Raw genomic sequence first — 72,089 nt, forward strand, 5'->3', positions numbered from 1 at the left:
CTAAATAAAGTACTGTAGAATAAAATAGTTTAAAAATGCAGAAAATATTAAAACAATTTAAATAAAGGTTAAGGGTCTAATTGAAACTACAACAAAACATAAGGGTGCAAATAATATATAATGAAAGGATGCATGGGACCAAAATGAAACAACAGTGACATGTCAGGTAGAATTAAAAAAAATAAAAAGATTGATTTGGATGCGCTTTAAAAGCGAGGGACTAAGTGCGCAAATATCCCTCCCCATGCCTAAACACGCGGATCTAGCCGCATCTGGGTCGAGTCATTGGGTAAGCTCAATACGGCACCGTTTTGGGAGCCATTAGAACGGGCTTCAAACGGTGACGTTTCCTTGCATGCATAAAAACCTAAGAACCTAGGCATTAAGCCATTTAACAAATTTGCAAACCCTAAATGCCTTTCCTCTGTGCGCCGTTTCGGGCCTCCATCCCCCATCCGACTTCGAACGACGGAGTAGATGGAAGATCAGCCACCAGGTAATTTCTGGTTTCTCAACATCTTTCTATTATTTTTTTCTCATACGGTGAATAATAAAAAAAAACAAGAACAGAAGAGAGAATCAAAAGAAAAATAAAGAAGCGGAGAAAAGAAAAAAAGTGAATCACCTTCCAAAACTCAAAAAAACTTTGTTTTTGATTCTTTCTATTGATATTGTGTGTGTAAACATTACAAAGGTTTAGCCTTTCGTTTTATAGGCTGAAAAAATAAAACCACAAAAAAACGAAAATACAATTTTTCTCCTTTCTGCTGCGTTTTCTATCATTGTTTTGTCGCTATGTGTTTGCTGCGAGTTGTTGCAGGTGTACGGAGTAGTGGACGTGGAGGTGTGGTACATGGCGGTGGCGCACGTGCGAGGTATGGCTCGGAGGGGAGCTCGTGTTCGATTGCAGCGCGATAGCTGCTGAGGGCTAGGGTTTCGGCTCTGTTTTTTTAATGTAATGGGCTATCGAGCTGGTAAATGGGGGTAAGCATAATCGGGCCATTTGGGTTTAATATTCTGGGCCAATGTAAATGAACTATTTTTGGACTGTTATAATTTTTGTTTAGTTTATACTTTTTTATTACGGGCCGGGCAAATTGGGCCTATTACAGTAGGCAGCACCACTTTTTTTCCAAAATAGTACATACGCACTTTTTTTTCCAAAATGGTATATATGCGGTATAAAAATACGGAAGGGGTATGGTGCCTATCTAATAGGCGGCACCAGTGACCCCTATCTGATAGGTGGAACTGGTGACACCTATCTGATAGGTGGCACCAATAGCATTCCCCCTTGCTTCCCCACCCGACTCAATTTTACAGTATCGGTTAAAAAAAAGCAGAACAAGAGAGGGAAGAGAAGAAAGAAAGAGAAGAGAAGAAAGAAAAAATATTATTATTTTTATTGCTATTTTCAAATGGAATAGATTATGGTAAGAAAAAAATATTTTTTTAGTATTATATAGTTTGTTTAGTGTTATTTTTATGTTTTGTTTTAAAGTTATTTTGTTTATTGTTATTTGTAAGTAAGTTTTGTGTTTGGATTAATTATGTGTTTATTGTGAATGTTATGTTTTAAATTTTTTAATATATTTGAAAGTTTTATGTTAGTAACTATTAAAAATACTTGTTAGTTAGTGATAACAATAGAAAAAAATAAAAAATCTGAAAATATTTCTATCATAGATATTGTTAGAAATGGCAATAGATTTGATATTGTTAGAAATGGTCTCTTTTTATTCATTAATTTTTTTATATAAGTATTTTTATGTCGTTCGAAATTGTTTTGAGAATTTTTGTTTATTTTTTAACAAATTGAGTATTGAATATGGATAATCAGTTTTTCGTATGCGTTTATTTCGAATGAATCATCTTGACAACAACCGTTGGATGTATATTTGAATGTCAGCAACAAATAGCAATGGGATTTAATATAAATGTCTCGTTCGATGATCTGAAGGAAAGGATTAGAGCAAAAATTGTTAGACATTGTGGGAGAAGGATCTTAAAACTTTTCTACAAGTTTCTAGTTTCAACAGATATCATCAAATTCACCGAAATGGAACTCGTAGACGATGAAGACGTGGAGATAATGATCGCTCTTTATTATGAGAATCAGAGTGACCAAAATACACTGACTCAGTTATTTGCTGAGTTAGCTGGTGTGGAGCCAACTGAAGATCTCACTACATCTGGTGAAGAACATGGAGCTCAAGAACCGTGAATGGTGGTTCTAATATCATACGTTGATATTGAATCGACTATACACGGGATCGATATTGATCTTAATGTTGCACCTGATATTGATGTGGTTGGTGATGATGGATACGATAGTAGTGATCCTTGTGATCAAGAGGTCGATAGTGATAGTGATCCCGATGGCGACGAGGTCCCTGATGATATTGACGACGAAGACGTGAATGACGATGGAAACATTAACGCATCTTCAGTTGGGAACTAGATTCGACGTATTGTGATACACAATAATCCTGGGCCACACATGCTTCTCATAGACCCCGACGAGGTGCACGTAGCCGAGTTCTCGAAGTACTCTGAAACACTACCTGCTCACTGGCTGGCCGTAGATTCCGATCCTGAGGAGTTGTTCGTAGTCCAGAGATTCGAAAGTAAGGAAGACTGCGTATTTGCTATTAAGATGTATAGCATAAATATATCAGTGGACTAGAAAGTCGCAGTGTCTAAACTGACATTATATATTGGGGAGTGTTGGAAGTCGGCGGAAGGCTGCAATTGGCTAGTACGAGATACATTTATTCAAAATTTGCAGATGTGGGAGATATAAAAATTTGTTGGGCCTCACACATGCACATCGACACGTATGATAGAAGATCATCAAAAACTTGATCCAAAACTATATGTACGTGTATCATGCCAATGGTGAAGGACATGCCGACCATTAAAATTTCAGTACTGATTGCCGAAATGCAGGCACGATTCTAGTATCAAGTATTATACCGAAAGGCGTAGATAGTTAAACAGATGGCAATGGAGCAATTGTATGGGGATTTCGATGCATCGTATAATGAGCTACAGGGATGGATAGCCGCTATGCGAGAGTACGTACCGAGGACTGCCACTGAGTTATAGACACGACCTTATTATGACCTGAATGACTAACTACAACTTGGAAAAAGAATTTTGCATCGGATGTTCTGGACGTTTGATCCATGTGTGCGCGCATTTCCTCGCTACAAGCCATTTGTAGATAGGACTTGGCTATACGGAAAATATACACAGATCCTACTTCTTGCAGTTACTCAAGATGGCAACAAGAACGTGTTCCTGATAGCATTTGCCATCGTAGATAAGGAGAACATGGAATCGTGGGAATTCTTCCTTACCAACCTGCGGAGGTATGTTATTAGCAAGGATAATATTTGCATCATCTCTGATAGAGGGAAATGATTAATTGCCGCCATTAGGCGTTCCGGTGTGCCATGGAGATCCGTTTACTGCATCCGGTACATCACGGCTAACTTCCATCGAGATTATAAGAATGCAAACTAGTGGAGACAAATTGTGAAAATGAATAAAGGATAACCTTATCTTTTCAAAATAAGTTTTAATGTTTTAGGGCAATACTGTAACTTATCTTTTCTTAATATATATACAGCGCACGAGCTAGAGCCATACATTTTTCGACAAAGAATGACTCGACTTGAGAGTGACATGGAGGGTCAAACGAATACATTTTTTCGACAGTGGTTGGGTACCATGGAGCCGTGACAATGGGCTCAAAGTTTTGACAATGGCTTTTGTTATGGTAAAATGACCACAAACTTGGTGGATAGGATCAACGTTGTGTTGTTAAAAACACGACATCTTCCGATTTCATTTATCTTCTTGGATACATTCTATAGGTTGGCTACCTTGATGCCAAGAATGGGTCAACAACAAGTCAACCAGATGGAGGTGGGACACGTGTTTGTCGAAGATGTCAGGGATGCAATGGTTGCAAACCGTCGGATGCCGAGTTCAATAAATGTAGAAGTATAGTCACGACGTTTTGAAATGTTTCGAGTTATGGAGACCATCGGTCGTCGACCCGGTATACCACCTAAGTCTTATGGAGTTGATCTCTGAAACAGATGGTACGATTATAGGAGGTTCCAAACACTTCATTATCCATGTGCGCATGTCGTGGCAGCGTGTGCTAAAGTCTCGCTCAATGTTGAACAATTTGTCAATGATGTGTACACCCTCGAGCGCACATTGCGTGTCTGGCAAAATGAGTTCCCCGTACTGCCTAACCTATCTACGTAGGAGGTGCCTCCGATGACTTTCGAGCTTGTCCTAGACAAAAAGTTGCGTAGAAATCCGAAAGGTCATCCGCAATCATCCAGAATCCATAATAAAATGAACATTAGGGAGAAATCAAACGGTAAGCGTTGTAGATTATGCAGATTAGTTGGTCATAATCAGAGTAAATGTCCGCAACGAAACTACCATATTGGACAGTTGCCACAATCGGGTAGGAATTGAGCTTATGTAATCTAATGTACCTAATTTATATTACAAAGTTTGTTCCAAGTTTTAATGTTGTAATTTTGCAATTAATCTAATTAAATAAATACAAATATTGTCTTTTTCTTGATTTATATATTTTTAGAATAAACAAGTACAAACTTTGTAATATTTAAATTACAAAAAACCCCTAAAATTGACGGTTTGATGGTGTGGTCCTAGGGGTATATTTCTGTAGGGGTTAACGTTCACGTTATGGGTGATCGCGGTGATCAACGTCCTCTTCAGTCGCAGGTAGGGGTGTGTGAAACATGGAAGAAAAATCATATGCCCCGAACACCATCGATGTACTTGAGCCGAGAGGAGTGCTGTACTGCGGTGGATATGACCCAGAAGGAGTGGAGTAATACGGTAGATACGGATCGGGAGGAGTGTTGTACTATGGTGGTACTAGACTAATGATATCAAACCCGAAATGATATAGGTGTCCTAACGTGCCCGAGAAATAGTCATTGACCCGCAACTCCGGATGATAAGAACTATCAGCGGAATGTGTATGCGATCACTCGGGCTCTGGCTCGGGCTCGGGCTCGGGCTCTGGCTCTGGCTCTTGCTCGGCCTCTATATCGGGCACTGGTTCGTATGCCCCAAGTCGATGCATGTGCGGAGGGACTACAGTCGACTGCCTACCAAGTAAATATGGTTTTCTCATACTAGAGTACCATTGTATGTACACTAAAGATAGTTACAAATCAAAAGAAATATCCATCTGAAGTCTCCGCACCATCTGATTATCCTGCACTGCAATATATTTTTGGTGCACAACCCCCCAATTATTTTCATGTTTTCTTCTCTTGTTAATCTCGTGAATCTTTCCCAACTGCATTGGTAGAGTTAGGATATACTGTATGCTACCAAACTGCTGGAGTACTTGATCCTCGCTATACCACTCAACTGTCTAGAAATTGATAATTGGTGCGTTAATGTACCACAGGTGAGAATGAATATGGGCAAACGAGGGTATAACAGCCGCAATTTTTGGTCTTCGATATGAAATCTAGATAAACTGCATGATTAATAACATGGTTAAAATTTAACACGGTTCGAGTAAGATATAAAAATAATTACATGTCATGAATATTGGAATAGTTTACCCCTTCCTTGGCATGTTGTTCAATCATCAGACGATATATCGGGACAGTGTACGACCTCCCGATACCCGGATAAAAACTCCATCTACGAAAACAAATTACATGTTAAAATAGTATCATTAGAAAAAAACCCAATTAATTACTATAACAAGTTAAATTTTATCACCTATTCACTAGTGGAAATACGTATGCTTGGTGCCTAACTGATGCAAAGAATAACATCTGATAAAGATCCCATGACTGCAACAATATAAGGCATCGGCCTATGTCTACGACATTAGGCTTTGTCGTCAGACAAAGCTCATGATACAACATAGCTAAAACTGCAGAACCCCAACCATACGAGCGAACATTCTGCAAATTAGCTAATAGGGGTAAATACATCAAATGAACCCTATTGTTGTTTGCATCCGGCATCAGTACACCCCCTATAATATGCATAATGTACGCTCGAGTTGCACACATCACCTCCTGCTCAGTGGCATTAATTGATAAATTTTCAAAATTGGCTTTCAGCCATGAAAATCTCAAACTCGTAAATTTGGACTCAACATTGTTCGGCGAGACTCCTAGTAGGCTATAACAAAGGGCAGCCGACTCAGCTATCGTACTTACGCCCGTTACGACACTCCCGTCGATTGAGAGCCCAAGTTGCAATGCAACATCCTCCAGAGTGACAGTGCACTCCCCATACGGCAAATGAAAAGTGTGGGTCTCCAAGCGCCAACGTTCGACCAATGCGGATATTAAATCGTACCACAAATCAAACGTCCGAATCAATGCTGCTGACCCAAATTCAGCTAACTCCAAGTATGACATCAGTCATTCATCCAGGGAATATCCTAAACCATTCACCTGACCCTTAATCAGCGTTACGGGCCCTGACACTATTAAATTACAGAAAATAGTTATAATAACATAATTTATTTTCGTAAATGACGTAGAACTTTTTTAAGGGAACCCGTGATTAACAAATAACAATATATTACCATATTATTAAGTGTGTTTGATATGTGACCATCGTTCTTAATCAATGAACCCATTGCGATACCTGCAATTTCAAAACAAATTTCGGTTATTAATTTCAAAGTTTGATGCATTTTAAATATTTATCAAAATACCTAAATTTTATATATTGCTTTTAATTACAAAAAATACCAAACAGTTTTGTCCACATCATATTTTTGCTATACTACATTAAAAAATAAATATATCTTATCAATTCCAAGTCAAACTCCAACTCAATGGTCTCATTCATAAATTCCATCTCAATGGTTTAATCTTTTACCTACATAAAAAAATTTATATTAAAATAATAAAATAACATGCCAATAAAAATATATAACAAAAACATAACATAAACTATCTCAACATAATAATACGAATATTTTTATTATTATTTTAAAATGATAATAAGTGAAATGTATTGGTTTAAAATATAATATATATAATAACATGTCAACTTAATTATTGTCAAAAATATAATTTCTTGTTTTGCATGGAAGGATTCAAAAGAAATTTCATTTATAATATTTATAAAAACATAAAATAAAATTTAAAAACATAAACTCTTATTCTCAATTATAAAATCTTAAAAATTAGAGCATATAAACTAATTCCTAATTTATCTCATAAATTCCAACTCAATGGTCCCATTCACAAATTCCATATCAATGGTCTCATCTTTTACCTGCATAAAAAAATTATATTAAAATAATCAAAATAACATGCCAAATAAATTACATAAAAATAAATCTAATCAACCTAAAACACACATAAAAAAATAAAACATTCTTTGTACATAACATAAATAGGCTTTTTACTTCAATAAACATTAAAAATAAATTATGAATGAATGAAAATATAAAATAAATACAAACATACCTTAATAGCTCTTTTAACCAAATAATACCTTACAAAATAAAATTAAAAATTAAATCAATTAAATCAACAATAATAACAACAAAAACAAATTAACATTAACATTAATTTATAACAAAAAAATTACATTTTCTTAAACACCTAATCTTCCTTAAACAACAAACTCTCCTTTCCTTTTCTATTTATTTATTTTCCTTCTCTTTCTCATTCCCTCTCTCTATTCTACTTCTTTTTCTTTCTTTCTTTTCCCTTCCCACCCTCTCCTTCTTTTTTTTCTCTTCTTTAAAATCTTTCTTCTCTGTTCCGGCCAAAAATGGGGCATTGGGAACCTTATAATGGTCCCCAAACACACAACTCACGGGCTTTCAGCCATGACCCGTCCCATCGCCTGACATCGCAGGCCGGTGCCGCTTATGGAGATGGCGTGACAGGTGGTGCCGCCTCTGCCCTAGGCGTGACCAAGGGGTGCCGCCTCTTCCCTAGGCGTGACCCCTTGTGCTGTTCCATCTAGGACAGTAGTTCAGGTTTTAGGTCCAGTTTTTTTCCGTATACGAGTCATATTTGACCTGTATTTTCTTTAAGTGCCTCTTATTAAGTTGCCTTCACCATTTTTTTTTTGTTTTAAGTCAATTTTTGTTAGAATCCTAGGGTGGTGCCGCCTATGCACCACCCTCCACCTCTTTGAGTGTACCATTTTTGTACATAATTTTTTAAACATGTCGTTTCAGTATTTTTATTTTATTTTATAATATTTAGGTAAAAAACCCTCATTAAGGAGAGTGACAAATTCACTGATGTGAGCCCTAATAGACTCACATTTTTCCATACGAAACATATACAATCGTTGTTTCAAAACCAAACGATTTGCAAGGGACTTTGTCATATATAGAGCTTCCAATTTCCTTCATAGAGTCGCTGTTGTCTTTTTAGTAAGTACCTCCTGCAATACATTGTTAGTGATGCACAACTGAATTGTTGACAGTGCCTTTTCATCAAGTACCTCCCACTCTATCTGGTTCGTATCCGCGGACTTTTGCCCTGTAACAACCTTTTTCAAACCGTTCTAAATCAGAATTGTCGTCATCCAAACTTGCCACAAGTTGAAATTTGTGATTTTATCAAACTTTTCGATATCATGCCTCATTGCCATCTCTGAAAGGGTTGAATGCAAAAATTGAACCAAACTCTAATACCAGTTTGTTGGGTTGAACTCAAATTATGCAATGAACACGAATGAAAATCAAGAAAATTGGACACAAATATTTACGTGAAAAAACTCCCTACGAAGAGGATAAAAACTAGGGGTAAAGAAAACTTCACCAAAACAACAAAAACCGAAAATGAGAGTACAAGATAGAGAAACAAATAAACTCTAAACTCGAAATACAAAGATTCCTCAAAATTTCCACAAACTTTTTTAATTTTGTTCTTATTATTCTAAACTATCTAGGGTTGCTAAGAGGCTTATTTATAGGCTGAATTTTGTGTACAAATATAACTAAAATGTCCCTAGAATAATCAGAGTTAGACTTGAAAATATAACAGAGTTTAACCAGGAGAAGAAACCTGGTTAAGCGGGGAACACGTCGCCATGTCGTGACGTCACGTTCGACTTATTGAACATCGCGTCATCAGGACGACAAGTTCTTTTTATCGGGACGTGATGTGTCGTGTCGTCAGGATGTCAGCTCTTCCTTGGCATGACGTCGGCTCTGTTTCATCTGAAATGCGAGACACACTCCACATGAAAAAATTCCTATGGTTTTTTCATCTGATTTTGCAGGTGAGATTTGAAATTTTTCCAATAAGGTTAAGTTCCACTAAAATTGTTGTTTTAGTTTGATTTTAGCTGTTAAAATTTTGTATTGAGTTTCCATACATATCAAAACTGTACGAACCATCATATTTTTTATTATCATAAAAATAACAAAACGCTTCATTGCAGCATGCTGTATATTGAATTCTAAGCCTTTCATGGTCTAATTTCATGAGTTCCCATTAAAGAAAATAACACTCAGTTATTTTCAGTATATATGATCTTTTAGTATATGTAATTTCTTATTTGCAATCGAGTTTGTCGATCCATCATCATCATGTCATATCAACATTATATGTAACAATAAAAATACGAGTTCACATAACCAGTAAACCAACCTGTAGGCTGTTCAAGTAGACAAAATCTTGCTATCCAACCGGTCTCCAAAAATATACATGTTGTGGCTTAAATTTGTCAATCACAACAAAGAAGAGCTATCACAATTAGAATAGGTAAAAGGGAAGGTTTTTTTTTAGAAAGGTGGAGGTGGATGCAACGGTGGTAGTGGCGATGGGGAAGCGGATGAAAAAAAAAGTAAATTTTGAGGATCAAATTAAGATTTTTTTTTTGTTTGTATATTTTGAAGTTAAATTTTTAAAATTATGACTAAATTTAAATAATATGTAAAAGTTGATGTGCTAAATTTGCTATTGTACTGATTTTTTAACTACCATGTCACCCTCCAGTCAAATATTTAACAAAAAAGAAAAGAGATAATAGTTAAATACCTGTGGTATAATTTACCCTAAAAAACCCTGTCCACCAATATTTAAATTATCTTAAAAATATTTCTTATATATAAGATAATGTTTAAAATTTAAATGAAAAATAATATAAAAAATTAAAAAAAATTAGTTCAAATTAAAAAAAAAGGCAATGAACGCATTATCTAATGGGATAAAAAAATTGCTATTTAGCATCGTTATTGGACCTAAAACAATCTAAATTTCGGGTTTGGACCGAAAAACCCGATCCTTGGAGCCAACGCAGATATACTAACCCTAAACCCTAATTCTGTGTTTTGAGACTATATAAATCCCCCTATCCCCCAACCTTTACCAAAATCCCCTTCCCAATTCTCTCAATGGCATCTCTTAATACCCTCAGTGTTCGCTCTAAAACAATAACACTAGAGGATAAGAAAATGATGCAATATCAATGATGCTTCTGGGATTTATTTATTTGGTTTTCTATGGATTCTTGCATTTTCTCGTAAGTTTCACCGTTTTTAAGATCTAGGTTTTGTTTGTAATTCTTTGCTCGATGATGATTGATGTTTGCTTTAACCACACTGAAAATAGAGATCTTGGAGGTTAGAGCTTTTTTCTCTTTGATTTAAGGCAAAGGAGGAGTTTTTGCCATGTTTCATGTGTTTGGTTTTTGCTTAATGATTCTGTTATCTAGGTTTTGAGGGTAATGTTGTTTCAATACATGTCCTCTTCTTTTAGATTATGGAAGAAAGCTTCCGTCAAGCACTTGAATCTATGGCTTTTCTATTTGTCTTAAGTTTTAAGAGATAAAAGCCTTCTTTCTTGGCTTCTGATGTGGAAAACCCTGGCCTTTCAACTGAGAGCAATTAATCTTTGAATTTTCATTTCCTAATCTTCGGAAGAAGTTGGTTTTGTTTTTATATTTTTATTATCATTTTAAGAAGAAAACAAACATGTTTTTATTGAATTTCCATATTTTTTTAATCTTATTTCCTTGGGCTTAATTTTTTGGTAATAAAAATGGGTGGCGAAAGGAAAATGGGAAATGATGACAGCTTAATTGCTGGATAGTATCTGAGCAAGCTTTGAAGATTTATCTTTTGCACGTCAGTCTGATCCCTATCTGTTCATCAAAATTAAGGGTGGGTTTGGATGGACGATTAGGTGTGATGTGATGTGTTTAGTTTACTTGTTGTTTCATACTATAGTATCGCTATCACATTTAATATCGTTATCACATTTAGTCTCACCGTTAATGTTGATTTTATAGTATACTCTGTGTTTAGGGTTTAAGGTTTATTTATTTCAACTCAAATAAAGAATTATAAGAAAAAACTTAGGCTTTTTTATAAAAATAATCAGAAATTTTTGATTAATTATAAAATTATTTTTATTATGTACTTAAATGAGCTGTTTGAATGAATATTCAAAGAAATAAGCGGCATCCACTTGCATATCAACCAAACAATGAAATATCAATCTAATATCGATATTTCTAAATATTTATAGGCCAAAAAATGAGTAATAATGGTGGAGTTATAAGAAATGACACCTTTACTTTAATATGCTACAACTTTTTAAGGGTAAATTACATAATTATTTAAATTTTAATTTAGTTACTCAATTTTATATAGTAGAAACTTGTTATAGGTGTAACAGAAATTGGTTAATGTTTTATGTAGTGATTGATATTTTTAAATTTAAAATTATAATTAGTATTTTATTTTGTAGAGTAATAGGGAATGGTGTAATTATTTTTAGATTTTTATTTTTAATTTATAAGTAAGTCTTCTGATGTTTTCATATCTTAAAGAACTTTCGCTTAGTACTCAATTATTTTATTTTACTTCAAAATAATTTTACTACAAATTACACAATATAAAACATTCAATCAAAATCTTAAATGTTGAATTAAAATTCAATCCAAGATAATGAATCCAAAATTTTATTTCATAATTATCATCAATTAATATCAATCAAAAAGTAGGTAGTAAGAACTGGAAAGCTTGTAAATTAAAAATAAAATAAAAAATTTAAAAGCAACTTCACAAAATAAAATACTAATTTTAATTTTGAATTTAAAAAGAATCTCACATATATTATTTATTTGTTGGCCTTCAATATATTCAAAAATTTGGTGTGAAGCTGAATTACAATGAAAACAAAGTAGATTACATAATGACTTCAATTTCCCTTTAGACAAATTATGCTTTCTTCTTTTCAAGTGCTCTAGGAAATGATCATTACTTCATTTATACCTAATGACCCACCCAAACACAAGTAAGAAGTCACCATTTGACACTGATTCTACAAGTAAACACCTACTATTCTCCCCATCACTTACCCCTAACCCATCTTATTTTTATTCCCTAAAATGAGTTTTAGTTTAATTGATAAAACGGAATTGGATCTAGCGAAATGATAGACCTCATTCTAATTTTCAAGCCAATAGTTTGCATTGTTTTATTTAGGTTTCACACTTCATTTTATTTTAGTTTTCCATTTATTTTTTGTCTTTTAATTAGTCTTTAAATTTAAACTTATATTATTTGTCAAATCATCTAAAATAGATAGTAAAAGTATTGTTAGTTAATTTTAGTTGTATGCTATGTTAACAATTAATTAAATTTTAGAAATTTAAAAAATTATAATTTTCATACTTTCAAAATAATTTTTAAAATTTAAAAATTGAATTCATTACTAAAGTGGCATTCATGTGCTTCAATTAGGGGCGAGCGAAATTCGATTCGACATGAAAAAAAGTTTGAATTTTGAATTATTCGAATCGAGTTAATCAAACCAACTCGAATTTTTTTTTGAATTTCAAGAGTTTTTGAATTCGAATAATTCGATTAAACCGAATATCAAACTATATTATCTTAAAATTTACATTTATATTATTATTTACTCTAATTATTTTACATTTTTACCCCCAAAACTCTTTTACTTTCTCCTCAAAACCTTTTATTTTCCCTATCCAACCTTTACCCCAAATTAAAATCCTCCTCAAAAAAAATCCTTAAACCATCTTCTTCTTCATTAGTTTTTGAAGATTGAAATCCCCTTCGCTATCGTTTTGCCTAGCTCTTACGCCTATCAAGCTAAGCTTCACACGACCTTGAGGATTGAGGAAGCTGGACTGGAAATTGAAAACGGTACACCCCAAAATCAAATACCTAAAAGATTATGTTCCTACTATTTTTTTTACTACTGTTTTTTAGGCTAAAACTACCCCTGTTCGAGCATATATAGATAGTTGATGAGTTCATATAGGAGGCTACTGTTTTTTTTTTTACTTATTTTTTGATAAATTTGAGAAAGATTATGTTCCTACTGTCTTCTTTATCAGAATCAGAGTAAACGAAATTGAAGAGAGTACTTTTTTATATAATAATTTAGTAGTTGAAATCAGATTTACCAAAAGAAAAAAAAAATCAAGGAAATGAGACATAAAAATGAAAAGAAAACCTCAATCCAACTTGTTCATATAGTAGTACTGTTTCATCTGTACATTAATTAACACTGATTTTGCAGACTCCAAATATTCAATGTGTGAGGAGATGATTAAGCAAGCAATGACAAAATGTTGTTTTTGTTGTGTTTAGGTCTTGTTAGTACAAAAGAAATATTTTGACAGCAAAAGTCAGATGTAAAATTTGGAAATTTTATTATATAAGATGCTCGAAGAAAGATTTCACGGAAAAATATGGGTTTAAGGTATTAATATGTTAAATGAAAACTAAAAGGTGCACCTCATAGTAAAAATGTCTGAACCGGTCGAGCAACTAAAAAGGGCTTACAGATATTTTACGTAATTTATTTTTTTCTTAGCAGATATCATATAGAATCTGTTTTAAAAAGATAAATATTTCGATTTGATTTGATTTCAATCAAATTGATTTAAAAGTTCTTTTAATGCTGATTTGTATCTTTATTTATGAAATTTCTAAAATTTCTCTATATTGAATGCTTATAAAAGCCTAAAGAGAACTGCAGAATTCTTTAGAGACACACAACGAATTTATTTCACTCTAAAAAATTCTTTTTTTTTTCCAAATTTTTAAAAGTTTCGATGATAGAATAAGACAAGGTTTGTTCGTTGATCATTACATAAGTACTACTGTTGCGATCATTTTGTTGTTGCATCTTAGGAGATAGACGACCAACGTTTCTCCATATACCATAGGAGCGGTCGAATCTGTCTTAAAGAAACTGAGAAAACAGGTCTTAACATTTAATAAAACTCGATTCCCTTATTCGATTTCTAGTTTTTCAAGATCTTGTTTATTTAATTGTTTTCAGATCTAAAGTTTTAAATAAATATAAATATTTGTTTATATTACTTGTTCAGATCTTATATTTAATATAATTATTTATATTTATATTTGTTCACTAACATGTTTTATCGGACAAAACATATAGAAAAGTTAAAGCATACTTCAATTAAGGTAATATTTATACTAGTTTTGTAAAATTCGTCTCGTAGGTTTTCCTTATGGCTCACGAAGCAAATTTAGAAACTCTTTCGATCTAGGTATTGCTAAACATGTTTCTTTCCATGTGTTATGAAAGCCCCAAGGAAAAAAAAAAGAAAGGCATGTGGTGGTGTCATGAATATTAGAGATTTGGTCGCATACAAGCGGAGTCTACTTCACTAAAGAAGAAATTTCTCTGTTTGTGAATAGGAAGGACATAGGGAGCACGTGCATCAAGTCCTAATTAAGCAAGTCATGACTCAAAATAGCCAGGCTTCGCCACTTAGACAGAACATTGAGTCAACCAAACTCTTTGTTGCAAACATCACCACACCTTCAATTGCACAAACAGTCATCAGCACTTTGCAAGAAAGAGCATAGTTCGAATTCAAATCTGGACACGTCCCTTTCCCTATCCTTAGGCTGCAACTTCTTCTCTAAATCTAATATTAAAACCCAACACGTCAAATTTATCTTAAATATTGTTATATTAGAACAATTTTATTTTTTTGAGATAACAAAAGTTGAACATTTTGTGAAACTTTCCTTAAATAATTTAAATATTTTCAAGACATACTCCCCTTTAATAAAAGTATTCCTTGAAAAATTATGTTACAAAATATTGTAACATAAACATGTTGCATTTCAATAAAAATAAAGCATAAATGAAATTCAATAAATCCAAAACTTTCAAACTTTGTACAATGATTCCAGGTTATGTATAAAGTACTTAACAAGCATTTAAACAAACATATGTATTAAAGATAAACATTTAAAACATATGCCAATCTCAACTTTTCTCTTTTTTTTTTGGTGTAGAAAAGGGAAGCAAAATACCAACAAAGGTGTATACCAAAATTTTATCAAAGTATATAGAAGAATAAACAAAATGAATAGGAAAGGAGAAATGTAAATTTTTCATCAATAATTATGTTTTTTAAAATGGAATCATTTAAAATAAATGTAGGTTTCTAAAAATAGAAATGGAAATGGAAATGATCTATTTGCAATTCTATATGTATTACTTAAAAATGATCGGAAGAACGAGTGTATGTTTTTTAGTTGTTTTGAAGTCTGGAAATGAAAATAAATCATTCGGTCACAATGAACATATTGAGTTATGAAATATTGAACATATTTTCTTGAAATTTACTGGGGTAAAATAGGGATGAGAAAATTATTTAACATAGAATATTAAAGTTTATTTTTGAAAATAGAAAAACCGAATCGAGTTGGATCACATTACAGATTACTGGGTCAAAAAGTCCAAGGAAGTATTCGTAATTGAACTCGATGTGAGAAAGGCCCGAATCCCCATCATGATACATATGAGGGGAAACACACCCTATTAGTCTCTCTCCCTCTCTTAGTTGGACTAGTAAGTTGTTTTTCTATTTGAAATAAAACTCTACAATTCAACAAGTACCTTCTCTCCCTATAAATAGATGGCATTGTTAAAGTTGTTTACATAATTTTGAGAGATTGTTATTTTGCCGAAAAATAGAGGGAATTTATTCTCAATTATTACATATATTTTTTCAAAATAACAATTCTACCGTTTTTTATTAAGAAGATAGAATTTTAGTTTTTACCCCAAAAGGAGAGAAAACTTTTTCTAGTTCTGTATTTCGATTTAATTGGTTCGAGCCCACACTCGAAGTAGTTCACGGTACGAGAATAGCAGAGAAATTTGTTTGGTTGAAAGTTGGAAACAACGAACGTCCGATCTGCCGAAAACACAAGTACAAATTCGGTTAAGGTTTATTGTTATAAATATCACAAACTGGGTTAATTTTCAAAATTTTAATTTTCTACTATGCAAGAAAAAATTTTTCAAACCAATTTTTTTCCAAAAATTGGTATCAGAACCAAGTTGTGCTATGTTTATGGTGTAAACTGAGACCAAATCTCTCTTTTCATATTATTTGATTAATATTTGATAAGATGTGACATTCTTGTAATTATTCGCATGTTTAGGAAAATGTATGTAAATGAATGCAATATTATATATTTTATATAATTATTATTTTTTGTCATTGTTATGGTTCTTACGAAATAGACCGTGGACTATCATTTCCATGTAGGTTTATTCTTTTATTTATAAAATTCTTATGAGTCGGAAACAGACATAGGACATAAATGTAATTTTTTCAAAAAGGAGTCCATGACGAGGAGAAAATGAAGCAATGAAGGTCGAAGGCACAAAAAATGCCTTGTGGCGAACAACTATTGTAACAACCCAAACCTGACCTAGACGTTATGGCCAAATCTAGAGGTGTTACCATAAAATGGTTGAAAATCTAGATTTCAAATATTTTGAAAACATCATAAACCCATATCAGAAGAAAACTCGATTTATGAAAAACATATCTTTACTTAGTTGTTTTATTGAAAGCGTTGTTTGTTTACGTTTTCTGAAATCGTGTACCTTTGAAGCGAAAATTCTCAAAAAGCTAAATTTTGGAAATACACTGTTTGTTGTGTAAAATCCGTTATTTTTTCAGAAAAGTGAATTTTTTCTATAAAAACGTTTAAACAGTATTATGCGAAATACAAAAATAAAGTCCGAAATCCAAAACAATCCAAAATTTACAAAAATCTTAACCCAAATTTAATTAAATCAAATATTTGAAAATGTAGTTATAACCGAGCTCCTGTCACACCAACCCGCCTAAGTTTGAGGGTTACCTGAAAGTGATAGACAAACAAGAAGTGAGTTTTCATAACTTAGTGTATAACTTTAAACAAAACAAAATTACATATTTAATTTCATATTTATTACGTAGCAGGGCAGATACAGAACGACTATCTTATACAAAATCATAATCAAATGCAAATTTACAATCCTACCCCCATCAACTACACACCATCTCCGACCATCCCTGCACACTATATAGGGTATTAAATACTTATCTAGCTCTACACACCACTTAGTGTTGGTATGATACTTTTTAGAATATTTGTAGTAGAGCTGCTAGTATATTAGGCGAAATAACGCCATTTACAGAATTATATATATGTGGCTGAGCCACCAAATATGGCAGATTATTACATTGCCCACACTTCCTCCATATATCAAACCCCATCCCAGATGAAAATGAAATACTAACAGATAATAGACATATTTACGATGTGCATGCTCAGAATAACAGATATAGATCATAGATAACATTTTTCAGATAATACATTGCATGTAATAAATTTTACTTATCTTATAACATTTCAACAAACATATTTATATCAAATTTCACGCTAATGGATGGCTAGTATTCATGTTTTATAGCTTAATTATAACATATCGACCCTACGGTTGGCCTATGTTCGATCCAAATGATACTTACGGCCTTAGGGAAAAATTTAGAATTTTGGGCCCACAAGGCCCAAATAGCCCAGATTGTATATCTCACACAGTCCAGCACACGGCTTTTCACATAGTCGTATGTCATAAACGGTTTCACACATGGTTGTGTTGCGTTAACTGTGTAATTTTTTTACTTTCGTCGTTCGCTATTTTTCGTGTTTCTCGTTACACACCTGGTTCGCTTTTGATTCGAAAACACTTACGAGCCTACTAGAACCTAAATGCATCAATTAGAACACCAAATCAGTAACGAAAACAAATGATTTAAAGGACAAAGTCCTCGATTTTTCCTAATAAGAGTACCAATCGAAACCCCTACCAAACACCACACAGATGTAACAGTTTCAAATTCACATAATTGCTTACCTTTGAACGAAAAACACTTCCAAATCTTAACTCGCCGGTGAATTAAACGTTTCTTGAACTTCCCCTAAACAAATAACCAATTAACAACGATTAACCAACATTCGCTTAACAACGTATTAATCCAATTGCAAACTAATTTGTAACACCCTTAACCCGTATCCGTCACCGGAATGGGGTTACGAGGCATTACGGATAATACACAACTTTCATACTTCTAACTAATCACCTTATAAAATTTGAATATTGCATTATAATCATGCATTTATTACCATCTAATATAGCATGTATTGAAACACATTGATTAATATTATATGCAACAAAGATTCATGAAACATGTTCTATTAACTAGCATTACTCACTATATATATTAATACCTCAAAACATAATTACCAATTTCCTTAACTTGCTTGCATAAATAATAATACTAAATAAATAAAAACATTACATGTCATTAAATAGTAAAATAAACACATCACCATATGTCATACTATTTGACCGAATATTAACATACACTCAATTACTCATTATCAATAATTAACATATGTTACTATTCATTTTATCATTTTCCAAAGCTTGAGCCAAATGCGAGTGTATTTAATATTTATGCTTTAACAATGTCCACTATCAAATTATCTCAAACATTTAACAAGGCAAAACATTTAAAAGAACCAAACCCATATATCAAACACAATTTACCTTTCTCATTAACTCATCACAAATATACATATATGCATAATACATAACAACCATTTTGACTAACACTTTAATTAGCCAAAATCGAATCCATACATGATAATATTACCTATCATGAAATATATAACAAAGGTCATATACAAGACTAATTCAATGATCTCATATTCGACTAATACATAATTAAACATATAACCAAAGTTTTTATCAATTCCTTCATATACTAATACCAAAATCAAGCATAACCACTATTAAATTTTTTAAAACTCAAATACTACGTTTCAATCAATTTACAATTTATTTTACCATGCTAAAGACAAACCAACTAACAAACCATCTACCAAACTCATAAGTACATATGTGAATCACAACTAGCTCATAGCCATCACACATAAATTATTTATCCAAATCATTCATTATAACACATTTATTTATTATCTTATATTCACTTATGTCATTTAATACCCGTATCAAAATGAACATCAATTAAGTCAACAAAATAAATCTTAAGGATTTCCAAAACATATCATACACATATCATTATTATAGACCATGATCGAATAATTCAAAGTCATTGACAACTATATTAAACACTTCACACATGCTTACCAATACTAAACTATCATAACTTAAACATTATAATCCACACAACAAAATAATAAGCCAATTTTGTATGGTATATTATATACACAACATTCAAATATAAATCCAAAAGGTAGTATAGCCTATACATGCCGTAGCTTCGAAATTTAACTTTTTAAAGTGCCGATAAACAAACGATAGTGTGATAGACTTTACTGAAGATCCCCGAACCCATAACTAACCTCCAAAATCTATAAAACAGAGACAATCATACACACAGAGTAAGCTATTATAGCTTAGTAAGTCATAAGCAAATATATAACAATGAATACTCAATAACATTATTTTAGTAAGGTCAACTTAATTTAATCTCAATCAAGAACATCTAATCATGTATCTAATTCGTATAACATTTCATAAACTTTCACATTTCATAGTCTCAAGACCAAATACTCATATATTCAATCACGAATTATCATTTACTTCAAAATTATTTTCGCATCACAAAATCAAATATATGCACATTTATACGAGTAAACACATATATCACACTTTAGTTTCATACACATATATCATTTGGCCGAATTTAAACTTGCATTTCATACACATATAGTTTACTTTATAACATGTATAACACATAACATCATTTCAACTACCAAAACTTACTTTATTTTCAAATAGGTAAAAATTATCGCATACCTGATCATTTTAACTCGTATTACACATTCGATCACATTTATCATTACCCGTTGAACCATTTGGAATTAAAGAGGATATTCGGATAATCACACATATCGTACAATGCCAACATCCTAAACGTGGTCTTACATGTAATCCCATAACGATACCGCTGTCCCACACAGGGTCTTACTCACAATTACAAATTGATGCCACTGTCCTACACAGGGTCTTACTCGAAATCACATCTCGTTGCCTCTATCCACACAGGGTCTTACACGAGAACTCTTATTGAAATTCCTATGATTCGTACAAGACTTTTGGATGTCGTATTTCGATCAAATTAAACTTGTACACATTGTTTTCATAAATATATATATATATATATACATTCGGCTATCTTATATATATGCATATAAATACAATTCAACATTTTAAGTTTACATGTATTCAAAATTAACAACATTTATATGCTTATAAACTCACCTCAAACAACGGTAATCGAACGGAACGATTAATCAACGACTTTGGTTTTCCCTCGATCCAAATTCGATTTCTTTGGTTCTTGATCTAAATGTATTCAAAATAAACTAATTCAAATATAATTCCATTCAATTTAGTCCAAAAACACATAAATGGAAAAATTACCATTTTGCCCCTAACATTTAACATTTTTACAATTTAGTCCAAATTGCACAAAACACAAAACATGTAAAATTTGCACACACTATGCTTAGGCCGAATATTACCCATGCTCATACAAGTCCATGCATTTCATTTATTTCACATTTTAGTCCCTCAATTTATTATTTTTACAACTTAACCCTAATTACTCAAATTCATCAAAAATCCCAAGACAAAACATATTAATCTATCACATATCTTTCATTTTTCATCATCAAACATCACAAAACACAATTATTCATCAATGGCATAACTTAAAATATTCATCAAAATCAGAAATTCAAGCATGGGTCGGATAGTATTTGAAGCAACGATCTAAAAAAATTATCAAGAACCGAGATAGACACATACCTTAGTTAAAGATAGCAATGGCCGAACTTAGTTTGCTCAAAAATGGTGTCTTTCCCCTTTAACATTCGGCATTCCAAGAAAAAGATGGACAAATGCATGTTGTTTTATAATTTATTAACATATTTAATATATTTACAAATTTAACCTTTATTATTTAATGTAAAACCATTATAAAATAAAGCGATATCCATCCAACTCTTTTAAATAAGGAATAATTTCCTTTTAAGGACCCCCACACTATAAAGACAATAGCAAATTAACACTTTAATAAATAGTTAGCAACTTTATAACTTACGCGATTAAGTCCTTTTAATAAATCGGGCATTCAAAAGATAAAATTTCAAACCGAAAATTTAGCACACACAAATTCACACAGTATAAACACCAAAAATAATTTTAAAATATTTTAAAATCGGGCTGTTACATAATTAATCACAAGAACCCGGGCGTTGAAAAAAAACAAAAAAAAAAAGCAAGAACTGTCGTTTGAACAAAAAGAAAGAAAGAAAATGTAAAAGTTGAGAAAAAAAAACGTGAAAATTGAGGAAAGGAAATTTTAGGGAAAAGAAATAAAAATAAAATAATAACTAGATAATTATTAATTACAACACATCCCAACAACCTTAATAATCTGGAACTTAATTAGATTTTTAAGAGTTTGAAATCAGCCCAAATTCATCTTAAAAAGCAGCTTTGAAATTGGCCTAAACAAAAAATATAACACCATTTCCTCACACAGAGAATCGAACTCATGACCAAAAAGTAAATTAACAAACTCCTTACCACTAAACTAACAAGCTTATTCTAACATAAAATGACCAAAAATAAAATTTAAGTGAACAAACCAGAGTTAGAAATAGGACGAAAAATAGCAAAATTTCCAAAATTGATATTTGAACCCATGACCTCAAACACACACCCAAATTACTTAACCACTGAAGCAAATACTTATTTATGAAGAATTTTATCAAATCAAATATTAGATTTTTGGGGCGTTACGACTCTTCCTCAATGCCATGATTCTGCCATAAAATCTTTACCAAAGGAATAGACTTCCTCCTTAAGACCTTAACATCTTGATTCAGAATCTGAACCGGCTCCTCCTCAAATGTTAAATCCGATCTAACCTCAATCTCCTCAACAGAAACAATGTGAGATGGGTCCGACCGATATCGCTTCAACATAGAGACGTGAAACACATCATGAATATGGTCCAACTCTGGAGGTAGCTCTAATTGATAAGCAACAAACTCCACTCGTTTCAAAATCCGATATGACCCAATAAACATAAAGCTCAACTTGTCCTTACGTCTAAACCATAGAACTTTCTTCTATGGAGATACCTTCAAAAAGATATAATCACCCACAGAATACTCGATATCTCTCCTCTTCAGATCCAAATATGACTTATGTCTATCAAAAACCACCTTATGACGATCTTGAATCAGTCTAACTTTATCATTGGTCTCAGAAACCAACTTAGGACCCAAAACCCGTCGCTCACCCAACTCAGTCCAACACAATGGAGTACGACACTTACGACTATACAGAGCCTCGTAAGGTACCATCTGAATACTGGACTAGAAACTGTTATTATATGCAAACTCGACCAATGGAAAAAACTCCTCCCAACTACCTCGAAAGTCGATCACACAACTGCATAACATATCTTCCAATATCTAAACCACCCTCTCAAAATGTCCATCTATCTGAGGGTGGAACACATTATTGAAGTCTAATCTAGAACCTAGAGCTTCATGAAACTTCTTTTGGAATTGAGAAGTAAAACGAGGATCCCTATCAGAAATAATAGAGATAAGAACTCCATGAAGCCTAATGATCTCGGAAACATATAACTTAGCCAGTTTCTAAAGGGAGTAGTTTGTCTTGACAGGAATAAAATGGGCAGACTTGGTCAAACGACCACGATGACTCAAACAAAATCCTTCTTAGTGGGTGTTAAGGGAAGCCTACTAACGAAGTCCATAGTCACACTCTCTCATTTTTATAGGGGAATCTTAATGGGTTGAAGTAAACCTGAAGACAGTTGGTGCTCAGCTTTAACCTACTGGTACGTTAAACAACGAGAAACGAAATCCATTACCTCCTGTTTCAAACCAGGCCACCAATATAACTCACAGAGATCTCGATACATCTTATTCCCACCGAGATGAATAGCATAAAGGCTATTATGCACTTCCAGCCCAATGAAATACCTCAACTTAACAAACCCGTCCTCGAAAGCACAAAACCTCATCATTGTTTAGCCCCAAATCAGAAGTACTACCTTTTTCAATTTGATAGAATCGCAAAACTAGAAAATCATCCTCTAATTGTTTAACCCGAATCTGATCAATCCAAGTTGGCTTAACTTACAACTCGACTAACAAACTCCCATCATCGAACAGCCTGTCATTGTTCTACGACTAAGAGCATCGGCCACCACATTGGTCTTACCGGGATGATACTCAATAGTGCAGTCATAATCCTTAAGCAACTCAGTCCATCTACGTTGCCTAAGGTTCAACTCCTTCTGAGTAAGAAGATACTTGAGGCCCTTGTGATTGGTGTAAATGATACACCTCTCACCATACAGATAATGCCTCTAAATCTTTAAAATGAAAATAATCGCAGCTAGCTCAAGATCATGCGTGGGATAACTGCCTTTGTGTGACTTAAGTTGTCAAGATGCATAAGTCACTACCTTACCATCTTACATCAGAATACAATCCAATCCAACATGTGATGCATCACTATAAACCACAAACTCCTTGCCAGATTCAGGCTGTATCAGAATAGGAGCTTGAGTCAAAAAAGATTTGAGCTTACCAAAGCTCGATTACTGTTTATTAGTCCAGATAAATGGTGCGTTCTTCCTCAAAAACTTGGTTAAAGGAGTTGCGATAAGTGAAAATCCTTCTAGAAACCCTCCGATAATAACCCGCTAACCCAAGGAAGCTGTGGATCTTAGACATATTCCTAGGCTATTTCCATTAAAGCACAACTCGATTTTTTTAGGATCAACTTGGATCCCCTTAGCAGAAACCACATGGCCCAAAAAAGTTACCTCTCTTAACCAGAATTCGCACTTGTTCAATTTAGCGTAAAGCTTCTTCTTACGGAGTATCTGAAAAACTACTCTATGATGCTCATCATGATCATCCTCAGTCTTAAAGTATTCCAAAATGTCGTCGATGAAGACCACGATAAATTGATCCAAATACGTTTGGAAAACCTGATTCATAAGGTACATGAATGCAGTCGGAGCATTCATCAAACCGAGGGGTATGACTAAGAACTCATAGTGCCCATAACGAGCCATAAAAGCAGTTTTATGAGCATCAGCCTCCTTAACCTTAAGCTGATGGTACCCAAAACAGAAATTTATCTTAAAGAACACATAGACCCCACGAAACTGATAGAACAAGTTGTCAATCCTCGAAAGTGGGTACTTATTCTTTACCGTCAATTTATTCAGTTGACGGTAGTCCACACACATCCTCATTGTACCATCTTTTTTCTTTAAAAATAGAACAGGTGCTCCCTACAGGGACACACTAGGCTGAATGAACCCTCAATTGAGGAGTTCATAAAGCTAGGCCTTTAATTTCATAAGCTCCTTCTGTGTTATACGGTAGGGAGCAATGGATATCGAAGTTGTACCCGATAGAACCTCAATACCAAATTCAACCTCCCTATCCAGAGGCAACCCTAATAACTCCTTAAGAAAAATATTTGAAATTTTTTTTACCGTACGAATATCCTCAAAAAGAACCCACAGAAGCCGTATCACATACATAGGCAAAAAATGTTTCAAATCCTTTCGGAACTAACTTTTTGGCCATAAAAGTGGAAATCACATTAGGTAAGTAATCCCAACACTCGCCAATCACAACAACTTCCACACCATCCTTAAATATCAGAACCAATCTTTTTATAGCATAATCCAAGTTGACTCGATGCTCCACAAGCCAGTCCATTCTCAGAATTAAATCAAATTCACTGAATAGAAATTCCATCATATTAGCAGGAAACACAACCCCTTGTATCTCCAACGGTACACTCCTATAAATCCTATAAACTCGAATTGACTGACCTAGTAGACTGATTACAGTAACTTCACCAGATGTGCTCTTAACAGATATACCCAAGTGCACAAAAGCAAAACTAACTATATAAGAGTGTGTTGACCCTATGTCTATCAATGCAAAGTACATAGCAGTATTAATGAAAAAATGTACCAGCGATAACATCTGCGGTGTCTCTATCCTCGTGACGTCTAGCCGTATATACCAGTGCAAGCTGTCTAGTGTCAGTTTGATTAGCACCTCTGCCCGGTGCTCTCTGACCTCTACCCGAACCGTTACCACTAGTGGCCAGACCACAGCCTCTAGGTGACTATTGAACTGTTTGTTGAGGCTGAACTAAACTCGGAGCCAAGCTTGCACCTGATCGAAACGAAAAGAGAAAAAACGTTACTTATGTATCAATCCAATTACAAACTAATCAATCACAAGAACCCATGCGATGAAAAAAATCAAAGAAAAGCAATAACTATCGTTTGAACAAAAAGAAAGAAAGAAAACGTGAAAGTTGAGAGAAAAGAATGTGAAAATTGAAGAAAGGAAATTTTAGGGAAAAGAAATAAAAGTAAAATAATAACTAGATAATTATTAATTACAAAACATCCTAACAACCTTAATAATCTAGCACTTAATCAGATTTTTAAGAGTTTGAAACCAGCCCAAATTCATCTAAAAGAGCAGCCCCGAAGTTGGCCTAAAGAAAAAATATAACACCATTTGCTCACACAGAGATTTGAACTCATAACCAAAGAGTAAGCTAACAAACACCTTACTGTCAAACTAACAAGCTCATTCTGAAATAAAGTGACTGAAAATAAAATTTAAGTCAACAAACCAGAGTTAGGAATAGAAACAAAAATAGAAAAATTTACAAAAGTGGAATTTGAACCGATAACCTCAAACACACACTTAAATCACTTAACCACTGAAGTAGATACTTATTTATGAAAAATTTTATCAAATCAAAGGTTAGATTTTGGGGTGTTACAACTATGTAATGTTTTTTTTTTCATTTATTTTTTTAGAAATAAAACCATAGAAACATTGATTGACAATTTTTGTTTTTATTTTATTACCCATCTCTTTATATATCTGTTTAATATTTTTATGATCTAATTGTGATATATATATGTATGATATGATCCATAGTTGATCTATTAAATATAAGAAGTGTGGTGATGAGAAAATACATGTGTTGTATTATTCCATTCACTTCTTTAGATTATTCGATTACTGTGAGAAGTGTGATAATGTGAAGGTGCATGTCTAGGATTGGATTTGGGAAAGAAATGCTTGATTTTTAAGTGGTCAAATACGACTTACCCTTGTGATCAAATGATAATTGGACTAACCCTTGTGGTAGGCATTATCATGCGATAGGTCAAGAAATTATATCTTCAAAAGAGGACAACTATATAGGAAGTTTATACTAAAATCCTTGAAAGATTTAGAATGCTTAAGCATATAAAAATTTCTAGGAAATTGATCAATACAGTTGCGTAAATATTTATATGAATTGAAATGATTTGAACATATGTGGTTAATCCGACTTAGTGAATAATAGTTGAAAGAATATTTTAAAATGATCCAACATGCACATGTATAGAAGGACCATGATCAAACTTTACTATGATTATTGTAGGAACTCCTGAAGAGATCAAAATATATTTCTCTAAAAGTTTTCCCTAAAAGTTTTCCACACTCATGACTTCTAGAAAAATGATGGTATTAAGGCTTAGCAAGTACGTTCAAGTGATTATTTGAAAAGCTAGTATTCAATATTGGTATACATAAAATTTAAGATATCATGTGATATTGTTATGGGAGAGTAAATACGTGTTGTATTCTTTTTCCTTTAGTCGAGGTTTTGTCCCACTAGGTTTTCCTTATAAGATTTTTAATACAGCAATATGTTATGCGTATTATAGATACGTATACTATTTTTTCTTCACTAAGAATTTTTTTCCCACGAGGTTTTTATCTTAAAAAAGTTTTAGCAAGACACATTATTTAGCAATGGATATCCAATGGAGAGTGTTATGAATATTTTATTATTAAGCGGTTGTCCATCAAAATCAAGATAAGTTTGATGTACTTAAAACTCTAATAGTGATTAGAAGTAGAGTTTTATATCATATATACTTCTTATGTCTATAAATATAGACTTTGAAGAAGCTTTGTAAACATCTCCATTGATTAATAAAACAAGTTTTCTCTCTCTCATATTTATTGTTGTTTTATTCTTTTTATTATTCATTTCATAACAATTTTAAATCAACTAAAATCCTAAATCCATCATATTTAACCTTTTAAAATATAATGTTAAATAAAATTATTATTAATTTTTATATAATGGGTCTATTGTAAATTCTAAATTAATTTGTGCGATTAAAAATAATTGAATAAAATATTTTTCTTAAAATTATATCACCAAAGAAAGTTATTTAAATATTATTTTATATTAAAATAAAATATAAAAATTTTAAAAAATAATATGAAAATAATAAAATATATAAAATAAATTATTATTATATGAAAATGTAAATAAAAAACACACATTTTGTTAGTTTTCTCTGTTTCTTTCTTTTCCTTCTCTTTCCTCTCTTTTTCTTTCTCTCTTTTTTTTCTTTCCTCAATCACCCCATGGACAAACCCATAAAAGCAAAAGAAAATAAAAAGTACAGCTGTCAAGCTTTAAAGAACTATTTTATTAATAAAAGTTAAAACAAAAACATAAAATAAAATTATTCTCTAATGGGTTGAATTTGGATATTAAATGAAACTCTAATAAATCTACAAAAGAATTATTTTATTTTTAAAAAATTGTAAATAAATTATATATAGGTTAGAAATATTACTATTAATAATATTATATTTTGTTAATGGTTAAAATTTAAATTTATTATAATTTATAAAAACAATTAATTTAAAATAAAAATTAGTTTTCCAAATGATTAGCGAACAAATACTAAATTAACTTACGAGTAATCGCAAAAATTAACTCCATTAAATACATTATTTAAAAATTTTATAAGAAATTATGCCATATTTGTAATTTTTTGGATAAAATAATTTAAATACTTAATTTTGGATCAATCTATGAGTCAATATCCAAACTAATCACCTTAAATATATTACCTATTGGTTGAGTATTTATCTACCTCAAAAATAACCTGAAAGTGAATTATCCTTGTACAAAATATATATACATTACTTAACAGTAAAATAAAAATTTTCTCTTTATAAAAACTTATAACAGTAAATATATAATGTTTTAGAAAACAAAAAAAACAAAAATATACAATTTGTTTCATTGTTTTCCTTTCTTTTTTTTTTGTCTTTTTATTTAATTATGTTTAATATTATGCTTTTATTCTCAAGAATTTAATTCTTCCATAATTGATAAAAATCAAAATTCAATTGGTACACTTTTATTGGGCTAATGTTGATTTAAAATTAAAGTTCATTTGATCTTTTTTTATTTAAATTTATAGAAGTGTTATTGATTGAAGTTTAATTTTAAATAAATCTTAAAAGAATTATATGGTAAAAGTTCAAAATCTCTAAAACCTCACTTATAATTAAAACCTTTCTTTTCCTTTTTTCCATACACCCAAATGGAAAAGGCTAATGTGTCAACAATTGGAAGAAAAACTTGTACTATTTTGTTCTAATGTATAGTTATAGATTATTATTGTTATCATAGTTTTGTAAAAAAAGTAAAACTCATATGATAAACCACAAAAGAGTGACAAAATAAGGTAAAAATAAAAGAAAATTTTCACCCAAGTCAATAGATTTATCTAATATATTCGATTTTAGCATTTTTATTTTCACCAAATTTAAAACAACAATCAACATTTAAAATATCCAAAATGGAAGAATATTGAAAAAAATTAGTATAATTCGCACGAGACAGAACGGTTCTTATCAACGAATGAACTGCTTTATTAACGGGATAACGATTGAAAACAAAATTTAAAATGAAAACACCTTCAAAAAACTAATTTTTCTGTATTACTTTATGAAAAAACATACCAAAATCTTCGACCATCCATTTCCAAAACAATATCATCTACGTGCGACAACTGAAGCCAAGAAAAGGCCTCACATGCGGCAAGAATTTCGGCTTGATAAGGTCCCTTTACTCTTCATAAAACCAGAAACACATCTAACAAAACCACCCATATCATGCCTTGATCCATCAAAATTACATTTCAACTTACCAATTGGCGGCTTGTGCAAACAAAATCACCACCAGCAATTGGCTGCCAGAAGGGCAACTAATGCTCAAAAACCGTTCGAGCTTCAAGTCAATCATGAAAAATATAGTAACGTGTTGTACAACTTTTCCTGGCGAGAGACTATTTGCAGCGTATATGCCAAATGTTACGTTCAAGGCTTATAATATATTTCTTCATCAATATGGTACGAATATATGCCAACGTAAAGAGTTGTTTGAATAGATAAACCAAGGATTAACAGAAAAACAATGAGACATAAAACCAGTCTTTCCTACATTAATCTATTTCTACTTCTTCGATACGTCTCCAACTGGACTGCATATTTTATACAATTGCCTCACATATAATATTGCAAGTGGATGGGTATATAAGTAATCATATCTTAAAGATTTGTTGGTAGTTGAGCGAAGAGTTGTTTGTAAGAGATAGAATACTCCAAAATAATGAATGATAGTTATCCGTGAACATTAAGTTTGTGAAACTTATCTCTTCTTATATGATACTTGTAAATGTTATATATGTGGTTCGGAAAGTAAATTTAAAATTTTGATTTTATATTAAAAATTTTCAAAAATTGTTATTAACATTAAAAAATTCAAATACTTAACAACGTGAAAGTTTAACCTGTTCTTATGCTGTATCGCTTCACTGCAGCAACAAAATGATCTTTAGAGGAAAACTCTTTTCCAACTTCTAAATCACCCGAATCCAACGAAGAACTCGCATGGTCCGGTCTTCTATGTGGTAGTTTTGCAAACTCCAACGCATCTTCTACTAATAGGTCCACATTATGCATGTGGGCTAAAGGTGAGTAGAACTGAGGATCTTCCTTGGCATCTTCGCCTGGACCTTTAGCATCTGAACCTCCATCTTCTAGTTCAGTTGGAATCGGCTTCGGTTAAGAGAATAATACAATTTCTGATCCATTGGCAACAGGCTCCCGGATTGGATCGGCATCGAAGTCAGTGCCCTTTTCATTCTCAACCCCACCAACACCTCCAAGGTTGGATGTCCCCTCGACGGTGGACGTCGTAGGGAGTACATCATCCTTTCTTGTGTAGTTGTCGAAACATCCAAAATCAACTATTGGTTGCCAACCATTGGAGCTTGATATCATTCCACTGTAAGTGTTCCCAGCATTGAACATCGATTGATTGAAGTTCAAATCAAAACCACCAATTTAGTGTCCTGCAGTGGTTCAGTATTTCGTGTTACCACCAAATCCCGACTGTTTGGTGTTTCCCCTGTCACTGTTGACATCTAGGGCTGAAACAAATGAGTATATTCCTATTCATGATTCCGAGATATCATAATGGGAACTTTCTAACAAAGCGGTGAACCCACAGCAAACTGTGTTATTTGACTCTCGGCTTATTCTTCCATTCTGGCCTCTTGAACAAGAACATATGTCAACCTCCGAGGGCCTTCATCTGTCCTTGCAAACTCTGCATATAACTTGAGAAATGGTGGTCCATTGTTAATATGCATTTGCACAATCTCTTTCAACCCCACGCACCTCTAATATCGAAAGCGTCATATCTAACGAGGTCGATCGAAGCACAAAATCAATATTTAAGGGACAATACTCTCATTTGGTTAGATCTAACGATTTTCCACCTAATTCTTGTTTGAAGTTCGGGCAATTGTATGTTATAGTTAAAAGCCAACAACGGTGTGTTCTCTGATAAAAAAACGACCTGCTCTCGATGTCACACACTTCATCGTCGTAATAAAAAATAATATTAATTCGTCCACTCATTTTTAACGAAATAACATATTTCACATGTTCGAAACAAAAAAAATCATGTAGAGAAATAGTGTCGTAATTAAATATGAACAACAAAAAATGATCATTACTTTATGCAAATTGTGTGGTAGCTCCAAATCATGCCTGATGTCTGAACTTCTCTTACTCTGATCTTCTTTGCTCATAAATGCCTTATGGCACTCAATGATGAAATAGGTTGCTTTTATAAACCCAAGGGTGAGTGCCAATTGATTTAGAAAATTTTCCCGGGCTTGTGGGAGTTAAAATTAAACACAAACCCTACTTAAAAGCCCGTGAACCCTTACAGTAATTAAAAAATAAAAATAAAATTCAAACCCTAACTAAAATGTTACACATGAAAAATAAAAAATAATTTCAGTTAGAAACGTTTTCATAAAATCAACATATTCTCATCATTTTTTGATAAAATTACATACACACTTTTATTTCTGACATTTTGAGAAATTCATTCAAGTTTTCAACAAAAACAATTTTTAAATCCAAGCTTCACATGAATCATGGTTTGAATATAATAGTAAGTTTGAATTAAGTATGATACATTGAACCCAAAAAGACTCCCATCCTAGATTTATATTGATTTTTTTTTTTGGTTAATAAATCAAATAATATTTGGCCTAATAAACTAATTATCCATGCTTTCAACCATCGATTAACGATGTGACGTTAGACCATGAACCCAAAAAAAAAAACAAAATGCGACCTTCGACCAAAAACGGAAAAAAAATTGACGATGCCACATTATTTTGGACTTTTATGTCCAAAAAGTCCCCGTCCCTGAGACTTTAGGACAGGCAACCGGTTTAGGACCGAATCACCGAAACAACAACTATAAAGGAAAACTACAGCTTGGATATGTCTGAAAACCAGATTCCCTCCCCCTAAAATAAATATTCTTATAAAAAATGGTCGTCTACCCTACTTGTGTACCCTCGCTGTCTCGAGCCTTCTTTTGAGTTTCCATGTGCTTTCTTTCCCCTTCCTTTCTCTCCTCACAGCCCCACCTCTGTTTCCATTGATTATCAAAAATCTGTTACCCAATTCTCTCATTCGACCATAAATGTCACTCTCTTGCGGTGTCGAATGCGTTCTCTTGCTTGGCTGTTCGCGTTGGGCATGGAGACGCTGCACCTACGTTGGTTCAAACGACAGTGAAACCTGGCCGTTAGCTACCCCCGACGAGTTCGAACCTGTCCCCAGAGTCTGTCGTCTAATCCTAGCTGTCTACGAACCTGATCTCAGAAACCCCCAGTTCCCTCCCGACGGCGGCTACCGACTCAACCCTGACTGGGTCTTGAAACGCGTCACCTACGAAGACGCCCTTGGCCGTTCTCCGCCTTACCTTATCTACGCCGATCATGACCGGAAGGAAATCGTGATGGCAATCAGGGGACTCAACTTGGCCAAGGAAAGTGATTATAAATTGCTTTTGGATAATAGGCTAGGGATGCAGATGTTTGATGGAGGATATGTCCATCACGGGCTGTTGAAATCGGCGGTTTGGCTGTTGAACGTGGAGAGTGAGACGTTGAAGAGGGTTTGGGAAGAGACTGGGAGGGAATATCAGATGATTTTCGTGGGACATTCGTTGGGGTCAGGCGTGGCGGCGTTGATGACGGTCTTGGTGGTTAATCACAGGGATAGATTGGGTGGGATTCCCCGAAGTAAGCTTAGGTGCTATGCGCTGGCGCCCGCCAGGTGTATGTCACTTAACTTAGCTGTCAAGTATGCTGATGTTATACACTCCATTGTGTTGCAGGTGAGATTACTTATTTTTTGTACTCAGAATTGTTTTCTTTCTAAATTTGTCGAATGCATTTGGAAGCACACTAATATTTCAACAAAAAAATGAAGAGTTGGTATTAGTGACATTTCCTAATCACCTCCATTCAGTGAATTTAGATTGTCAACAATCTCCTTATCAGCATGAAATTATAATTGGTTTCCAGGATGATTTCTTGCCTAGAACAGCCACCCCCTTGGAAGATATCTTCAAGTCAATTTTCTGGTTAGTTTGTGTGTTTTGCATCTTTTCATTGATATTCTCTTAGAGCTTTATTATTTCTAATAGTAGTAGTAGTAGTAGTAGTAGTAGTAGTAGTAGTATACCTTAAACTAGGTCTTGATGCATTGGACAGCTTGCCTTGCTTGTTATTTCTTATTTGCTTGAGGGATACCTTCATACCAGAAGGTAGAAAACTTAAAGATCCAAGAAGACTTTACGCACCTGGACGGATGTACCATATCGTCGAAAGAAAATTTTGCAGGTACCGATATTTTCACTCTCTTGCTTCTTCTTCATCTTTACATTGACCGACGAATTTTGTGTATATTTGGATGACTTCATTGCCCTGCAAAATGAAAACATACAAAAAACTTTTCCCTTGCAGGGTTTTTGCCTATGTTCTTCTTCTTCAAGTTTACTTCTATTTGTTATATAGAAAATAAGCTGTGTCAAAATTATATTCTTTAGTCGCTCTTAGTCAGTGAATGCATTATCAATGACATTGCAGGTACCGATATTTTCACTCTCTTGCTTGTTAGTAGAATAAGTTCATTGAACACACACAACTTAGACGTGAGGAAGCTATTTCATAGTTTACTTTTATGTTAGTCGGACTAGGGTATAAGTGTTGGATATGGATATTACTCGTATATTGAAAAGAATTTTCATTATTGAAGAGTTTTAAAATTTCGCTACCCATACTTGTTCCTTGAATGATAAGTTACCAATATTATTTACAATTTTATCTTGGATTATGTTGAGTTTGTCTCTATATTTGATGTTAAGTTACCATGTGATTTGAGTCTGCAGATGTGGGAGGTTTCCTCCAGAAGTCAGAACAGCCATTCCTGTCGATGGGAGGTTTGAACACATTGTGTTATCATGTAATGCAACATCCGATCATGGAATAATTTGGATCGAAAAGGAAGCAGAAAAGGCTTTGGAGGCAAGTGTTCTTTGTTTGGGTTTAACATTTAAGCTTCTCAGTTGTATCATGGATTACCAGCAATGGCTTACTTGTTGGTTCCTACAGATTATGAGGGAGAACAAATCTGAGACGATAACTGTTCCCCCAAAAATACAGAGACTGGAGAGGTTGCAGACCATTGAGGACGAACACAAAGATGCGTTGGAAAGAGCTGTCAGTTTGAATATCCCTCATGCTGTATCCACAGTCGAGGAACTGACTGAAAACAAGGAAATGGAAGCAAGGGCTGCCAAAGCCAATAATGGAGACAGCCCAAAAGCTGAACCGGAGTTAAGCTCTAGAGGGACTAACTGGGACGAGTTGGTTGAGAAACTTTTCAAAAGGAGTGAATCAGGGAAACTAATGCTAAAGAAGGAATCAAATCCCACTCAAATCCAATAGCCAACCAAAAATTATTCTTTTTCCTTCCTCAGTTTCCATGGCATTACCGGCGACTGTACAATTGAGGTTGATCTCATAGAACAATGATTCATTGATAATGTATATACATTCTTTCAATTTTTGTGATGATTGGAAACTACATCTATTCAATATAATATGATATATGTAAAAAGAACATATGAGTGCTCATCTCAAATGTTGACATCTCTTTTATGGTATAGCGTGTTGGAATGAAAGTATATTGCATTTTTAAAAAGAAGAATAGAGTTTAAATTTAGAGACGATTTTGTAGGAATGGATAATCACGAATCTCAAAGATAGACTGAAAAAAAACATGAGTACAGTAAATGGGTTACTCTCAAATGTTGACATCTCTTTAAAAATAAAAAGATATTGCTCGCAAATGTTGGAAGCATTGATAAAGCATATTGCATTTTTAAAAGAAGAATGAAGGTCAAATTTAGAGATGATTTTATTGGAAGGAGTAATTACGAATACTAAATATAGACGATTTTTTTTTCATTTGAAAAAATAAGAGGTAATTTAAAATAAATAAATAAAAAGAATGGGCAAGAAAGTGAAAAGAAATAAGAATAAATCAACATTTAATCCTTGGCCTCTAATTTTTTGGTCCATATTAGTTGGAATTTAGTAATTTTTTATTAATTTTATCATTAAATTTGGATTTGATTGAATGTGATGATATAACACTTTAAATTTATGTCACTTCATCGATTTAAATCTACAAAACTAAATTTTGTGAGTGATGATGTGAGCACCGTAGATGTGCTACTCCTTTTTTTTCATTTAGAAAAATAAGAGGTAACTTAAAATAAAATAAAATTAAGAGATAAAGGAAAATCCTTAAATCTGTTTTTTTTTTTAAATTTGGTCTTTAATTTTTTTTCAAATTGTCACTTCATCATCTGAAAGTTAAATATATATATAATCTAAAGTTATAAAAAAATAATTTTTTTGAGTCACGATGTGACATAATTAGACTTGATCATGGGTTGAGCCCAAGCCAATATAGAATTTTAGGCCTGGGTGGATTGACCCGAAAAATGAGCCTAAAATTTATTCAAATACGACCCATATTAAAAATGCTAAACCCTAGCCCTACCTAGCACGACTGTAATAACTTATTTTATATTACTTTTTAACAAAATCCAAATTCAATGACAAAAAATAATGCGGATAAAAAAAGGTTCAAGGACCAATGTGAGGAAAGCTATCAAGTTCAAAGACTAATGTTTTATCTTGGTGTAAAAAGAAAAGTGGAAATAATTTATCAGTGTTTATAGTTCCGACTTGTGGTCAAACTATTAGTCCTTGATTCAATCAATTCAACCATTATAAAAATTAAAATTTTAAAAAATCAATAATAATAATAATAATAATAATAATAATAATAATAATAATAATAATAATAATAATAATAATATAAGCATTCATTTATAAATCATAAAAATTAAATTAAATATTCAAACTAATTTAAAATTGATTCAAACAGCTTTTTAATCGGTTTTATGCCAATTCAATCTGCCTCTATGTTTTTGTTATCGGTTGAATCGGTTGAACTACCATTTTCCAACCAATTTAACTATTGGATCTTATTTAATTCCAACAACCATATAATTCATGTATTGATATGCTTTATGTATATTTTAATATATTTATATTTTTTATTTACGCTACATTTTAATTAACTTTTAATGCCAATAGCTATGTTATGTTTATTTATTTATTTATTTTTATTTTTATTTTAAATAATATATTTTAGAAAACAATGCATATATTCACTCGCACAGCGATTTAGATTTTAAACATGATTTATTTGGGAAAACGTGTATTAATTATTGTTTTGTTTTTAAATGATGCATATAAAGAATTGGATTAACTTAAATTAATTTGTACCCAATTTATTATTAATTATCATAAACTTAATTTCATAATTAAAATATATTATTACTTCATTTTAAAAAAATTTGATTAAGGATTTAATATTATTTTATAAAAAATAATTTTAAAAATAATTAGTTTTATTAAAAAATTTAGAAACCCCAGCGTATGTTGGGTTCTAATGCTAGCTTTTAGTTAAAATCAATACCTTTTTGAGAATAATGCTGGGCTTAATGAAAAAATCTTTGTAAAATCCAATTTGGGAGAGGTTCAAAATTGAATGAATCTTTTCGTTATAACAATTAAGATGTACAAGCAAGTGAAGTGGACTGTTTATATTGATTGTGCATGGTGTAAAGAGCTATGAAGGTTTGGGATGGTGTTCTAGCAAAGTGATGGTTAGTAATTTTGTTTATCTATGTGGTCTTGGAAGATTGAGTATTTATAATAATAAAAAAGGGGGTTTAGAGTGGGTCTCTCTTATCGTGATTGTTCTTTTTGTAGAGTTTAATTTAAACCAAAGTTAATGAATAGTTTAGATGTACTCTTATGTGAAGTTGGTGAACTTGGCAAGTTGAAACCATTAATGAAATTGGATTTGATATTATGGTTGTACTAGATTGCATTGTGGCCACTCTCCCAGTGGTGTGGGTGTTCAAGCATGAAGGGTATAACAACTGCTCCCCTCACTCGAAGAGAAGTTTATAAAGTGTATTTCTTTGAAACTATTATTTTGTGACGACGAGGTGCTTTATAGGCAAATGTAAAGTTTATAATTGTGGCCATTTATCATTTGAGTTAATCGTAGTAGGATTAAGGATCATTCTGCGATTGTTTTGAGATGGAAAACAACGTCTTTAAAGGGTATGATTGTTGGCCTTTACCCTGGCATAGCTTCATTGGCCAACAACTACTTAAAAATTAAGTCGGGTGCCCAACTTAGAAGATAATATTGCACAAGAATAATATAATCGTTGCAAGGTAAGGTTCTGCTTCGCCTTTGTTGATTTGCTGAAGTTAAACCTCCTTTAGGTACACTTCTAGAGAAGAGGAACCCAAATGGCGTGGCTTAATTCGATGTTGATAACTTTAAAGACCAGCTAGATGTCTCGGGGAAGCCTACTCAAATTGGAGGTTGGTCGTTTAGAGCCACTAATGATGTTGGTAGAATGATCACAAGCATGTTAGAGGAGCCTAAATGATTTTACTAAGTTCCTTGGTGGTTGCCCTAAGAGAAACGCTTTTAAGAAGCAAAATAAAGATACAACATTACTTATGCAAGCTTCTGTGAAGCATAGGGTATATGATCCTACCTCCTACAAAATGTTTAAAATGCGAAATGTGGCTCACCCAATGTTGCCTAATGACGTCGCTAGTTTTCCCCAAAACGAAGAGGTCCTCTGGGTACCTACTAATGTTCTTGATAACATTTTTCCAAATAAGGAGAATGGTTATCTAGATTAGGAGGTTAACAATGATAGTTACCTTGACTCAGTACCTTCGATGGTCAAAGAGGGCACGAGTCCTTTAGTCGCCAAGGAATCTTCTAAGGATTAAGGGTTTCGGTGTGCAGTGATGCTTCAATTATTATGATTAGGGTTGAATTTTGTTTTCCATCTACTTATCACTTTATGTCTTTTTGCAGATATGGAAATTGAAAGGTTTGATCGATACAACACTCCTCAAGAGTTGGATAAGAAGGATACCTTATTTGCAAAATGACAAAAAGTTGGCAATGGGGTTTGCACTTACTACTAGGCCAACCAAAACAATGCCAATAACTACTCCTCTAGCTACTCCTAACATCTTTACTACATTGATTGTTGATACTCCGCCCTCATCCATGTTTATTTCTCCATCACTACCCTGGTGACCCTTTTCGTACTAAGTCTAATTGAAAGCACTGATAAAGGTACTCCTCTAGAGACTCAACATCACAGGAAGATAAAGAGGTTGAGAAAATATAACTTTAATATGTCTCTGTTAGAAATTGGCCATCTATGTAGTAGCTCTTTCACTTGACGAGATGAAAAAGTGCAAGCCAAAATGGTAGACAGTGCAAGCCAAAGTGACGGGTAGTCCAAGTGCAAGCCAAAATAACGGATAGTCCAAAGTGCAAGCCAAAATGATGGACAGTACAAGCTAAAGTGGCAGACAATCCAAGTGCAAGCCAAATTGGTGGACAGTCCAAAGTGCAAGCCAAAATGGTGGGCGGTCCAAGAATTCGCAAACATGATGAGTAGTCTAACAGTGTAACGACCCGATGGTCAGGGGTGTCAAAAAGTGTATTCCCGAGACTCCGTTTTCGTAAATCAGACTCGTAAATATTTTTAATAAATATTTACGAAGTTAGTTGTGTAGTTAATTAGGCTTATGTCAAGCTTGAGATTATGATTGATGTATATGCTTATGTCTGGTATTATACAAATGAAACGGTAAGTTCATAATTGAAATGTGATATGATGAAAAAAGGATTGATGAGTTGAATAATGTACTTATATATGAGAAATTACGTATGTTATGGTTGAACTTACCTATGTTATGAATAAATATATCAATTAGTTAATTGATGTTGTTATTTAAGTTTATATTTAGTAAATAGAATGGAAAATAAGTAAATGAAGTTATTCGTAGTTTTATGAAAAGATTAATGATGATGTATAATGTTTATAAAATCCTATTAAGTTAGAAATGAATATATATGATGTTGATAGACTTACTCATTTATGAGTTGGTGGTTATGTAGTTGATAAATCTTGAGGCATTGGTATAGCTTTATATTTAATATATAAAGTTTATTATTGAATTGAAATATTATGTTTAAAGTTTGTACGAGCTTACTAAGCATTCATTGCTTACGTAGTTGTTTATCCATTTCACATATTATCGGAAGCTCGATTGGGTTGGAAGCTTGTCGGAGTTATATCACACTATCCATCAGTTGTATCTAGGGGTGAGCATTCGATCGAATCGAATCGAAAATTTTCGAGTTAATCGAGTTTTCGAATCTCATTTTATCATCCTAACTTTATTTGAAGTTTTCTCGAATCGAGTCGAGTGAGATGGAATTCGAATCGAATCGAATCGAATATATTTGTTCGAGTTAAATTTTAAAAAATAATTTTGGGTCCTTGTAACCATTGTCACCCATCGTAATAAAATTTGTCCACCTTAATCAAATTTTTTATTAACTTTCATCACTTCATAATTTATTTATTAATTTTTTATATACTGGTTAGCTTCTTTGCTTGCTTAGTTGTTTCAATTATCTTCAGATTCTTGTCACTATGTATTTTAGAATTAAAAAATATATTAAATGTAAAAATATGATTTTTTAATAAAAGTTATTTTAAAAATAAAATGTGAAATTGATACCAATATAAAATTTTAACACGAATATTTTATGGCATAATTAATAATTCAATTTTAATATAAATATTCAATATGACTAAACAATTCAATAATATAAATAATATAAAATGTGAAATTTAATTTAATAATATAAATAGTAGATATAAATAAAATTATTACTATTTATGTTTAATGATTTTTTGGATATTTTGATTTTTTATTTGGGAGTAAAGGGTGAGAAGTAAAAGTTTAGGGAAAAATAAAAGTTTTGGGGAATAAAAGTTTGAGGAAAGTAAATAGGGAGTAAAATTTTGGAGGAAAATATTAAAAAAATTGGAGGGGAGGGTTTGGGATAGATGGGAGGTGAGATGGGAAGGAATAAAAGTTTTAGGGAAAAGTGGGAGGAGTAAAAATTTTAGGGAAAATAAAAGGTTTTGAGGGTTTTGGGAGTAAAATTTTGAAAAAAATAAATGGGAGAGTAAAATTTTGGTGGAAATGAATTTTGGGTAGATTGGGGGTTGGGAGGGAGGAGTAAAAGTTTTGGGGGAAAGTGGGAAGGAGTAAAAGTTTTGAGGAAAAGTAAAAGGTTTGGGAGTTTGGAGTAAAAATGTAAATTATTATAGTTTGATATTCGAATTATTCGAATTATTCGAGTTATTCGAATTCGAAAACTCAACACGATTCGAACTCGAAATTCGAAAAAAAAATTCGAGTTGATTCGAATAACTCGATTAACTCGAATAACTCGATTCGTTTAACTCGAAATTCGAATTTTTTTTTGATTTTTTCGAGTCGAATCGGGTTTTGCTCACCCCTAGTTGTATCGGTACTTTCGGATGTTTTGATTTTGGTTATAATGGCATGTATATGTTATTTTGGATAAATGTTGGCCTATATGTGTTTTGTTGAGATAAGCCACTTATTTGACTTGTGTTTTGGTATTTTGGTATGTGCATAATTTGCCTTATAATGTTGATGTGTGGAATGATTTGTGGTTGAATGATGAGAGGTAAAATAGTAGTTGAATATGCATATGAGGTATGTTTTATAACTTGGTGTGATTTGATACTATGCTATAGTAAGTGTATATGTATTTGATGCTATTGAATAAATGATACAATTGGTACCAAATGTTAAGTTTTGGTAAATGACTTACATGTTGTGTGTTAATGCAATTATACATAAAAGTTGGTTGATTTCTTGGTTCATGGATTACATGATTAAACATGTTTATAATTGTCATTTGAGGTGCCTAAGGACATATTGGTTGTAGATGTGAATATACTATATGTTTAAGACTTGATTTTGCTTGTTTTGGATGCCATAATATGGCTTATATGCATAATGTTGATTGTAGGCTGACACCAAATTGGGTGTGAAATATGGCTTGTAAAATGACCTATATTCGTACACACGGGCAGAGACACGGGCATGTGTCTCAACTGTGTGTGACACACAGCCAGCTGGCACGCCCGTGTGTCCCTTGTATCTTTTAAGAATGCAAGTCAGTATGCTCACACGACCTAGTACACGGGCATGTAACTTGGCAATGTGACCAAGTCAGAGAGTTGCACGGGTACGAACATGGGCTAGGACATGGCCGTGTGTTCCTAATTTGAATATCCACACGGCCTGAAACAGGGCATGTCTACTGACCGTGTGAGTCACATGGCCTGGCCACACGGCCGTGTGACCTCTACAGCTTTGAAAACTTTTAATGTATTCTGAAAAATTTTATGAGTTTCTGAATTAGTCCTGACTTGTTCCTAACGCGTATTTTAGGCCTCGAGGGCTCGAATAAGGGACAGTATGTATGAGTTTGATTAGTTTCTAACATGAATGTTATGTTATATGAAATGTTGAAATTTCTGTCTATTTGATCTGTAAACTCCGGTAATGCTCCGTAACCCGATTCCAGTGAGGGATACGGGTTGGAGGTGCTACAAACTGCGAGCTGTCCTGCGATAAGTAGAACTGTGAGCTGCAAGCCACATATAACATGAGAATGTTTTTTATGCACATTACCAATGACGAGTGTATGTTCATTTTTTAGTTTTGGATAAAACCAAATATTAGTTGTTAAGATTTGTGATGTGCTTAGATGCTAAATGACATGCTTAGTTAATTTATTTTGTGTACAAGCAATGTTTGTATAGTTTCAAGTCTGTTTTAGTGTGATTAGTTGAGTTTTTGGTGAGGAAAAACTCTTATATATTGTATAACTTGTAAATTGAAAATTGATGAAAAATGTAAAGAAGTGAAAATATATCAAGTTAGATTTGATTGCTAACTCTCGTTCTTCTTCATTTGCTCAAAATCCCAACAAGTGGTATCAAAGCCTTTGATATTTGAGAGTGATTTTTCCTTCGTGTTATTGCAAAATGTCTTCAACAAGTTTTTCACCTCCTCCACCACTTGTGTTTAATAGTGAAAACTACCATATTTGGGTAGTAAAGATGAAGAACAACCTTCAGGCTTTTGACTTGTGAGAGGTAGTGAATGCCGATATTGAGCCACCACCGTTGAGGTCAAATCCTACCATAGTGCAGATCAGGCAACATAGTGATGATTGTGTTAAGAAGTACAAGGCGATGTCATGTATATAAAGTGGTGTTTCAAATGTGATTTTCACCAAGATCATGGCATGTGAGACTCCCAAAGAGCTTTGGATAAGCTAAAGGAGGAGTTTTAAGGTTCGGATAAGACCAAACAACAACAGTTCATTAATCTCTAGAGAGATTTTGAGAACTTGAAGATGAGGGAGGCTAAAATAGTGAAGCAATATGTAGACAAAATCATGGAAGTGGTCAATAGCATTAGATTGTTTGGAGACCAGTTCAGTGATAGTAGGGTGGTTGAGAAAGTCATAACCACACTTCTAGAGAGGTATGAATCAAAGATTTCCTCTCTTGAAGACTAGAGGGACTTGCTAGCAATTTCTCTACCAGAGTTGATCAATACACTATATGTTCAAGAAGAGGGGCACGCTGAAGGAACCTTTCAAGTGAGAAACAAGGAAGGCTTGAGCTCCTCAAACAAAAAAAAAGTCTGGACAAACAAAAAAGAGAATAGTTGGAAAGATGGTGGCAAGGAAAAATATCCACCATGCTCTCACTGCAAGAAGACCAATCACCTGAAGAGGTATTACTGGTTCAGGCTAGATATTTAGTGTAAAGTTGTAAACAATTTGGTCATATAGAGAAGGTATGAAAGAATAAGAGGCAACAACAACAACAACAACAACAACAACAACAGAACCATATTCAAGCTTAGGTTGCTAATGAAAGTCAAGCTCAGGAGGAACATTTGCTCACTACCTCTTGTTTTGTTTCAAGTAGCAACGTCAACAAGAGTTGGTTAATTGACAATGGTTGTACAAACTACATGACGTCAGATGAAAGCATCTTTAAGCAGATTGGCATAAGTTGCATTTCAATAGTCAAAATTAGAAATGGTCAGTTTATTGAGGCTAAAGGAAAAGGAGATGTGCTGATCAGCACTCTAACAGGTACTAAAATAATTACAGATGTGTTTTTAGTTCCTGAGTTAGATCATAATCTCCTTAGCATTGGTCATTTACTTGAGAAGAAATACAATGTTTTTTTTTAAAGATAGATGTTGTACTATATTTGATTCACTGGGACAAGAAGTTGTGACAGTCTCAATGAATGATAGAAGTTTTATGCTGGATTGAAACTTTGTGGCCTTGAGAGCTTATACCAGTTCAATGGATAAATCACATATTAGTCAAATAGATTTGGTTGAAAAGATGACTAAAGTTGAAAATGAAGTTGAAGATGAACACTTTGATGACCTTTTTATTAAAGGCACAAGACCTATTATTGAAGCTTACCATAGATGTGATTTGTCATTGTTAGAGCATGCAAATTTTAAAGAAGTTGCATGAGAAACCAAATCGATGTTTGCAACATGGAAGCCAATAAGGAGTGTTAGAAATTGGTCATCCATACAGCAGCTCACTTGACAAGATGCAAAAGTGCATGCCAAAATAGAGGACAGTGCAAACCAAAGTGGTTGACAACCTAAATGTAAGCCAAAATGGCGGATGGTCCAAAGTGCAAATCAAAATGACGAACAGTGCAAGCCAAAGTGGCAGATAGCCCTGTAACACTGACGCTTGACTTGATCTCCAAATCCAGGTATGGTATATCACAATGTAAGACCATTTGGGTTTAACAAAAACACTTTGAAAATTTTTAAAAGTTTTGAGGTCTCGACGTATACCTTAGTATAATAAATAAAATAGTAATACGCTAATAGAAATGTGTTTAAACAAACATCTGGCAGAGGCCTTATAAAATTTTATAGGGTTATATAAAATGTAAGATGAGTTATTCCTATACAATAGCTTCAAGTGCATCATTGGTGGTTAAAACAACATTCAAAAATCATTTGGCGTATAAGCCAACAATACAATCTCATGAAACATAATATATTAGATTAAGCACATACATCAAGAGTTTATAAAGATTCTCATTAAATTGTATCTTGACAAAAGTGGTAGAACATATACAAGTCGATTACTAAGTAGATCTATACGCCAGCCCCAAAAGGTCATGCATGATACAAAAATTTGACAAGTAGCTCACTATTAACAGCAACTTTGGCGTAGTCCTTTAGAACAAAATTACTTCCATCTACCAACACACCTGAGAAGGAAAAGATAACAGAGTAAGTTTATATGAACTTAGTGAGTTCCATAAATAAAGGAAATACAACAATATACAGAGATATTTCTGGTAGACGAGCATTTATACCCATGATAAAACTTAACCTTTCAGAGAAGTTTAGTCGTACTATTCACAATACGCCCAATGACATTCACATATCTCAGACAAACCCAACATGCCAAATTAACAAGATACATTGGCGGTCACTATCTGCCAACTTAACCATAAATTACACAACTAAACGATTTACACATACAACCCTAAGTGTAGTATATTAGTCTAAATACACTTGTAATTTTTCTGAACAGATTGATTAATAAAATTATTCATGAATTAAATTAATATACTTTGTATTATTGTCCTCACATGGTTTTTGCAATCAAAGAAAAATAGAAGCAAATGTTGCTCATTGGTTGTCTGAATGTTTAACTTATACTAAGCAGTATTACGTGGTCGAATTGTAGTACAAAAAGACAACTTGTATTAGTAGACGAACCTAAACATGTCCTTAGTCTAATAAAAAATGAGCAAACCGATTGAAAGACTAATATGTCCTCTATCAAGTCCAACTGGGGAGATCCCTTATCTTGGGCAACGGAGTGGATGATTCCTAAAAGATAGAGACATAGATGTAACTGACTAGACTAACAATACATTGGACAGAACCCAAGCAGAATAGATCCTGGATCTGTTTATGGATTTATTCACTTGTGGCGTTCATATTGTGGCATACCTAAATCCTGAGTGAATGGTGGACTATGTATGCTTGACTCGTACACTTTAGTGTAAGTAAAAGCTTGAGTTCAAATAGATAAGGAATCGAAAGATGGTGCGTTGGGTGTACGACTTTTCTAGTATGTAGCGTCATTCACAACAATGGAATTTATAGCCCAAAACATGGGTAAATGAATTCCTCCCATTGTCAGTACATGGTTGGTGAAAAGTAAATGTGGCCACGGGTCGTCTGTCTTTGTGATGGATGACTTGATCACTATTTGATAGTGATTGAATTTTCATGAAGGAAGATGTAATGGTTACCATGAGATAAAGTAGGATCATATTGAGAGAATGGATATTATCTCAAAGAGATCAATGATATCCTATGAGGGTAACACACTAATGACAAGGTCGTTGGATAATCACTAAGTACTTGCTTTCGTAATGGTATGTCGTTTGGGAGAGTTTAGTCACGATACTATAGTGGAATGACTTCCTGACTAAATGAGTTTATAATTAATAGGCGAAAAGTCGCAACTTAATTATAAATCATTTGAGCCTCAACTTCATATGTCCAATCAGTCCCTCTGCTAGCTCATTGAAACTAGAAATGAAATGCGTGTTTGAATAAAAATGAACAGAATGAATAGAAAAAGAGAAATGGGAAACATTTAGGAATGATCATGGTTTTCTCCAAAATGGAGAAATGGAATTATTTGGAAATGAATGTAGGTTTCAAAAAATGAAAATGAAAATTTGCAATCTTATATAAAATTACTTAAAAAATGATGTAAGAATGAGTTTATGTTTTTAGACTATTTTGAAGCCCGAAAATGAAACTAAATCATTCGGTCATAGTGAACATGTTGAGTTGTAACATATTGAACTAATTTTCTCAAAATTTTACCGAGGGTAAAGTCATCAAAATTTTATTGAGGTAAAATTGGAGTAAGAAAATTATTTAATGTGTATATATTAATGTTTATTTCAAGAAATAGGAAAACTGAATCAGGTTGGATCATAATATTACAAAGTACTAAGTCAAAAAGGCCCAAGAAGTACTCGTAATTTGACCCAAGGTGAGAAAGGCCCAAAACCCCTTATATAACATGAAGAGGGTAGCAACTCTAGTAGAAATACAAGGATGAGTTGTTCACCCCTCTCCTACTTTACCTAGGATGTTGTTTTTCTATTTATAATAAACATCTACAATTTTATGAGGGTTCTACATTCTCTTCCTATAAATAGATAGCATCGGTAGAGCTATTAACAGAACTTTTGAGATATTGTTATTCTACCGAAAAATAGAGAGAATTTATTCTCAACTTATATACATTTTTTTCATAATAACAGTTTTATCTATTTCTATTAAAGAAGAGAGAATTTCTATTTTCAAACCAAAAGGAAACCTTTTTCTAGTTTTGTGTTTTGATTCAATTGGTTCGAGCTCACACTCGAAATAGTTCATGGTATGAGAATAGTAGAGAAGATTGTTTGATTAAAATTCAGAAAACATCAAGGATCCGCTTATCCAAAAACACAGGTACGAATTCGGTTAAGGTTTATTGCTATAAATATCACAAACCAAGTTGATTTTTAAAATTTTAATTTTTCACTGTGCAAGAAAACCGTTTTTAAATTAAATTTTTTTCAACAAACACATCCTTGTGCCAACCTCAAACCTAGAATTCAGAATCAGAAACATATCGATCAGACGCATTCATATGCACAAACATCATTAACTCCTCATATCATTTATGTTCATTTAAGCATGTTTTCTTGTGATCTGCCAGTTCGGTTTGCAATATAGTTTTCCTACCGAAGGCATCACAAACATAACTTATTCTCCTCCATCACACATCATAGTTCAGATATAGATGATACTGAGCTTGTACAGCAAAGAGGGTGTACATCGACATATGAACAGACCAATTAACCAAACACCACAAAATTACATTATTATGAAGAAATACTTACCTTGCACAATTTATATCGCAAAATAATTTGTATCACATGAAAGTAAGAAGGAACTCACTAGAAAATCTAACACAATAATCTACTCAGTAAGTCCTTTCCCCTTGTTGCTTAAACCTTCGTTAGCTTATTGAGCTAAAAGAGAGACAAATAGATCTATAGATCATCAAACTATTAACATTTGACATGCATGCATAAATCGGTAACATGCAACATAGTCGATAGCATGCAACCCAGAATCAGGAAGTTTCCTTCCTCAAGAACAATTCTAAAATCTATGCATGCATTACTATAAACACATAATTTTCTCCGATAATTACTTAAGGGTTACCATAAATTACTGATAATCTGGCATTAAAAATAGTGTTAGCTAAATGCTAGAACTCCTCGCTACTGATTCTAACTTGGAATTTCTAAAGCTTCAGCGAAAACGCAAGGAAGAAGAAGAAGCAAAAATAAAACATACAAACATGCTAGTTTGATATCCTTATATAATAGAAATATCCAGAAAAAAACTTAGTGGAATGTCAGAAGATCCCATTATCACTCTAGAAATTCAAGAAGTATTAATTAAGTATCCAATTATCTACACTATCCTAGCTCAGTTCTAACTAAATCTCAACTAAGCTATAACATCACTTATTACGTCATCTTAACATATACTAACCACAAAAACATACATATCGAACTGTGAATTAACAAGTTCACCTAAAACATCTAAGGTTGGCGAATAACTTAATAGAAGAGTCCGCCAAACCTGGAGTTCGCCAAATGGCAAATTCCACAGAATACGCCACACACAACCAAAAACAAATACTTTACTAACTTACTCATTTTCTTCTATTAGCGTAGACAACTATACGCCAAACAATAACTTGATATAATATTCGTCGACCGGGTTGTTACAATCCAAGAACTTGCAAACGTGGCGTGTAGTCTTTCCCAAGAGTGTTCTCATAGCAATGTAGTTTTCTTGTTCATGGATTTCCACGAAATCCTTCATATACCTTGACTTTCATTATCAGAGTTTTACTTAAAGAAATTTTACAAAAAATCTGATGAGGCGCTAGTTCAAGGAGGGGTATCCCTATTGTCGGAAAGGTAGATAATGGTCTTAGTAATAGAAAAGTAGCATGAGAATTTGAAGCTACTACTAAAGAGAAACATGAGGCCTTCATGAAACTTAAGGAAGCGTTTCTAGTTGAAGGGGAAAAAGTGGAGGACTTAAAGACAAAGTTGGCTGCTTCACAAAAAATAAGTTGGAATGTTGTAGGCGAATAAAGTAGATGCTTTGCAGAAGATAGTAAACTTTGAGGGTAAGGTTGTTGCTTCTTCTCAATAGGTTAAGGAGTTGAAGAAGAAGAAGAAGAAGCATTATCGAAGGAGGTGGAGGAGCTGAAAAGTAAGTTAGCTTCTCTGTTTAAAGCCAAAGGAGTCACTCATTTTGAAGCTAAAAAGTGATGCATGGTGAAAGAGCATTGTTAGGCCCTTGACATTCTTTCCGATAAGGCCCTAGAGTAGTTTAAGAGAAATATCGTAAATATTCAAGCGTCGAATTTGGTGAGCGTTCAACTGTTGCACGAGCCTTTCAATCCTTTTAAGGATTGCCTTGTAGTTGTTCAGGACAACCTGAGGTCCATTAACATAAGAAACCCTTTGACATTGAATGAGAATCCTAGAGGCAATAAATGTTAAACTCTAGAGCTTTTATCCTTGCCCCGTCTCCTATGTCTGTTTCTGAGGAGACTACGCCTTCTAGCGATGATGTCCTTACTAGTTCTACCCTTGTCAGTGTTATTAATACCTTCCACACTCCTCTTGTGCCAAGAATAGATCATCTCGCTTCTCCTTAGCCTTTTTATTTGTAACTTTTGTTTTAGTTCCTTTATTTTGTATCCCGTGTTGTATTGAATTCAATAGTAAATAGAAGTTCGTTTTTTGAGCCAGGCCTGCTCATCCTATGCTACTCCCTACTCTTGTTCTTCCCGTTCTACCTAGGTAATCCTTTTGCCCAGCTGCTAATGAAGTTGTATCCTTATGCCTCGATGCTACGTTCACCATGTTTGGATGGCCCCTTAACTCACGAATATTGCATGATTTCCTATTGTTGGTTGTATTTTTTTAAGCAAGAGCTTAAGTTGCTCCTGGAGTTCAATGTACTGTTGCAGTGTAGAGTATTATTCCGTACAGTGGGGCTCTCAGCCCCTTAACGCAGTGGCTATTGGTTATCATTAGTAATATTAGGTTGATTTGGATAGTTTTGATAACAGCTGGGCGGTTGCTTTGCTTAAAGCTGTTAGTAGCATTCTCCTTAACCAAATGGTTAGCCAAACCCGCCGTGAGCAACATAACCTTAATATTTTGCCACTACTATCATAATCGTACTGGTAATACTCCCCTAATCATATTAGTAATCTCCATACCCGTACATGCCAATTCGCTAATTCCAGAGGCCAATTCACTTCAAGAAAGGATCAAGATGAACAGTTGCACGGAACACCGAAGAAGTAAACAACAATGAACGGTTCCTGATTACAAGCAATCACAATCCAATTGACAGAGAGAGCACAATTCAGCAAAAACCAAACCAACAGTGTCTATAGTTTTTGAAATCAAAAGGTGAAATAAGTAAAAACACGAAGCATCACATCGGGGCTCTATAGGCTCTCAAGCCATCATGCCATCTTTAAGTAGTGCTTTATCAGTCAGAATCCTCGTAAACTTCTCCATCGGATAGCTCATCGAATGATCTTATGTCAAGCTGATAGCGGAGGATACCTCCAATGCCACCGAAGCCTCTGCAAAACTGTGATCCTTCTTGGGATTTGTTTGTGACGAATTCAAGAGAACAACCAAAGCGCTTGTACTCGTTGGCAAACCATTCGAGTAAGGGCATTTTTTCTTGAACTTCCAACTCTGCAGAGGTTTCAGGATCACGGAAGTTGCTCTGATCAGCCTCCTGCTCCTTATTCAGGTGTTTTATGATAATTTCTCCGGTTGCACTGTGCTTTAGCACGTACCTATTGATCTCTAGATTTTCCCACACAATAAGGGTTTCTACAGCACCCATTTCCAGAGCCTTCAACGTATCATCTATGCCAAACACATACTTTCCAGTATCCTGGCTTATCTCCTCAAAGTATTTTCCAATTAATCGCTTTTCTTGTATAAACTTCACATTCGACAAGATTTCAGCAGACAACTCAATAGCTTGATTAAAACCGTTTTCACCTCCATAAGACACATCAACAACATTCAAAATCTTGGCTTGTAAACGAGGATCAAACATGTCTGACTGACTCAATTCAGTCTTGAAGTCAGCTGAACCAGCCAGTATCAGCCCAGCAACATTGGGCTGACTGGTTGCAGGATTAATAAAGAACTGGGTGGCCAGTTCTGCAGTTTTTCTCACATAGTTGTGCCGTTTCTCCATTCTCAAACGAGCAAATCGAAGGGCTGACTGTCCTCCTCTTCCATGCTTCTTTGGTAGATCCACAGTGAACTTATGAAGTACCTCTCTTGTGTTTCCACTTAACGTACCAAATAACGTGCCATTACCATCCATGACTATAAATCCAAACTTGTCATCAGACTCTAAAAGCTCATTCAGAGCTTCAGTATGGAACTTGTTATCACAGAGGTACAAAGATGCATTTATAGGTTTGAAAGGTTCAAAGTCAATTGTCACCTTCTTTTCCTTGCCATCTTCAGTAACAATTGTCCCAGTGTACAGCACCAGCCCGTTGGGGGGAACCTTATTATAGAGCTTCAACCTCTGTTGAGCAGAAGTAATGGCAGCCAACACAGACTGACGGTTGACCCTACTTTTGATGTTCGATGCAGTTCCAAATTCATCACCTAACATCTTTGTGACACGGGATATTTGATCACGAGGAGGCATAATGAGGGATATCATGCTGGTCCCATTTCCCCTGGCAGATTCTAGTGCCTTGATTAGCTTTTTTATTTTCCAAATCTCGATGTTCTTGTCAGTTTCATGACCATCTGCCATTGTGTCTTGTGAAGAAGAAGAAAACGACCTGTAAACAACACATACAAAAAAGGCATTGAGACGCTGAGTTATTTGATTAACACAGGAGAGAGGCAACAAGAAAATGCAATTAGGCTTTAGCTGGTAAAGAAAGATAGAAAATAAAGGCTGCTTCATAAAGATGAAAAAAGTGAAAATAGATTATCATTTTTTCCCCACACTGCTTGGTAAGTTGGTATGAATGAAAAATGAGAATAATGAAACCGAAACCATTTATTGTTTTACAATTATACCCCTTGTATATTAAGATTAAAAAGTACATTTTAAAAATACATAATTTTACTCCCACCACTTTATTAATTTTCAGGGCTTTCAAAACCGGATCACTGCTCAAACCGATCAAACCAGCAATTCCTAGTCCGACTGATTAGACCGGTACAACTGGATTGTTTGGTTCAATTAAATAAATTATTAAATAAATTATAAAATTAAAAATATTTAAAAAATAAAAACCAGTTCAACCTCTTATTCCTACCAATTCACAAGTCAATCGGTCCCACCCATTATTACCAGTTCAACCTCTGATTCATACCAATTCCCTTTTTCCAATTTAGATTAAGATTTGTTTTGATCATTTTTCTTTTAAGTTTTTTTTTTTTTTTTTGCCCTTTTCCACTCTCCTCCATCTACCCTTCCACTATTCAACCCTTGGTGCTAAATTCAAACACATGTCCATATAAACCTGGTGCATAGGCAATGATAATGGTGCAAATGGAGAAACAGGGTATTCATACATAAAACTGTCAGATTAGATATACACAGTAACACAGATATAGCTCAGAGAATAACCCCTATTGGATTAAAAGAAGGGGTGAGGGGGAAGGCCGGGGTAATATTAGTCAGTTAAGCGAATCCGTAGGCGCCACGTTAAATTGATTATTATCCAATCGAAATCATGTAAATTAGCAATACTCATGATCACGAAATGCTATTTTCATATATAATAAGTATAACCAAAAATTAAAATCCCACCTCAAACATATTATATCAATACCAATCCCAATCCGGATAAGATCAGAAATAAGGAAAGATCAGGCAGATTTATTTCTAATTTTATTATGGATTTACTATGTATTATCGTAAATTCTTATGAATAGCGAGATCCATAGGTGAAGTTGACATATTATCCTCCAAATTTTTTTAAGCATCAATAACAGATCGAAAGGCAGAGATGAGAAGAGAAGGAAAAGAAGATGGAATCGAAGATTTAGAGGCAGAAGAGCATACCTCTGAGTTACCGCCGCCTAAAGAAGCGAAAATGGAAGAAAGAGCCGCTGGTTTCTAGGGTTTTCCAGTAAACTTGCTAGCGCTATCACTTCAGCAGCTACCTCTAGTAGCAATTTTGTTTTACTAATAGCATTCCGACACCCAAAACCGCTTTTTTTTTAATTAATATATTTATTTAATCTTTTTACCTCTACACGGATTCATCCACATCTCATTTAAGCTCCCATTTTTTACTAAAAAATTATTTTTTGATATTTTAATGGAAGCTTTAAACTCTTTTACTCCCTTGCTTCAATAAATCTTCTGCTAAAGAAACTTTTTAAAAATAATATTCATATTGAGTTTTTAAAAAACTTACGGACTTTAAAATAAATAAATAAAAGAGCTGTTTAAGATAATTACCTCCCTTTTCCATTGGTTTTAATTCCAAACCCAAAGCTTAATCATATACATTTCAATAAATTTTCTAAAATTTAATGAACTCTAAAGCATTTTCTTTTTAGTCAATACATAAGGAGTAAGATGAGAAAATTATAAAGGAGAATTATAATTAATTATGTTTAAATAAAATTTTAAGTATTTATTAAAAAGTCCTTCAATTCTTTAATGTTTTGCTCATTAATGTTGTGTTAAATTGTGATTCATTGATGGGTATAGAATTCTTGCATTAATTGTGTATCAAATATTATTTCTTGAACAATTACAGCTGGTTAAATAAATGTTTTTTTTTACCGATAACAACAATTTATTTTATTTCTGATTATATATCACTAGTCAAATCAATCTAACCACAATTCTCGAATCAATCAACCTGATCTGAAGAACATTGACATTAAAGATTTTATGACGTGCTTATATACAAATTTATACTAACCATGGTTTAGATAGGCCCTGCATTGTTTAAATTGAATTTTATCATTCAAAATTGATTTTTGGATAACTTTTAAGACAGTTGAACCCAAAAAAATTGGAAATATTTCATTTCAACCAATGGGTGAAGGTTAATGTCAACGGTTCGCTGTCGGCTCGAATGAACAGCAGTTCTATTGATTTTAATCGACTGTGTTGTAGGCTTCTCCGTGGGTGTTGGGGTGTCCTCAGCTTTTCATGTGGAAGAAAGGGCTCTGTACGAGGGTCTGAAACTTGCCTGGGACAGCGGATGTTCGTTTGAGGTACATTGGACGTGAGCACAATAAGGTTGCGGATTTGTTGTCAGGAGTCGGTTCAGCAGAGCTTAATAGGCTTAGTACGTTTGATGCACCTCCATCCTCGGCTGTGTCTTTGTTGGCTGCTGATATTACATCAGTACTAAGCGTACGGAGCAGGAGTGTTGAATGTAGTCCAGCCTCGGGGATGTTCTTCGATTGGAAAAAGAAAATTGAAGAAATGATCAAGGCATGGAAACAAAGCGTTGGGGTAGACCGGGTGAGACACGTATGAAGAGGGCCAAAGACATATTATTGTGCTTCCTTGTAAAGATAGAAAATTCAGAAAATTAAAGGGCATCAAGTCGGTTGAATCACCACAATAAATGAGCTTATTATCATTGAGTGTCAAACTACCATGCCACAACAACAAACTAACTATTAAAATACTGACAAGCTAAAATGGTCACTGTTACAGTGGCCAACAAGACATTGTGACATGTTGACAATCTTACAAATACAGCATCCATGGAGATATCTCAAAAGGAAAATATTTGTTTCAACCCCTCAAGGACCAAAATCTGAGACCCTTTGTTGCTTTCTTCCTCAAGGTTTCTCCAAAATTGTAACATAAATGCAACAAAGTAGTCACCATTCAAGAAATAAGCAGTTTTTTCTAGTGTACTTGTATATGAGCAACATGCGGGTCCAAAAACTTTCAGCTTTTAAGGTGTTTATCGACCTAAGAATTCTCAGCTGCTGTGGAATTTGCTTCTGATGGTCCCACCATCTCTTGGAAGGCATCCACGTCAATAGTCATCTCTTCAATATCAGCCTCAACCTCAGTCATTATCTCATCCCTATCTCCCACCATAGATTCAACCCCATTTTGGACTGAATTAGACTGTAGTGGAGCTTCCTCAGTTGCCTTTTCTGCTTCCGGATTTGGCATCATTTCTGGGTATGGTTCGGTGCAGACTGTCAATGTGGAGGTTACCAGCAAATTCTACAAAGTATGAAAAGTTGAATCATGACTTTGGCACTAAAAGTGGAAAAACTGAAAATGGACAAGTGGTGAAAAAATTAAAAATCATTGACTAGCTGGTTTAAAGTAACTTTGTACTTCATTGAATCTTTGATCACAGAAAGCCCATATCAAATTTCTAATATCCTTTTGAATTTCCAATTTCTTCAGTGTTTTTCTTCTATTAAAATCATATTCAACTATTTGGAAACCATCCATGAAGCATACGACAATGACAACTTATCAAAGGAAACAGTACCACAAATTGATTTGGATTTGACGTAGTGGAGTAGAGATTTAGAGGAGAAACCAGAGCGAGACTGCAGCATTTAGAGCAATGTAGAAGAAACAACAGGTGTATATATAACTCAACTGAAAACTCTAAAAAAATGAAGGACACAACATTTATATCTAAAACCCTTATATTTCGAAAAGAAACAAAGCACTTTACCAATTAATGTCTTTCAGGAGGAGAATCATAGTCCTGTGTTGGATGGGCAAATAAGCAGCGGCGCTACAAATCCCATCAAACATATCTTAAGAGAAGAGAGTAATGGCCTTGTGACAAGCTGAGAAAGACGAGCAGGGTTGGCTGGCCAAACCCCCTTCTTTAGACCTTTCTATCCTGCCCTGCCCAAAGGCTTCAACTGACTTGACAAACTAGCCTTTCTTCTTTACTCCATCCAAAATTACTGCCACCATTGAAAGCTAGAGAGCTGGTTTAGCCTATTTGACTAGTTAATGGAACATTCTCTCCTAGGGAAACAAGTGTATATCCACTCGTTCGATTAGGGACACTACCCTGATGAGTTAAGCCGTATAACCTAAATGAGCTAAACCAGCCTAAATATGTGTAAACAATACAATAGAAAGGGTAAAATAAAATCCTAGAAAACTTATTCTCTTGACCGGCATATCTAAATCCTCCATAAAGACAACACTGGATAAATTTAAAGGGTTATAGGCATGACCAAACAAACTGAAAATAAAAAACTCTATCATCATTTATAGAAGGTCCAAGATTTGCTCTCATTGGAATTAACACAATTCAAATCTCTGAAGCTTCCGATTAATGTGTAACTAAATAATAGGAAATTTATATTACCATACCTTTTCTAGTGCTAGGGCAAGCTTCGATAGTTTTGGATAGATGCTTCTTGCATCCAGTAGGATCTGTTGAGCATAACATTTGCACAAAATAAGTGAATGCTGTAAATCAACAGACTATAAACAAGCATACTGGCATATTGGTTCTATTATCCAAAAGATGGAGAAATTGATGGTATGCTAATTAAGATAAATAAAGAACTGTAAATCTAGCATTAGTATAAAGATTTTATTCAAAAGAGGAAAAAAAACTGTAAAGAAAGTTTATGCAATATTTACTTTTATGTTAGGGTTTAGTATCTTACTTGGTTTTCCCCATCCTATTAAGCTTTATTTTAAGTTTACTTTGATAATTTTTTTGTTGATTCATGTATTTTCAAAAGCCTACTTGAATAGGAGTTCTAGTTCTTTTAGGATTAGGTGGCCATAAATATTCATGCACTCTTTCTATTAAATTACATATCATTGTGAGAGATATTTCAGCATTATGGCTATTGTGATTTGAGATACTGCTGAGCCATTAAAGATACTGAGTTGGTTAGGGAATCATGGCTCTCGATGGAAGAGGGTACCATATCTTAGCCTCCATCAATTATCCACTTATTGCTAATCAGTTTAGTTGGTAGTTTAACACTATAGCTATACCCAAAGATAAAAAAGTACTAAATGCAAATAAACAAAACCAACCTAGGAAGAACTAAAATAATAGTAAAAAGACTATTAAAGAAGTAAATGAAGAATGAGAAAAATAGAAACTATATCATCAAACCGTGGTAAAACTTAAGGAATATAATACAAAGAAATCACCTCACAGAGTCTTTGAAGGGTAAATGGTGGGCCCTCAATAAAAGAATGAAGCTCTGCAAAGGGAAAAAATGAATTCTAGAACAAGCTGAAACTACAAATCACAAATAAAAAATTGCTTCACATAATCAAATGGACTCTAAATGCAAAATTTACTACACAAAATTTACCAAAAATGCAAAATACAAGAATCATCTCGGCTTTCAATTATTGTTTCTCATCCATCCCACCATAAATACAAATATGCATGTTAGCTATTACCATTGCTCCTTCTTGTGACTCCAATATGACCACTTTACCCCTTAGTTGTGGGAGGTAGTTATTCAATATTTATTAAAGGTAATAGGAACTGCTGAAAACCTAGTAGTTAACACTTGATCTAACTGATAAATGGGAGTTAAAACATCCAAAAGACAAAAGAATTATTATTTTCTATTTTCAAAAAGCTGGAGAGAGAGATCAAACTATTCTTTACTTAATCACCTATAATCCAGAATTTGACTCCAGTGCAACCACCACTTAGTACACTTCCATCCCTTATAACATTAGGTAATACCTCCTGGGGGAGTCACTAAATAAAGAGGAAATTAACATGCGTCTACAAGAATACTCTTGCTATTTTTCAGCTAAGAATAGAATGAGAGAAATATTTAAAGGCATCCTTATGAATATCATCAGAAGCACAGCAGCTCAAACTGCGACTTCAACCTGGTCAACAAACTCACATCTGGCAACAAGAAACACAGGTCCACCCATTGCAATTGTGAATGTCTGGGTAATTTTAGAGATTGAAAGCAGTAATGTAAGAATGGAAGATATAAGAATGGGGTTATTTAGGCACTTTTTGATGATCTTGGTCCCCAACACAGATAAAAGTAAAGAGAACTTGTGGCTTAATGCAGCAGCTAAACTGAAATTGTAAGAAATGATAAACGATGGTAATATAAAATTAAAAAAAAAAAAAAAAACAGAGGTTCTCAAACCAGAACAATAATAAAAGTACACCAAACCTCAATAACTCTCCAACAAAAATAAAAAAGAACTTCCAAATATGAACTAGTTTCTAACTTCTTACACTAAAGTAATTTCGAAAACCAACAAGAAGCAAGATGACCACATCCTTGGATCATACGTCTTATCCTTTAATCTCCTAAACTATACTCAAGTAACCAGAGGAAGACATTCATGAATTAACTTAAAAGTACTTATTTTAACTTTAACATTTCCCTTCATTTCCTCTCTGATTGTTCTTGCAAAATTCTTCTCATATTCTAATGAATGTTCCATGTTTTTTATTTCATAAAAAGTTTGCTGCTCTATCAAAAAGGGCTACTGTCATTGATTTCTTGTTTGCATCCGAGCTCAAGTAAAAGAGCAAATGCAATACTTGAGCATAAATTCATGTACTGCTAGCATGCTCATATTTCCTCATAAGCAATGTTGCTAAGTTTATTTCTCCTCCTAAGATCACATGGACACTTTAATACCAACCTTTTTGTTCACATTTTGGATACATAAAAGAAAACATAGTGTGGAAAGTACCTTCATTTAGCCGTGTAACCAACTCTAGGTTAGTTTCACCTAGTGAAGCATTTTGTTGCTCAATCGTCATTTTTGCCTCAGGATACTCTGATAAAACCTTTATGATGCATTAGTGAAATAAGTAAGGGTCTAATCTAAATGAAGAAATACTGCCCAAAAAGAAACTATCAGATTTCATAATAATAAAAAAGAGCAATAAATCTATTACAGGCCTAAGTTAAGCAGTAAAATCCAAAACAATTATATATTATTGTCAAAGAGATAGAGAACATGAAAATAACCAGTTTCAACTGAAAGGATAGCATGCTCTTCAGCTTATCCCAATTATGCCTGCATTAAATATAGAAAACAAGAATTACACTAAAATCTGTATTTATTCTCTTTCATATTCCCATAACAGCTATAGACAACAAATGCCAGCCAAAATTAAGTAAAGTATCACAAGTATCAAGTTTTGAGATTATCTAATCTTCCTTTCTATCACGTGATTCTAGAGACAGAAACAAACTTAAGCACGACAAGGGAAGAACACATTTTTTATATACAAAACTTCTGAAGTTGCTGGCTAAGAGAACCTATCAATCTGAAGAAGTGTTCTTCCATGAAACAAGGGGTGGCTTTTTTTATTTTTTTTTCTTTGTTGAAGTTAATAAAGAAAAAGGGAATCAGAGTGGCCAACCCCTACTAAATTTGTATGAATCAGCAATAAGTTTTCATGGGTTTACGACATTGAAAGATATGAAAATACCAAACTCATAAGTAAATACAAATCAAGGAAAAAGAAAATTCCCATACCAAAATTTCCCAGTAGCGGCACTAACTTGCAATACGCGCCTAACTTCTTCTCCGTCTAGTTCTTCTTCTCGATCAGTCTCAGGGTTCGACTCCGTGCCTCTAAAATCACAACAAAATGTAGTCCATCATTCAGTCAGTAGAAGAATTCGACAACCCAGTAACAAAAAAATAACAAATAAAGAAAAAAATCCAAAAAAAAAAAAAAACCCACCCATGATTCAAAACAAGCTCTTGCTCGTGGTCATTGCCAGTGGAAGAATTTTCAGTGACAGAAGAAGCCTCCATTCCTGCTTTAGATTGAGATTTCAGATTTCGGATTAGAAAAAAAATCTCTGCTCTGTTAAGCAAAGGGAAATGAGTAGACTGAGAGAGTACCCTTTGCCCTCAATTTTTTTCTTCACTTTTAGCAATATTACTATTGAAATTTAAAAAAAAAAAATCTGATAATTTAACAGACGAAAAGTTTAGGTAAAATTTCAAAATTAATCCCTATGATTTTTCTTTTTGAGCAATTTAACCTTTCCTTTTATTTTTCTTTTAGTAGAAAGTAACTGCCACCAACTATATCTACGACCTCGTCAACTTGATCACTACCTAGCAAGAAAAAGAAGAAATATCAGTTTCCGTCATGATTTTGTCAGTAAATTACCTTTACTTGACTGGATTGATAAATTGCTAAACCCTGACTCGTCAAGAAGCTACAACAACGGAAAAAGACAAGGCAATAAAATCATAAATGCCAATCTTGCATTTTGGATAAAAGAAAAAGGAAAGGCACCAATACCAAAAGGATGACATAGATGCCATGCATAAGAAGAATACCTCCTTTTCTCTGGACTCAGATTTTGTTTGCTTTGCCTGCTTCTCCAGCAAATAATCATCCAAAAGTTTACGCAATTTGTATAATGTTTCATTACTTAGAGTATCCACATCAATGTCAATCGGTTCCCCATCCATTTGACCAGCGCCAGAAGAACAGTGTTCTTTAAGAAAGTTAGAAATGTTTTCAGGCAAATTTTCCAACAAAGAGACTAATTCTGTGGCCAAATTATTCATCTCCTCGTCGGTCATGATCTCTCTAATGGGCTCTTCTTCTGCCTTGCTCATAGTGTCTTTTGGGGTTCTTTTTTTTTTTTTTCTTTTCCAAAGGTAAAAACGTTACTATTCTTTTCACAGAAGGTGAGCAATTTAGTTCTTTTGGCTAGGGAGAAGAAGAAAGAAAGGAGATGAAAGAAAATGGAATTAAAGTGTTCAAAAAGAAAACGTAGAGGGCTTAGTTTGCAATTTGATCTAAAATTTTCTGAAATGATGATATACCCAATTGTTAACCATTCTTGATGGTTGAGTGATTAAAGTCTAATTTTTAATTAAAATATATTTTAAATTAGATGCTGAGTTTACCAAATAAATTACTTTTAGGCTAAACTATAAAAATAGTTATTTTTGTTTGCCTCGGATTATATTTTAGTCATTTATGTTTGAAATGTTACGCTTTACTCACTTACGTTGTTGTTTTGTTACGAAGTGGTCACTCTATCGTTAAGCTTCGTTACCTCTCTAACGGCAATCCTTCGTGGCAGTTCAAATGGGTTTAAAATTCCGACTTAGATGTCCAACTGAGACGAGAACAGATTTTTAATTAATTAAAAATTTTAAATTAATTACACATTGAACTGAAAAAAAAGAAACCGTTTGTCTCCTTTTTCTTTTCCATTTTGACTAAAAAAACTATTCTTATCCCAGTTGGAGATTCAAGCTGGCATTTAAAACCCATTTGAACTGTCATGTAAGATTGTCGTTAGGGAGGTAACAGAGTTTAACGGCAGAGTGACTATTTCGTAACAAAACGATAACAAACGTAATATTTTAAATATAAATGATTAAAATATAATCCGAAACAAACCTTTACTTTTATTTTACTTTTTAGTTAATAGAAAAATTAATGAAGTCATTAAAACTTATTAGAAAATCGATGAGGCCATATCAATCCTAAGTAACAAAATATTGATTGAGAAATTGTTGCAATAGCACCACCTTTACTACGTTACTTCGTTGAAATGTAATAGAATGAAATGAATATAAAAATAATTTAATTGGATAGAATGAAATCTCTTAACCAATGTTAGAAGCCCTCCATGACACTGAAATTTCAAAGATCACAGTAAATCAACATTCATATCAGTATAAGTTAATTTTGGAATTGGAACTAAAAAGAAGAAGAAAGCTGTAAATTGAGGCTTATGTTTTATACATTTAATACTACATAAAAACCAAATTACAAAATTTATCTTCCATTAAATGGCTCAAGAGGACCATATAATTATGGAGTTACCCAACTACTAGAAGGTTCTTTCAAGAATTTTGAACAAAAATCAACCTAAAACTCGATAAATAATGAATAAAGCCGTAACTAAAAAATATGAGAAGCAGGTTACTTGAGGAAGGGAGCTAATTGAAGAAATTGACAGCACGTTTGGTTGGCATGAATAAGGATTCGGTTCAGCTCTTATTCAATCTTAAACAATGTTTCCTTTGTTTGGTTCATTTTTTACTGCCGAATCCTCATTCCACGTCGGCCTCTATTACGGGTGAGCACTGAATACCCATTCAATAAATAGGGCTCTAAATTGGCTGTTCTTTGCCATCTATAATAACCTTCTACTTTTAAAAACAAAAATCCCCTTTCATATGCCTTCTTCATTTTCTCTGGATGCTCTTGTTACAGTGAGTAACAAAGTTGGAGGCAAAATCTACTTGCCATTATCGAGTAATTTGCTGTTCATTTTCTTTGTATTTCGTATTTTTTGTTTGAATCTTAGACCACCTTGCTTTCGTCGTCAATGCTTGTTTCCATCCTTCGATACGCATTTTATTCACTGGGTAAATCCCCAAATTCCCTTCTTTAATTTCTTCTTTTTATTCATCAACACAAAAAATAAATGGGGAGTATTCTTTTCTTTTTCAGATTCTTGTCAACCAACCCATAGCCCATGCTGGTTTAAGCTTCTTCTTTTTTTATCCCTTTTTTCTCATCTTCTTCAAACTTTCTCAGCTCATTCCTAGGTTTCTTTTCCTTTTTTTGGGTACCATTTTTTAAATGTAATTTTCACTTCAAGAATCAAGACCTATTGGTATCAAACTGCAAAGGATTTCATTAGTTTCCCTTCATTTTATAGTTAGATTTGATATGAAAAAATGGTGAATTGTGCTTCTTTGTTATGAGCAGAAAAGTTAGCAGGAGACATTTGCGAAGATTAAGTGAAACGGGGAGTTTTGGGAATTAGTCATAGGGGCGTTTTGTGTTTTTGTTTTTAACAGAATGGTCCACGAAATTCTGTTTGTTTGTTTTCTTTATATTGAATGCATTGCATGGTTATAGGGTTATGTTGAATATACATGAAAATTTCCCAAATCTCTGAATTCTCCTAAATTATCATCTCTTCTTCAAATTCTTTTCTTATTCCTTTACTCTTAATTTTGTTCCGTAACAAAGGTATCAGAGCTTTCTCGATCCCTTTTAAATGGCCGGCGATGGTGTCTTGACGTGGTGGCAGAAAGAAGTGGGCAGTATGCAGCAAGAAATTTCAAAAATTCGAGAGAAAATCGCGCGTCAGGATACCAAAATGGAAACTTGACTTCAGGAGTTCAAAGTTGAGCTTCGAGGAGACTTGCAGGCGTTGCTGGGCCAGTATTTTGGACCTCCGGCGACAGGCTCGTCGGGAAATCCTGCAGTTGCTGCTGTTGACAAGGGAAAAGGAGTCCTGGGAGCTCCTACTGGGTTCCTACCAAAAGATTCTGATCCACATCAGATGCAGACGGATCCGTCTGTTGCTGTAGGAGGCAGTGTCCATTTGAGAGAGCAACCAATTACTTTTGGAGCTTCGGGGAAAGGTAACAGACTGGAATGGCCCAGGTTTGATGGCACTGATTTCAGGGAATGGTGGACTAAATTGGAACAGTTCTTTGAGGCCGATGGTACTCCAGATGCTAACAAGATCTGACTGGTAATGCTAAACCTGGGAGGGCGTGCTCTGGAATGGCAACATTTCTATTCGCAGAGGAACGGAGGCTTGCAAATGCCGACTTGGTCGGCGTATATAAAGAGCCTCCAAGATCATTTTGGATGTGGGCCGTTCGGGGATCCGATGAGGGAGCTGGTCAACTTGAAACAGCAAGGCTCTATTTTTAGTTTAAAATCCAATAATGTTGGTGTTGTTGCTAATACCTTGCACTATGGCGCCTTGAACACGAGCATGGGTGCAACAGCGATAGTTTCAAGTGGAACGGGGTGTTTGGATACAGGGCAGTTCATGTACCAGAAGGGCGCACGTGCCTTGAACACGAGCATTGGTGCCAAGGTAGATGTATTTCACATGCTATCTGATATGTGGAAAACACCTGCAGAGTGGTGCTTTATGTGGTTGAGAGGATTTCGTTCATCTGAACTTATGAAACGGCAAGTTCAGAATGGGGCTAGAGGTCAGAAACGTGAACCTTTTAACTGAGGGAAGCAAAATCAGCATTCTGGTCCCAAAATTTTGGGAATTATACTGGAACTGGTTGGGGGAATCAAAGTAATGGAGGTGGCCAGAATAGTTGGGGATCTAAGAGAACAACTTGGTTGATGCTTATTGACAAGCTTTCAAAGAAGTCACTATTACCTGCGGTTATATTTGGTTTCTCAAAGAATCAATGTGATAAATCTGCTGACAAACATCACTTGGAGAGGAGTTTACCAAAAGAGCCAGTTCGCATTGTTGAACGGAGGATGGTTAAGAAAGAAAGTCAAGCTGTGACCAAAGTGTTGGTAGAGTGGGCTAACTCTTTTCCAGAAGATACGACGTGGGAGTCTTTGACTGCAATCCAAGCCAAATGTCCTCATTTTCAGCCTTGAGGACAAGGCTGTTTTCTGGGAAGGGAATATTGTTATGAGCAGAAAAGTTAGCAGGAGACATTTGCGAAGATTAAGTGAAACGGGGAGTTTTGGGAATTAGTCATACGGGGCGTTTTGCATTTTTGTTTTTAACAGAATGGTCCACATCATTCTGTTTGTTTATTTTCTTTATATTGAATGCATTGCATGGTTATAGGGTTATGTTGAATATACACGAAAATTTCCCAAATCTCTGAATTCTCCTAAATTCTCCTCTCTTCTTCAAATTCTTTTCTTCTTCCTTTACTCTTAATTTTGTTCCATAACATTCTTCTTCTTTTTGTATTGAATGATCAGTTAACCTCCGATTGTCAAATTAACGAGGTATCTATGTCTTAATAGATTTTTGTTTTTCAATTTCGATTTTGATTTTATGGGTTTCATGTTTATCGATTGAAGAAATGTTGATTGACTTTGATTCTTTAATTAAAATTTCTTTGATTCTTGCTCAATTAATCTATCATTCTTTCAACTCTTTAATTGGATCACACAACTTAATTGACTTTGGGAATTTGGTTACTAATGTTGCCAATATGTTTAATTCTTGTTGAAAAAAAATGATATGTTTGATTCTTGTTGGGGTTTTTCATCTTTCTTTTGGTTTTTGGAGTGTTATACCAAATTTGATTAATTTGAGTTCTTTGGTATGATTTCCACAACAACTGAAAATCAGTTTGCTTTTGTGATCCTTAAGCAAATCTTTTGGTTTGCAATATAATAGCTTGCCATGAATGGTTATCATTGGCACAATTACAATTTCTATAGGCCTTCTCCATGGACTATGCTATTGTTCCAATTACTTTTGATAGTTTATTAAAAGTGCATATAGAAGCTACAAATGAAATGGGCTCCCCAAAACAAGTGTTAGCTTATAAGGAAATAACAGATTAAAAGTGATGGACTTATTTATCAATAATGGCTCCAAAAAGTTTGTAAAAATCAATGTTAAAAGTGATGGACTTATTTATCAACAATAGATACATATTGTGGTTTCTAACAGTTGCAAGAGAATATAGAATGAGAAAGAACTTTCTTTAGTTCATTGAATTCTCTACTTTTTGCTATTTTTTATATTCTATTGTAGAACTTTTTCATGAAATTCACACCCTATAGGCTCAATTGGAAGGTGAAAAATATTATTTCAAAATTACTACATTGGTGCACTTGTTTCCACATGTTTTTGTTCTTGTTGTAGTTTGTATATTGATGTAATTTCCATAGGATCTATATTGTTCTGGTCGTGATACTTATAACTTTAATTCGGATACCTAAGGTATACTTTAATAATTACCTGCGATATTGTCCTAGCTACTCTGCAAGGTTTATACTGATGTTTTTATTGAAAATAATGGTATATTTATGTCTTCTGTTATTGTTGATTATTCTTTTAAATTATCATTAAAAATACCTTTTTACCATGTTCTATTGTCCTTTTCCAGACATGTTTTTTTAGGTTGTCCTAGAAGATTGGTTATTTTTATAACTTGGATTAAAAAGGTTTTACTCATCAAATCCAAATGAATACTAAATGGAATTCTTGAGTGTGTATCGTGTAGCATTGATTTTATTAGACCGTAAGTTGCAATAGTATTTGCTAAAATTAGGGTAATTTAAATTTTCTGTAGAACTTTGTTTTGTTGCCTACAAATTTAGTGCTTTCCAACAAGCTGGTTTTGTATGATTTGGAAAATCAGACCATTGGATGGACTGAGTACAATTGTGCGTATCGTGTTACTTTTCCTTTCATGATTGCTTTAAAAATTTTGTACTAATTGGTATAAATTTCAATGTATTATTATTGTTTCTTTTGTTTTATAAAAGGTGTTATCTCTTTACAATTGCCTTAGCTAGAAAATTTATCTTATCAACAGATTTAATCCTCGAAGCTTCTCCAAATATGATCTTAGTAACACTATTTGCTGATTCTTGTTACTTTAATGGTATGATGTCTTTGTAAATTTATGGGTTTCATATCTCAAATCATTGGCGTTATAAAATATTCAGTACCCTGAATTTAGCGAACTGGAAACTATCATTTTTTGAAGTGTTGGATAAGTTTATGAAATCTTGTTAGAATACTCATTTCTCTATTAGCTTGTAATGTTTCATTTTATTCATTTGCAGTGCATAAGTGATTTCCCTTTGGATTCTTCTTTTGATTTGGACTTTCCTTTTTTTGGTAAGTTTTTTTTTGGGCTTTTTCTTGATCATGAAATCATTACAAACATGTATATAGGGTTACATATTGCTCAATGCTAGTTAGATTGCTATAGTTTTTAGCTGAACTTTTTTAACTTGGTGTACATATAATTTCATGAGCATCACAACTGATCATACAACTCTTATCTGCTCTCTTTCAACTATTGTCAAAATAAGACCTAAAAATAGCAACTTGGTTCGTTTTGTTGAAGCATAGTTTAGTTTAGTTTTGTAAGTAAACATTGATGTATTTGAAGCATATATGTAAGCTTCATATATATTTTTTGTGTAAATTTGACATGTATTGGTAGGTTATGGTGGTAGCTGGTGAGCCCTGGGGCGTGGTTGACTGGTATATGCCAATAAAGATATGAAGTTAGGGAAAAGAAGAGTTCTAAGAAGGTAACATATGATTTGGTTTCTCTTCTTTTACATTTCCTACAATGCAATAATTTTTATTATTATTATTCATGTTTTTGATGTGGGGTTTTGGCATGATACATAGACCAAGATGATTAAGGGTCATGGGGAGTATGGAAAGTAATTCAGATTGAAGATACATCAATGGCAGCAATAGAGCGCTTTTTCTTTTCTGATATTTTAGGGGAATATTTTTGGAGTTGATGTCAATGGGTTGGGGAAAAATATAGAGAAGTTAAAATAGGGTCTACTTGCTAAGGTTTTTTTGGTGTATAGATGTTTGATATTATATATATATATATATAAATGGTTTTTGGATCAATATTTGTAATTTTGGCAACTATGATCCCCTGAGATTATGTTTTTTTTTCCTTCGTATTAGGCATGTAGTGAAATGAGGAAATTGATTTGGTAAAAGAAATTGTGTCGAATTTGATGGCTAGAATCACCCATATGACAAAAGTTAAGTGTGTGTGGGATGAGAGGGTAACATTTGTCAAAGGCTGATCTTCATAGATTCCCCTCACAAAATCTCAAAAGTACATCCTTCCTTATAGATGAACCAAATTATATTAAGAATATTATTAAATTATATATTATTTTTATTAAATTATATTTAATAATTATTATATTAAAATATGATTAAATTATTTATTATTATAAAATTATATTTAATAATAATCCTATTAAAATTTAATAACAATAACAATAATCATCTACTTTAAAAAAATTTTGTTAAGGGTATTCTAGTCATTTAAGCATTTTCCTTATGCTATTACAATATCTATTCCATTCAACCAAACACAAGAATACTATTACAATTCTATTCTATTCCATTTCATTCAACCAAACAACTGAATTACTGATTACAGCTCTATTACATTACAATTCTATTCCATTACAACCTTATTTCATTCCCCTCAACCAAACGTGGTGTGAAAGAGATGTTACTCCTCAGATTTCTAGGACCCAAACTATCAAATAAAGATATTATGATTTAGAGGATTCATGTTTCTAGATTCTATGTTTAATTTTGCACTTAATTTACACTGTTTGTGAAAGAGAGAGGGGAAGAACATAGTCAATGAAGAAGGGAAAATTCGAAATATTAAGTTAAAAGTGTATTGGCCATTTAGAAGGAAGGGCTTTGAATCACTATTACGACCCCTCTCGTAATAACTTATCACCATCAGCCAAACAATGGTTTATGGTGGGCCCATTGAAAGTGTAAGAGAATTTGAATGAAACTGATAAAGATAACACTATAGAAACTAACGTTAATAATGATAATATATAATGATCACAAAACAAAAAGAAAGAAAAATAAGAACATACAGATTTTACGTAGAAACCCTTTTAGGAAAAAAAATCTACGGGCAGAGGAGAAGAAAATTTCACTAATGTCAAATTCAAATGATACAAGAGGAGTTTAGACTACATCTATTTATAGGTTGAAAAACCTTATTCTAATCAATGTCAAATAGATGAAGTGTAGTAAGGTTGAAAAACCTTATTCTAATCAATGTAAAATAAAAGAAGTATAGTTCTATATGGATTTTACTTTTATTTTATTTTACCATTGCATTTTATTTTAACAAGGATTCGAGTCACTCAACTCTAACAATCTCCACCTTGACACGAATTCCCAATGAATAAGTTTTTCACTATGAATTCTCAACAACCAAGTTCCCCATCTCTTCCACGAAACCCCTTAAAGGGGTGTTCTTCAACAATGAACACCAACCAAGTGCAAGCAATGCTCAAACTTGGTTATAGGAAGTGACTTAGTCATCATATCTACAGGATTTTCATGAGTACTAACTTTGCTCACAACAATATCTCCACAAGCAATAATATCATGCACTAAATGACACCGAACATCAATATGCTTTGTTCTCTCATGAAACATTTGATCTTTCGTAAGGAATATGGCACTCTAACTATCACAAAACACTGTACTGATCTGAAGGTCTTTACTAAGCTCATCAAAGAGTCCCTTTAACCAAATATCTTCTTTACAAGTCTCAGTAATTGCCATGTACTCAGTTTCAATAGTAGATAAAGCAACTGTAGTTTGCAAAAAGGCTTTCCAACTGATTGTGTAATCCCCAATAGTAAAGACATGCCCTGTAAGAGATCTTCTTTTATCAAGGTCTCCAGCAAAATTAGAATCAACATACCCAATGACTCCATCTCTAGTTCTTCCAAACTATGAGCAAACATCAATAATACCTTGTAAGTATCTAAAAATCGACTAACTGTTTTCTAGTGTTCTTTACCAGGATTTGTCATGTATCTACTAACTGCACTAACTGCATATGATAAATCTGGATATGAGCAAACAATAGAATACATGAGAGATCCCATTACACTAGAATATGGAATACGTAACATGTAGTCAATCTCATCATCTGATTGTGGAGACAAAGCCGATAAAATTCTGAAGTAGGCTACTAATGGAGTATTAACAGGCTTGGCAGTCTGCATATTGAACCTGTAAAGAACTTTCTCAATGTACCATTTTTTATTTAGGTACAATTTACATGTTTTTCTACCTCTAAGAATCTTCATCCCAAGTATCTTCTTTGCTGCTCCCTAATCCTTCATCTTAAATTCTTTACTAAGACCTTTTTATCTATCATTTATCATTGGCTGCTATCAACATGTCATCAACATAGAGGAGTAGATACATAAAATACCTATCACTATTTTTATTAAAATAAACACAACTGTCAAAGCTGCTTCTTTTGAAATCATGAGTAGTCATAAAAGAATCAAACCTCTTATATCACTGTCTTGGTGACTGTTTCAAGCCATAAAGTGACTTTTTCAGCAAGCAAATATAGTCCTCCTTTTCTGAGGCTATAAAACCTTCTAGTTATTATATGTAAATATATTCATCAAGTTCTCCATGCAAGAACATTGTTTTTACATCTAACTACTCAAACTCCAAATCATACATGGTCACAATACCAAGCAAGACTTGAATCGAATTATGCTTCACAATTGGAGAAAACACATCTGTGAAGTTTACACATGGAATCTGACTGTAACCTTTTGCAACTAGCCTTGATTTATATTTAGGTTCTTCAACTCCTAGAGTTCCTTCTTTCTTTTTGAACACCCATTTACAACGAACAACCTGTTTACCTTTAGGAAGCTTCACTAGATCCCAAGTTCTGTTCTTATGAAGTGATTCCATCTCTTCTTGCATGGGGTGATCTTACACGCCCGTGTATATGGGCTATGTAACTTATTGACTTGGGTCACATGGCCATGTCGCAGGCTGTGTGTCAGCCCGTGTGAAGCCTGCACCTAACACACTAGGGACACACGCCCGTGTATACCACACGGTCGTGTGACAGCTCGTGTCCCATGCCGTGTATACCCAAAAGTGACCAAAATCATGCGCATTTTTCATCCAAAGGCTTAGGTACCTAAACCAACATATAACATATGATCACAATACCTTAAAACACGTTCAAGAACGACCAATATATACCAAATCAACAACCAAAAACCTAACCAATGTGTCATCAATGACACCACATCTCAATCATCCATTATTTGTGTATCCAACCTAGTTAGAGGATCCAAATATAAAATGCCACATTGAAATGTCGAAACAACCTAAATTACTATTTCACTTTATTGAAATGGTAATGTAGTGGCAAGTTTTTTTTTCAAAAAATTCGGTAGCATTTCTACTTATTTTACATAAAAGATTTCACAATATATTCATATTCAAATCATCTCCCAAATCAATTCCCAACACTTCCATTTCCAAAACGTACTGCAACCTAAGTATATCACATTAAAACAATTTAATTAACTAATAGTATTATTATTATAGCAACCAAAAGTTAATATTTGTTTTGTCACAAAAATATATTTATAGAAATGACTTTACTAAAAACCAAGTACATGCCAACTTGAAACAAAACAAAATATACGAACTTGGTTGAGTCCAGGATTTGTCGGTTGGATGCTTACAACTCTGAGTACAAAATCTCAAAATACACCTAGCCTACATATGAAAACAAGACAATTCGGTGAGTATTAATTTCAAATGGCATTACTATAACTTACTCAATATAGCATGAAATTTAAATAATTGGACTTAGTTGATTTATTTCTTCCGTAGATCAATTCAAGTATGTTTCATATCAAAGTGTATCCAAAACATTAATATACATATGTATCCCAAACAACCAAAAGTGATATTCTAACTAACCAATCTATTTTAACGAACTTATTAACATTTTTTTTTCTAATGGTGTGTGCAACCTTATTTGATTTCGTCTCAAGTTGTCATATTGCATTACAATACCAATTTGATTCTAACCATTCTTCTTGTTCAATATTGATGTTCGCAAATACACAGCTCGGATACGAACTAATTTACGAATCCTATTAATACTATAATTTGGCACCCTGTGCCTCATCGATACCTCCCGAACAAAACAAATTGTGCCCAGCAGTTATCGGTTAATCCAAAGCAATAATCGTGCCCAGCACGTGTGCCCGGCGCTCATCGACCTATAGTCGAAGATATTTTATATCGGTACATTCGACGTAAACAATTCGCGCCTTGCGCTCATCGGCTCAACCGAAGTAGTAATTGTGAAAGCCACAGTTGGGATGTTCGAAGGAAAATGCGCCTAGCGCTCATCGACTTATAGTCGAAGCAATTATTATTACTATTATTTTACTTGATTCTTTAACTCATTAATTATTCTCAACTTTGCCCAACAATCAATACAACAACCCATAGTCTAATTTCATTCTCAGTTCAATTTCCATTCTATTGATCTCAGCAACAACTCTTCCATTAAATGTCATTTCATATTAAACATGACATGATTCGTCTCATGTTCAAGCCAAATGCGTAACTTTAATGAATTATATTGTTTCAATTTCTTTTGTACGATTTAACTCTCTATCACAATAATCAATCTCAATATTTTATTTCTAGTCAGCCACTCATGTGTAACTTCCTTCGTTTTGTCAACTTACCTAACAATGAAATTAAAAGGAAAAATAAATAATAAGTTGAGTTATGATGATACTTATAGGGAATTTTAAACTACTCGTCGGTGACTTTAGCTTTTTCTTTCACTTTTGAAGAAACCGGATTGTCAATAGCTACGAATTACCATAAACAAATAACACCATCAATAATTCACCCAATTCACAGTCAATTATTATCTTAAGCAAACTTTACATTTCATTCAATTTAAATTCTTAAAATCAAGACAAGCATAACTCTCCATTCTAGGCGTCGATTTATAATCCGACTTCATTTCCTTCTATTTTAGACTCTCTAGTATCGATTTCTAACAAAATCTCATCACTACTCTACTTGGTATCCACTTTATTTTCTCAAGTGAAAAATCTAACATCTAACTTCAAAAATCTAGTCATTTTTCATGTATACACTAAAATCTATCAATTTAACATAAAAAATATAGAAAAATCATTAATGGTA

General features: G+C 33.5%; 5 protein-coding genes, 1 long non-coding RNA gene and 1 other non-coding gene across 8 annotated transcripts; 3 read left to right on the forward strand and 4 right to left on the reverse strand.

The window, feature by feature from the left end:
* Nucleotides 1-5,047: 5,047 nt before the first annotated feature.
* On the reverse strand, nucleotides 5,048-6,455 carry LOC128042496 (protein MAIN-LIKE 2-like). Its single transcript, XM_052633846.1, has 4 exons — nucleotides 5,803-6,455; nucleotides 5,640-5,721; nucleotides 5,391-5,443; nucleotides 5,048-5,171 (listed from the first exon to the last, which is right to left on the reverse strand). Exons 1-4 carry the CDS (start codon nucleotides 6,453-6,455, stop codon nucleotides 5,048-5,050), a joined length of 912 nt encoding a protein of 303 aa, XP_052489806.1.
* A 4,625-nt stretch (nucleotides 6,456-11,080) lies between these two features.
* On the forward strand, nucleotides 11,081-11,166 carry LOC128042746 (small nucleolar RNA Z122). Its single transcript, XR_008198258.1, has one exon. It is a non-coding gene; the product is annotated as a small nucleolar RNA Z122 (small nucleolar RNA).
* An 11,059-nt stretch (nucleotides 11,167-22,225) lies between these two features.
* On the reverse strand, nucleotides 22,226-23,490 carry LOC105763935 (uncharacterized). Its single transcript, XM_052633847.1, has 4 exons — nucleotides 23,335-23,490; nucleotides 22,919-23,098; nucleotides 22,658-22,798; nucleotides 22,226-22,561 (listed from the first exon to the last, which is right to left on the reverse strand). The coding sequence occupies exons 1-4, from the start codon at nucleotides 23,488-23,490 to the stop codon at nucleotides 22,226-22,228; spliced, it is 813 nt and encodes a 270-aa protein (XP_052489807.1).
* An 8,714-nt stretch (nucleotides 23,491-32,204) lies between these two features.
* On the forward strand, nucleotides 32,205-34,896 carry LOC105801248 (uncharacterized). Its single transcript, XM_012632573.2, has 5 exons — nucleotides 32,205-33,104; nucleotides 33,295-33,353; nucleotides 33,484-33,612; nucleotides 34,161-34,296; nucleotides 34,384-34,896. Exons 1-5 carry the CDS (start codon nucleotides 32,406-32,408, stop codon nucleotides 34,717-34,719), a joined length of 1,359 nt encoding a protein of 452 aa, XP_012488027.2. The 5' UTR covers nucleotides 32,205-32,405; the 3' UTR covers nucleotides 34,720-34,896.
* A 14,945-nt stretch (nucleotides 34,897-49,841) lies between these two features.
* Nucleotides 49,842-52,801, reverse strand: LOC105801246 (eukaryotic peptide chain release factor subunit 1-3). The gene is made up of 2 exons (XM_012632569.2): nucleotides 52,633-52,801; nucleotides 49,842-51,394 (listed from the first exon to the last, which is right to left on the reverse strand). The coding sequence occupies exon 2, from the start codon at nucleotides 51,364-51,366 to the stop codon at nucleotides 50,056-50,058; it is 1,311 nt and encodes a 436-aa protein (XP_012488023.1). The 5' UTR covers nucleotides 51,367-51,394; nucleotides 52,633-52,801; the 3' UTR covers nucleotides 49,842-50,055.
* A 1,345-nt stretch (nucleotides 52,802-54,146) lies between these two features.
* Nucleotides 54,147-59,494, reverse strand: LOC105801231 (uncharacterized). 2 transcript variants are annotated; one of them, XM_012632562.2, is made up of 8 exons: nucleotides 59,425-59,494; nucleotides 59,261-59,336; nucleotides 59,050-59,148; nucleotides 58,536-58,584; nucleotides 58,255-58,351; nucleotides 56,716-56,768; nucleotides 55,912-55,974; nucleotides 54,147-54,783 (listed from the first exon to the last, which is right to left on the reverse strand). In XM_012632562.2, exons 2-8 carry the CDS (start codon nucleotides 59,332-59,334, stop codon nucleotides 54,520-54,522), a joined length of 699 nt encoding a protein of 232 aa, XP_012488016.1. In that variant the 5' UTR covers nucleotides 59,335-59,336; nucleotides 59,425-59,494; the 3' UTR covers nucleotides 54,147-54,519. The 2 variants fall into 2 exon arrangements, with proteins under 2 accessions (XP_012488016.1, XP_012488013.1); XM_012632559.2 differs by having other exon boundaries at nucleotides 59,261-59,465.
* A 4,664-nt stretch (nucleotides 59,495-64,158) lies between these two features.
* On the forward strand, nucleotides 64,159-66,865 carry LOC105801226 (uncharacterized). Its single transcript, XR_001135908.2, has 4 exons — nucleotides 64,159-64,306; nucleotides 66,107-66,161; nucleotides 66,493-66,583; nucleotides 66,687-66,865. It is a non-coding gene; the product is annotated as an uncharacterized LOC105801226 (long non-coding RNA).
* Nucleotides 66,866-72,089: the final 5,224 nt, after the last annotated feature.

This window comes from Gossypium raimondii, chromosome 7 (assembly GCF_025698545.1).
Source record: "Gossypium raimondii isolate GPD5lz chromosome 7, ASM2569854v1, whole genome shotgun sequence".
In the NCBI taxonomy this organism is placed as follows: Eukaryota; Viridiplantae; Streptophyta; class Magnoliopsida; order Malvales; family Malvaceae; genus Gossypium; species Gossypium raimondii.

Coding starts and splice junctions, on each gene's coding strand:
- LOC105763935 (XM_052633847.1), bottom strand. CDS start 23,490: ATGATGAGGTTTTGTGCTTTCGAGGACGGGTTTGTTAAGTTGAGGTAT. Junction 22,799..22,918: donor TAGATGGACATTTTGAGAGG/GTGGTTTAGATA, acceptor TCCAGTATTCAG/ATGGTACCTTACGAGGCTCT. Junction 22,562..22,657: donor TGATTCAAGATCGTCATAAG/GTGGTTTTTGAT, acceptor GTATCTCCATAG/AAGAAAGTTCTATGGTTTAG.
- LOC128042496 (XM_052633846.1), bottom strand. CDS start 6,455: ATGTCATACTTGGAGTTAGCTGAATTTGGGTCAGCAGCATTGATTCGG. Junction 5,722..5,802: donor GTATTTCCACTAGTGAATAG/GTGATAAAATTT, acceptor TTGTTTTCGTAG/ATGGAGTTTTTATCCGGGTA. Junction 5,172..5,390: donor CAGCAGTTTGGTAGCATACA/GTATATCCTAAC, acceptor TTTACTTGGTAG/GCAGTCGACTGTAGTCCCTC.
- LOC105801246 (XM_012632569.2), bottom strand. CDS start 51,366: ATGGCAGATGGTCATGAAACTGACAAGAACATCGAGATTTGGAAAATA.
- LOC105801248 (XM_012632573.2), top strand. CDS start 32,406: ATGTCACTCTCTTGCGGTGTCGAATGCGTTCTCTTGCTTGGCTGTTCG. Junction 33,105..33,294: donor TACACTCCATTGTGTTGCAG/GTGAGATTACTT, acceptor ATTGGTTTCCAG/GATGATTTCTTGCCTAGAAC. Junction 33,613..34,160: donor GTCGAAAGAAAATTTTGCAG/GTACCGATATTT, acceptor TTGAGTCTGCAG/ATGTGGGAGGTTTCCTCCAG.
- LOC105801231 (XM_012632562.2), bottom strand. CDS start 59,334: ATGGAGGCTTCTTCTGTCACTGAAAATTCTTCCACTGGCAATGACCAC. Junction 56,769..58,254: donor GGTTACACGGCTAAATGAAG/GTACTTTCCACA, acceptor TTCCCTTTGCAG/AGCTTCATTCTTTTATTGAG. Junction 54,784..55,911: donor TTGCCCTAGCACTAGAAAAG/GTATGGTAATAT, acceptor CATACTTTGTAG/AATTTGCTGGTAACCTCCAC.